A 72,089-nucleotide genomic window follows, 5' to 3' on the forward strand; every position below is an offset into this window, starting at 1 on the left:
TGATGATGTTTTTTCCCCATAATTTCCAAATTTTCTTTTGGTGAACCTATATGACTTACATCATCAGAAACAAAACAACATTATTTTAGGGAGGGAAAGGGAAGTAAGATGGGAAGGAAGGAGGGAAGGAAGGAAGGAAGGAAGGAAGGAAGGAAGGAAGGAAGGAAGGAAGGAAGGAAGGAAGGAAGGGGGAGGGAGGGTTTTAACAGTTACGCTGTTGGGATGTAGCTTAAGCTGAAAGCTTTTGCTACTTCCTCCAGGTTCCCCATAACTGATGTGTTCTATTTCTCAGCCTAATGACTGGAGAAACACCTATTATATCTTTAATTAGTAGGGAATATGACAATAGGAAAGGCAATTTTAGTTACAGCAGTTTAGAAGATAGATTCAAGCAAAGAAAATAAATAATATAAAAATGTAAAAATCACCACTGGCATTCAGCAAAGCCAACAAATCCATATAGTACATGCTAAAGTGCTGTACAGAGACAACATAATGAATTAACACAGCATTATAACAGCATACCACAAACAAAAACAAAGATCTACTGAGTGTCTTCAATGTACAACACTCTGTGATAAAGAAATTAAGCAATAGCCCAAAGCTAGAGGCAGGAGATACAACTAATAATAGATAACATCACAAATGAGCTCATGCAAAGCATCTACTGAATGGCACAGTGACACCCTCAGACAAGGATATAGTATCTGAAGTCAAGATACAATGGTGGTTCTCTATAAGTTAATGTTAAATAAAGTAAAAAAGTAAGCTCAAACTTCTCTCTTTGAAAGACAGCGAAAAACAAGAGGAAACAAAATGAAAGTGGTTGGAAATGTTCCCAGAGTTCCATGAGCCATAAAGCTGTCCACATATACACCCTGTGAGGTTAGTCACGGGGAATGTGGACATCAATCACTGTGGTCACACTGGAAGACTCCCTCCAGAAAAGTTAAAAGGGAAAATAAATACCTAAACAGTGCCATACATCAAACCCATGAATCTGAGACCAGGGTGGTAAAAGATCCATTTATGGTACAAATTAATCCAAATGACCAAGGAGGGCAAATGTTTTCCACATATAGGCTGTGTGTCATAAAGTACTCTGTGACCAAGCATAAATTAATAGTACACTGTGCCATAAATGTCCTTTTATTTATTAATTCAAAACATATCCATGCAGGTACAGCATGCCAACATGTTCAACATTTTACTCAACATTAAGACATTTTATTCAATCCTGTTCTCAGGCCCTTTAATGAAGTGTCATTCCTGACACTTTCTCAAAGTGGAGTAAACTGACATTAAGTCAGATCTTGCTAAATTTTTACATCTTATAGATTAGAAAAATTCTGGTCATTCATTCAACAATCATTGATGAGGTGCCTCAATATTCTTTTTCTTCTTCTGGTTACTGGCCTTGCAGTGGGTTTATGCCACTTCCTTAAACAAATAAGGTTAGTATCTCATTGACTTCTGGGCTGGATATGAATGCCACATCCTGGCTTTAAAGTTCTTCTACCACATGTCCTCAATGCATGTTTCATATACATGGTTTAGTACAAATATCAAACACCACATTCTTCATCATGTTCATATTTCTCCTGAACTAAATGTGGTCTTTCCTCATATGAAATATATTTTCTGCTCCTTTATAAGACATTGTGTTTTATTTCTGACTAACTACTACTTTGTGTTGACCATCACCCTCTGTTCCTTAGTGGATAACAAATAACCAATACTATTTTTCATGTATCTTGAGGATTGGTTAGGAGGTTCCTCTGCTGAGTTTTCCTGCGATCATGTATGTGTCTGCATTCAGCTGGGAACTCAGCACAGCAGGAAGGCCCAGATGGTCTGACTCATGCTGGCTGGTGTGCCCTGCATTTTTTCAACCTGCTCTTCTATTCTCCTTTGGACTAAACTATCTCATTCTATTGATAAAAGAAATAGAAAGAGCCAATTTTCATTTAAGGATTGAAGAATGAACTTCACTTCTTGATGCTAAGGATGTAAGGCCACGTTTACTTTATTACACATTTCATATTCTGGTTGCACGTTTATTCTTACAGGTCCTGTAGGTCAGGAACTCTGTTACCACAGTATCTCGTACAATGTTTGGCACAGTGTTATATATCTTTTACCTAATAAATATTTATTTCACAGAATGTAAGGGTTATCATGGTACTTTAACAAATAAATGGATAACAAAGACAAATCAAGGCAAATATTCCAGACAGAAGTGTGATCTTAAAACCTAGAGGAGGGCCAGGCACAGTGGCTCAGACCTGTAATCCTAGCATGTTGGGAGGCCGAGGTGGGTGGATCATGAGGGAGGGAGTTTGACCCCAGCCTGGTCAGTGGGGTAAAACTCTGTTTCTACTAAAACTACAAAAATTAGCTGGGCATGGTGGTGCACACCTGTAGTTTCAGCTACTTGGGAGGCTAAGGCAGAAGAATCACTTGAATCCAGGAGGCGAAGGTTGCAGTGAGCTGAGATTGTGCCACTCCACTCCAGCCTGAGTGAAAGAGCAAGACTCCATCTCAAAAAAATATTTGAAGAAACTGTTACTGGTAGTTAAACAGTCATTGTGAAAATTACAAGCTATTCCAATGTGCTCTGTCTGCTTTCTGCTAATAGAAATGTGGAATCTATGTCCTTAAAAACAGATACGTCTAAACTTATTTTAAAACATTTTATCATTTGAATGCATTGTTTCCTTTTCTAATTTGGTTTTTGTCCACCAAATGAAATTGCAGTATAAGAAAATCTATAAATCACCTTCAAACAAAGTACTTAATTTAAAATAAACCTTCAAAAAAGTGAGAAATTGACTTATAAACTATCATTTCAGCATGGAAACATTTTCTATCATAAACATTTTCTCAACCATATTTTCCTTTCTTAAACATTCCTTTAAAACAAATTTTATGATGAGAATGCCATATAATTAATTTAATGCCTATATTTTTCTCATGTACATGTAATTATATACATATTAGATATTTCAAATAAAAACTTGGTTGTTTATTTTCTTTCCATTTCCTTATAAGTTTAAGCATATTTTTTTAAAGTTGAATATTCAACTGATTTTCTCTAAAAAAATGAACATTGGTATACAAGGGCAAAATGCTCAAAATCATATTTTTAACAACATTTCCTCATATGTGTCCCTGAGGAAATTATCTCATCTTTTTGGTCTCTATTTATTTATCAGTAAGATAGAAAACAGTAATTTTTTTCCAGATTATATACCTCTAAAACACTCTAAATTCTGTATATTCCTCTTAGCTGTCTAAAACACTAATGCAAAATTGGAGCATTCACTAAGTGTTTTTTGCTACCCATTAGTTTAATTAATAAGAGCTTTACAATTTAGAAGGGGAAAAATAGTACTAATTAAGGAACCAACTCTTAATCCTAAATATATATTCATACATTACTCAGCATACTAATAATCCAGTTAAGATAAAAACATTGGTTGAGATAGTTTGCTCAAGTCATTCATGGTAGCAATTTTATTTTTTACAGTTAATAAAGTTAATACTGAGGAGACACACACACACACAAAAAAAGATAATAAATATGTACCTACAAAATGAGAACAAATGTTAAACCAAAACATAAGGAATAGGTTAAGCTAGAATAAAAGATGAAAAATAACGTGCAAGGAGATATTTTATTAAAATCTCCAGCATTCTTGTTTTCCTAAAGTATTTACACAAACTACTGTCCTCTGATCATGCTGCCATTTCCTCTCAATGTTCTTTTGTCTTCTAATCAAGGGGATAAGACACCAGGCAACTTGCAAATTGTGGAATTCGAATTATGCTTTCCTTACTGAAAGAAACCAAGGCTCCTTGGGGACTTAACTGGGTCAGGTAATGTGTAAGAGATATCTGAGATATCCTATTTTGACAGAAAACAAAAAGTACTACGTTCAAAAGACATAGCGCCAACCTGAAAACAAGCTCCCACTTTGCACAGATGGAACAGTTTAAATTACAATAATAATAAATGATAACAACTGCAAAATACAGAATTGTCAAATAATGTTTACTAAGTATATAATGACAAATTAAAAAATAACAGATGCTGGTAAGGTTGTAGAGAAAAAGGAATGTTTATCTACTGTTGGTGGTAATGTAAATTAGTTCAACCATTGTGAAGACAGTGTAGCAATTCTTCAAAGACCTAAAAACAGAAATACCATTCAAATCAGCAATTCCATTACTGGGTATACACCCACAGGAATATAAGTGATTCTACTCTAAAGACACATGTACACATATGTTCGTTTATTGCAATGCTAATCACAATAGCAAAGACATGTAATCAACCTAAATGCCCATGAATCAAAGATTGGATTAAGAAAATGTGGTACACATACACCATGGAATATTATGACCATGCAGTCATAAAAAAGAACAAGATCCTTTCCTTTGAAGGGACATGGATGGAGCTGGAGACCACTACCTTTAGCAAACAACATAGGAACAGAAAACCAAATACTGCATGTTCTCACTTGTAAGTGGGAACTGAACGATGAGAACACATGGACACACAGAAGGGAAAACCATACACTGGGACTTATTGGAGGATGGAGAGAGGGAGGAGAGAGAAGATCAGGAAAAATAACTAATGGGTACTAGGCTTAATATCTGGATGATGAAATAATCTGTACAACTTTGCCTATGTAACAAACTAGCACATGTGTCCCTGAACTTAAAATAAAAGTAAAAAAAAATCTTAACAATTATCTTTGGAAATTACTAGAATACACACACATTGTTATGAAAATTAGTAAATAGAAAAAATAAGCATTTATCTTGCTTTTATTTCATGAATTATATTTAGAGTGAGTAATGCAAAATAGAAAAATCTATAAGTAGGCCACGGTCAGATTTCTGTAAATCAATGTTGTTGCAATAAACAAAACAGAGGAGTGTGTAAAAATGTAAGATTAGAAATTTTCTTCAAATCCATTGGGCAGAATTTTCTTAGTTTCTTTTAAGATCAAAATTTCTTAAATGTTCTTAATTTCCCTTCATTGCTGATCTGTTCTTCCCTTCACCCCTCCCAATGATAGAAGAGCAGGGACCTCAGCTTTGAGCTACCCTAGTGGGCTACTGCCTTTCTCCCTGTGAGGGTGCTAACTCTAAAACATCAGTTTCCTCCAGGATAAACACGAAGAGCCAGGTTTTCTTGTGTCTTTGTCACATGTGTATTCTTCCTTGTTGGTGAAAACAATCTTGAATTCAATTCCAGTAATGATTCTTGCTAAGTTTTAAAGTCAAAATAAATTTTTGTCTTAGCTTAATAAATCTCTATTGATTTTCAAAGCACTTTCCTATAAATTATCTCATTTGATCATCAATAATGTTCTGAATAGTGTTTAACTCAATTGGGATCAGGAAGAGGTGGTTGTAATGAACAGTGTGCACATGAGATGTTAATATATCTACTGGAGAAGGGGAAGAAAAAGGAAAAGAAAAAGAAATAAATATAAGTGGAGTATAAAAATAACAACTTGATGGAAAGTGAAAGAAATAAAGATATAGGAGATTCAACATAAAATGAAAGAAATCATGAGGAGGAGACACACAGAATGAAATCATCTATTGAAAGAGGAAAAAAAGATATATGAAAAGAGAAAATAAAGATCAAGGAGGAAGGAATGGGTTGGAAAAGAAAAATGATAGATTTAATGAGTTCTGAAGTGTGTTAATCAAGTTAAACTGCTTATGCCTCATTGTGCTGTCCACTTAAGCTGTGACTATTAAAATAAGTTACAATCCATAATTTATTATCTCTGTCCTTTGAGAGGCTAATTAGCTTTCCTACAATTAAGCACTATTCACAACTCCTCAGCTGTTCTTATCAAACCTTCAACTGGCTATAAATGTACAGCCACAGCAGTCCTTTGGGAGAGATGATTCAGTTGGAAAATTGTGATCAGAAAACATACTCATCAGAGCAGTTTCCCAAAAGCGTGGCCCAGCTCTTTAGCAGCGGAGACACCTATAGTTCTTACTAAAACGCAGATTCTCCTGGGTGTTGCCAGGTGATGCTAAGTCAGAATTTCTGAAAATAGGGCCCAGGAAAGTGCATTTTTAACAAGAATCTTAAGTGCTTCTTATATACACTAAAGTTTCTCCTGTTAGAAGAAATAAAGCCAAGATTCAGACCAAGTTAATCAACTAAAGTCCTTACTACTATCAGCTATTGGGTCTGGTACCTTTCAAAAGGAAAAGGAACAAAACAAACATCTCCTAGTCCTGGTCATCTGTAAGGTGAGTTCAAAGAAACTCTATTCTCTGAATTGTTAGGTCTTCATTAACTTCCTTCTGTGCCAGTTTGACCAAATAAAATATGGGCATCTTTAAGGTTAAACGGAAATTAAGCAATAAAGTCAGGAAACAGACAAATGGCCGTAATTATGTGATGCTTGTTTCTTTCTCAGGTATTCATTCTTTGTCTTGTTTAATTTCCTTATTTAACTAATCATGGGAAAAATTAAATGTCCCTCATTATGTTACCAATTGTTGCTGTGACTGAGTCCTCATTTCCCCAGGGAGATCACTCTGTGTGTCTTTAGGCCTGTTTGGGGACTTTTTTTTTTTTTTTGCTTTGTTTTATTGTTGTCGTTGTGAATTTTTCAATGTATCTCCATTCTATTTCACTCAGAGACTTAGATTCTTAGATTATGTTATCACCAAAAGAGTTTATCAGACCAAATAATGTTTTCCTTGCATTTTCTAATAATCCATAGGTAAACAATGCATGCAATTTTCCGTGAAAGTAACATTTTCTTTGTGTATAATACATAAAAACAGCTAAAGGAAGTGAAGGATCCAGAGACCATGGCAAAGAATATAAAATGGTAGACAAAAGAACCTTCATACTCCCTTCTCTTTGGCTTTAAAATGTATGTATTTGCAATTCCTGAGTATCTTAAAGCCTGTGTAAGATTGTTTGATTGATTTTTAAAATCTTAAGGTATTGCAAAGATTTGGAAGGGAATGTGGGGGGAATAGATGTGGTTTTTGTTCTCCCTGTATATTGTTTATTTGAAAAACAAACACATAAATGAAAGAATGGTTTAATGAAAGCAAACAAACATGGAGTATTCATATTACTACAATTTATATAATTTTACAGGTAGATTAACAAAATTAAGAAAAAGTATCAGGCAGAATTTCTGATTGTCTCAAATGACTTTGACTAAAACTTCAATTAATAAGCTAAAATATTAGACCTAATAGATATGATCAGTCCATAATGCTATCTTTCTTCATGACTGACCTCTTAAAACCCACCTTGTGGGGCAGGCAGGCTCTGTTCTGCACCTGAATGAAAGTCAGAGGCAATTCCATGACTTTGGTGACTCGGAGACTGAATGTTCCCTAGTCATATCTGTATACAAGAACACTTTCAGTTTATTAATTAAATGTTCATTCTTGTATAACAATTTTTGAAATTCTGAACTTCCTTCAGTTTAAAATTTTGTGGCAATTATTTCCATATTGTTCTATAGATTCAATGTAATTCCTGTTAAAATCCAGTCCAGCTGGCCAGGCTCACGTCTATAATCCCAGCACCATAGGAGATCAAGGTGTGCAGATCACTTGAGCTCAGGCCTGGGCAACACAGGAAAACCCCATCTCCACAAAGAAAACAAAATTAGCTAGACGTGGTGACACATGCCTGTAGTTCCAGCTACTTGGGAGGCTGAGCCAGGAGGATCACTTAAGCTGAGAATGTCAAGGCTGCAATCAGCCAGATTTGTGCCACTGCACTCCAGCCTGGGTGACAAAGCGAGACTCTGTCTCAAGATGCACTCCAGCCTGGGTGACAAAGTGAGACTCTGTCTCAAAAAACAAAACAAAATAAATCCTTCTACGCTTTTTAATAGAAATTAACAAGCTAATTCTAAAATGTATATGGGAATGAAAAGGACTTAGAATAAACCAAACAACTTAATAAAAACAAAACAAAGTTCCATCTTTTATATTGAGCAAAAAAAAAAAAAAATGTTCAACACCATTAGCCCTTAGGGAAATGTAAATTAAATTTACAATGTGACACCATTACCACTGATTAGAATGGCTACAATCAAAACAACTGACAATATCAAGTTGGCAAGGATGTGAAGCAACTAGAACACTTATACAATGCTGATGAGAATGTAAGCTGGTATAATCACCTTGGAAAATAGTGCTTACCATATGACCCACCAATTCCACTTCTAGGTATCTACCCAAGAAACATGAAACATATGTCCACACAAAGACTTATACGTGGAATGTTCATAGCAAGTAGTATTAATGATAGCTCCAAATTATAATCTAAGTGCCCACTAACTGGTGACTAGAATAACAAATTGAGATATATACACAGTATGAAATCTGATAGTAGTGATCATGATAGTAATGATCATGGTCATAAATATAATAGTAGTGACAGATGTTACAATGTGGAATAACTGCAAAAATATGCTAAGGAAATAAGCCAGACACAAAAGTTTACCTATTGCATCACTCAACTGATATGACGTTTCTAGAAAAGGCACATGCATAGAGACTGAAAACACATTGAGTGGTTGCCTTACAGCTGAGATTGACATAAGTGAATTTTTTAAGCGGATGGAAATGTTTTAAAAATTTAGTTGCATAAGTCTATGGGCCTCCTAAAAATAACTGAAATAATTACTTAAAACAGATAGATTTTATGTTATGTGAATAAAACTGTTAAAATATGTAGGAAAGTATAAACAAACCTGTTACCTCAATAAAGCTATTTTAAAAAGTAAGGCCATGTATGCTGGCTCACACTGTAATCCCAGCACTTTGGAAGGCCAAGGAGGAAGGACTGTTTGAGGCCAGGAGTTCAAGACTAGGCAACATAGTAAGACCCTGTGTCTACAAAACATACATTAAAATATTAACAGGGTATGGTGGTGTGTGTCTGTAGTCCCAGCTACTGAGGAGGCTGAGGTGGGAGAATCACTTAAACCCAGGAGTTTGAAGATGCAGTGAGCTGTAATTGTGCCACTGCATTCTGACCTGGAGTGACAGAGTGAGACACTGTCTCAAAAAAATAAATAAAACTAAGAAATAAATAAAAGAGAGAGAGAACTTTTTTTCTATTTCTACCTCAGGATAACTGAAGGTTGAGAGTCTAAAGTGGAAATTGGAGACATAATTGACATTTCCTTTTTAACCCCTAGATGGGAAGTGAATGGAGAGGAAAAAGATCTGAGTTGATCCAGTGTTGATGTAGACAGCACATGAATGACCTCTAATGAGAGCTGTTTCATTTGTAAGGTGTTTTATTGGCTTTTTTACACATTCTCGTGTCCTGGGGTCCTTCACCAGCACTCCTCTCATCCAAGTGGCACTTCGGTTAACCCCATTGATTACTCTTTATTCCCTGCTATTTCCATTTGGGCTCCATTATGTTCCAGGTGGACATCTTGAGAAAAGTCCCTCTTGAATTGAAGAATGTCTTTCTTCAGCAGTTAACCTACAATTCGTCCACTGGAAATATTCATCTTTGACCTATGGCAAAACCCATAAGATTTTTGAGTGGTCCTAGGAGGCTCCTGTTCCCAGACTTGAAGTAGGAGAAAACATGACTCACCCTCCCCTCATCCTGACATGGGGGAATGTTACAACTCTTAGCTTATTCTTCACAGTCTACATTTATTTGGCCACAAGTAATGCCTCTGCTAGAGTTCACAAAAACTTTTCTGAAACATCTCTTATTACAAGCTCTGATTAAGTGATCTAGAACCTCACTTGAAATGTGAAAGTATTAACCACCCATTTTCTTGGACGTTAGCCTAAACTGAGGCAGAAAGTCCCATTTTAACATACCATTATAATTTATTTTTTAAAAAGAACAAGTCGTATTTTAAACTTTGGCTACAACATTAGCTATTATCCTCATTTCACATATGTATAACTAGAGGAAATTTATAAAACTTAATCATGTTTCCAATTGAATAGTAGGTATTTCAATGAATTACCATAGATTAAAAGTCATTCTGGACCCTAAGAGCAGTTCTTGGATCTCATGCAGCTAAGAATTCAGGGTGAGTTGCAAAATATAGTTAAGTTAGCATAGTTTATTAGAGACATTACAGAGTAGGGTGACTTCAGAAAGCAAAATGAGAAACACCACTTCCTAAAATAGAATGCTTATTTTATAGGATGTTAGAGCTAAGAATAATGTGCTTTATTACAAAGTCGTGTGACTAACCTGGGACAGGCTATTAGTATTGCTATTCGCTTGTGTAAGTATTGACTTTAACAAGAATTTATGGTTGTTCTATTATCTTTAAAGTAAAACCTGTTCTTAAATTAAGAATGCTTTTTGTTCTAAGAGGTCTTAGTTACTTACTTACTTACTTACTTACTTACTTACTTACTTAGTTAGAATCATTAACTTATTCCCTCAACCATAAACATCTTGTGACCAAGAGTGCCTAACTTTATGGGAATGTAACCCAGTAAGTCTCACTTGATTGGGTCTTCATTCAAGTTGAAGTCATTCTGGTTTAGATGCCTCTGACATAATCAAGAAATGGATAAGTTCAGTCACATTCAGAACTTTTAGGTTCGTTTATATCTTTACAATACTACATCAGAACTATGCTAATGTCACTATGTTTTGCAGCTCACCCTGAATTCTTAGCTGCATGAGATTCAAGAACTGCTCTTAGGGTCCAGAATGAACCTTAAATCTATGGTAATTCATTGAAAAACCTACTATTCCATTTGAAATAGGCTTAGGTTTTATAAATTTCCTCTAGTTATACATATGTGAAATGAGAATAATGGCTTATGTAGTAGCAAAAGTTTAAAATAAAGGGAGAAGATAAAGTTTATTTCAAAAGTCTTACAGAAATATTTTTTTAGAGTCACAAACACCATGAAAATATGCCTACCTTATATAAATTAAAATCCTGTCACAACCCATTTTCAAAGCAGATGCAGAGCAAGATCCATCAGGGGTTTGTATCTGTTACATGTGTGCTGGCCTTCCTCTCTATAAGCTCTTAGCTATGCAATTAAACACATTTTCACTCACCAGGGGAGACTAAAATCCATATGGTTCACTTGCTACTTGTCCTGGACAGAATCCAGATGAGAGCCATGTAAGAGACCAAACAGCTGAAGATTTTGGAGAGACTACTTGAATAAGATCTGACTGATTGTTTGGAAACAGTGTTTATCTCTGCATCAAATATCTTCTAACAAAGGCCCCAGAAATGACTCCACTTGCAGAGTTCAGTTAGTTGGACAAAGCCCAGAGTAATTTCTGCTCCATAACACCATGGAATGTTTCATACATTGCATGTAAGACCCAACTGATGTAGTATTGTAAAGACATAAATGAACCTAAAAGTTCTGAATGTGACTAAACTTATCCATTTCTTGATTATGTCAGAGGCATCTAAACCAGAATGACTCCATCTTGAATGAAGACCCAATCAAGTGAGACTTACTGGGTTACATTCCCATAAAGTTAAGCACTCTTGATCACAAGATGTTTATGGTTGAGGGAATGAGTTAATGATGCTAACTAACTAACTAAGACCTCTTAGAACAAAAAGCATTCTTAATTTAAGAACAGGTGTCACCTTAAAGATAATAGAACAACCATAAATTCTTGTTGAAATCAATAGTTACACAAAAGAGTAACAATACTAATGGCCTGTCACAGGCTGATCACAAGCCTTTGTAATAAAGCGCATTACTCTTAGCTCTAATGTCCTATATAATAAGCCTTATATTTTAGGAAGTGGTGTTTTCATTTTGCTTTCTGAAGTCATCCTACTCTGTAATAGTCTGTAATAAACTCTGCTAACATCACTATATTCTGCAACTCACCCTGAATTATTAGCTTCATGAGATCTAAAACCACTCTTGGGGTGGAGAACAATACCCCTTTTCTGGTAACAATTACATCTAGAATTTCATTAAATTATAAAGGGAGAATAAGCAAAATGCTCTCTACAGGGTCATTATTGGTTAATTCATCTGTTTACCTTGATATAAAATAAAGTTGTTAATATTTGTCCTATTACCTCTCACGTGGTTGTAAAAATTTAAAATAACTTATAAAATGTTTCAAAAACATGAAGTGTAATATAGGTTGGGATCATGTAATAATATTCTGGGATAGTTGTTCCAAGACATTTATGTTCATATTAAAATTTCATTGAGAAAATATTAATTAAAACAATTAAATTTTTATAAATACATTTGGAAAATATCACTTTCAAAGTGGTTACATGCAAAAAGCTGCCTATGGTTCAGTGGATGTCTGCTTACTGTTTCCTCTTACCCTTCACACGTCTCATTTACATGTAGGGTATCCCGGCCTTCAATAAGAACCCACGGATCCTGTAAATTATTGTCTCTTCTTATTCATGTCAGGTGTTTTGATACAGCAAAATAAGGCCTTTTAAATTATGCATGTGGAAATTTTTGCTATGTTCATTATTGCGCTATCAATGTATGGAAAGCATAAATATTGTTTTTTACTTCTGCGTTTACTCTTGATCTCAGATATAATGACTTCCTCTTTATTTGAAAGTATGAATTCAAGAGTTGTCTAATGAGATTATGTTGAAAACACCTTTAATATTTCACATGGGATTTTCTCTTATCATGTTCAGTGCTGTGAACATGATAGTATGATAATAGCTGGACTTACTTGTGTTTTATATACATGAATGTATTTGTTTCTTAAAACTTTGTGTAATATATAACCATTATTATTCCCATATTACGAATGACTAAACTACAGAACACAGAGTTTCAAATAACTGACACAGGCCATGTACATAGCCAGTATATTGCAAAGCCCATATTTGAACCCATTTATCTAAAACCAGAGCTGAGTTAGTTCATAACATCCAAGAAGCAGACATCAAGACAGAATAAAAAACATAAGGATTTTATTTCAGAAATCTTCTATGGTAAAATGAGAAAGAAGCCAGGAAAGGATCAGAGAGATGTCAAATCACTATGTAAAGTAACTATATAAGTCACTGCAGAAGTTTAAAAAAAAAGGAAAAGGTTGGATGAGAGTGATCAGAACTGCAAGACAATCCATGGAAGGTTTGGCAAGACCATCAAACAGTCCTCAGGCCAAAGTTCCCATCAGAGAAGTTCCCTGTATCCCAGGACAGAGCTTCCCTTTATCTCGCTGCTGTGCTTAGTCAGAAACCAGGAGCAGCCAGTGGGAGGTGTGTATCAGTGCCAGTGAAGCCATGAGTTCTTGAACACGGCATCTGGGGCCCATGGTCCATTATGCTCCCTATCTCTCGAGTTCTCTGTGGTACATTCTTGGGACTGTCAACACATTCTTAAGCACTACATTATATTGTCCGCAAGTCTAAAGTATGATGAAAGGATGAAGATAAACCAGAGAGATCAGTCGGACACTGAGTTCTAAGACTCAGTTCCGTGAAAGTGGGTATGAAGCAGTAGTGGATCCAGTAAAACAAAGATTCTAGAAATCCTTGCACATTTCTCCAAGTGAGAATTAGAATTCTAAGTAATTCCTCTTTATAAGTCCAAATACATTATGGTTAATATACAATTTGATATATCTCAGGACTAAAACACGGGCCTCTGAGAGTTTGACATACTTGAGAAAACTGATCATTAGGCACTCAGGAATGTGCTTGGAATGTATCCCCCTGTGGATGATGGGCAACTACTGTAGTTCTAATACTCAGGACTTCCCCATGAGCAACTTATGCCATTACCCCAAAAGACAAATACCCCAGTGAGTCCTGCCCTTGCAACACCTCAGCCAACTTCTCCACCATTGAGTGAGACACAGTGACACTCTTTCCAGCAAGACCTTACATCTCAATCCTGTGAGAGAAACTTCATGCAGATTTGCCTCTTTCTTATGTGCTGGGCACCCAGATGTAGAGGTAGAGCCTTCTACCTGTATCTGCTATTTCTAAATGCTTTAGAATTGTCTTTTCCCTTCATCACCCAGCCCTGTATTATAGTTAGTATTTCTTATATTTAACTTTCCCTGTCTAATTTGTTGTGTGATTTCTGTCTCCTAATTGGAATCTGATTTATACAAAAGTATTAGCCATTGTCATAGGATTGTCCATTGAATAAAGGATTTAAATTATAAGCACAGTAGCATGTATATGGTAAAAGTGCTTAGTAAATTGTCAATGTTAATATTATTAATGAAATTTAATCCTGACAATGATAATCACCTGTAAGTCAAACTGCAGAACTCACATTTTGCAAACACATTCCGTGTTTCCTATCGCTCTGTCTTTGCTCCTCCCTGTACCTCAGCTTAGATTGGCTTTGAACCAATCCTTCAAAATTAAGAATCTTTTGAAAAATACTAAAAGTTTAGCCTAGTGTTATTCAGCCTAAGTACAAGGAAACCTTGATTTTAAAGCAAATGTTCTTAGTGGCAATAAATTCATTTCAATCTAACAAACATCGTTTCAATAGTTTGTATACATCAAGCATTATGCTAATCATAACAGATACTAAAGAAGAATAAGGCTTCTTTCTGCCCTCAAGTCACTCATGTCCCATTGGTATATATAGAATTGATGACAAAAAGAGCTACAATGTAATTCTAATGTGGATCACAAATTTATTTACATTGCATTTAATGTGCACAGAACATAGATGTTCTTTTATCTATAACTGATCTTACGGAGTAGCTCATATGCTATTGAATAGTAAACATAAATATTAAATTTGCCCATCACAGTAAGATGTTTATCTTATGTCTTAGTCCCTTTTAAAACTTAGTCTCTTATCTATCTAAATAATGCTTCAGTTATATGTGTTCCTCTCCAGAAAGACAACCAGGTTCATTAAATGTAGTTTACTTGACTTCACAGCATTAAAACAAAGAAAACTCCCTTGCTCTGTACTGACTCTTGTGTCAGTGCTGGCTGCGGTTTTTGAGGCACTGATACCATGGTTCCCATTCTTGTGCAATATGTTGCTTCCTGCTTCTCAACCACTGCCTGGAATAATGTGCGGCTTTTATCTCTACCAACTTGGTGGGAGGTCAGATAGACTTTCTGTCTGACTGGGTCCTAGCTCAGTACTCTAGCTGGTATTACATATGCATTCTGATTCTCATAGACATTCTATCTATCATACAGCCTTTGCTGTATCTCCCTCTGAATCATCCCGACTCTCATCCACGGAATGTCCACAAACTCTCAGCTACCTGCTGTAATCCCCCTGATATGGGACAACTCTGGATGTTTTACAACCAAAGAGAGCCAAAAGTAACTCAAAAATAACTAAATAGGTACCCTCTATCTGGCTACAGTACTTTTTGTAAAGAGTCCCGTACTAGCAGTTGTCCCTATGAGAGTCCTAAAATGGAAAGCCAAGTCTCTCTGGCTTCAATGATCCCCTTTATTACCTAAAATACCTTTTCGCACCAGGATTTTATTTTAAAGGAATGAGGCTTACACTTAAACATCTCAGCCAGGTGTTTCTCTTATCTCTGCTTGCGTTTGTCCTCATAATTCTGTGGCCAGAAGAAGCACATACTTAATGTTGCTTTTTTTCCTTTCCTGAGAGTTCATCTACACTATATTTTTTCCAGTTTCTTGCACAGAGAAAAGTCTTATAACAGGCAGAGAAACTGGTTTCCTAATAAAGAAAACACAAAAAAATTCTACCTATCACATCATTTTTATATTTCAAGACAGTTTAGTTAGAATATTCTTTTCTCAATATTCACCAAAGACTGAAAATTTCTGGTCCTCTTTGTTTACCTTAGAGAGGGAGATGCCACAGATTATATCCAAGTCCTCTTCTTTCTGATTGCCTGCCTCACTGGTTCAATGACATTCCAGCATCTGACACTAGTCATAGTACTACCCTGACTTTCTGAACCAGAAACTGATTTAACAACCTGTTTTCTCTCTTCCTGTTCTGCTAGCAAGAGCATCTTCATTTCTCTATATATACTAAATGAAGAAACAGAAATATCTCAGGCATAAATTTAAAATAATTGTGTTTTAAATAGTTAAAATACTGTAGCCCCATTTCAGAAACACACAAAAATTATTTAATAACTTCAACACAATCTTCAAACTAATTTGATCTAACTGCCAAAGGACATGACCTAAAAGGATTATGAAGGATGAAAAGAAGAAATAAGTTAACCTGGTTGGGGAGTGTCCTTGAACTCAGAAATCATGTTTTATTTGTCTCTGTATTCTTCAAAGCACCTAATGTAGTTCCTAATGCACTGTAGAAACACTATTTGTTGAGTTGAACTTAATGGAATTGATGTGTTATACTTGCTTACATATTGAATAGTAGAAATCAAAGTCATTCACTAATCTCTTGATAATATAAAAACATATTCGTCTGCAAAAACTTCTCTCCAAAGCTCAGGCAGAACCTGAGATGTTTTGAAAAGCTGGGCTTATTTTTATTTCTTCTAAAAATGAAGGCACTTAAATTTAAAAGGTTTACATGGTTGCCAGTGTGTTTGGTTTCTACACTCCATTCCACAAACATTTTCATGAGCTGTTACTTTTGTTTGCTTTCTATTGAAGGGAGTCTGGGGTATTTCTTTGATTGGAAAAAGAGAAGAGCAGCCATTGTTGCATGTACAGTTCAAAACAGCTTTCTTTTCCTGACTGATTCTGTAGTCACAAGAAGCATACCACTGCAGGTGCTTGTGTGAGATTAAGTTTGAGGGAGAGCAAATCAATGTTTCACTTTAAGGAAAAATAACTAGCTTTAGGCAAAAAATAAAATTCAGGACAATAAATCAGTGTATATCATGTTCAGAAATTATATTAGAGACTCAACAAAGAGCTAAGAAATTTAACACTGTGATCTCATAGAAGCTTTCATCTAAGCTTTCTTTGTATGAAACAGTGTTTGTAAATGGCAGAAAAGTGAAATACTCCAAAAAACAATTCGATCAAATCTTCGTCATACTAATCAGAACAGATCATCTACACAGGAACCAAATAAGTATGATTTAACTATATTACTTACACACCACAGAGAGAGATTCAGCTGATTAGAGATTATTTTGGGAATGCTTTTTGGAAGAATTTAATTAACATGTTCAGATACAGTTTTGAAATACATAAAGAGAAGCAGTAGAATAAAAATATTTACTGTATTATAGAATGCAAAAATACCTGTGAATAGAGAAGCATACACTTATTTTGTAGCATAGTTATTAGAATTAAATTATAATACTAGAAAAATATAAATTAAGTGTGAGAGAAGAAAATACAGCATAATAGAAAAGTATCAGCTTTTCATTTCTATGAACTTAAGTGTTACAGGTGTTTAGAAATGCTACTGACTTACATTTATATGTACATTGATTTTGTGTCTTGAATCTATATTGAAGGCATTTATCAGATCTAGGAGCCTTTTGGTGGAGTCTTCAGGGTTTTCTACATTAGAATCATATTGTAAAGAGGCATAATGTGACTCTTCTTCTCCTGTTGGGATGCCTTTTATTTCTTTCTCTTGTCTGATTGCTCTGGCTAGGACTTCCAGTATTATGAGAAATAGGAGTGGTAAGAGGGTGCATCCTGGTCTGGTTCTGATCCTTAAAGAGAGTGCTTCCAGCTTTTACCCATTCATTATGACATTGGCTATGGTTTAGTCATAGATAGCTGTTCTTACTTTGAGATACTGCTTCTATGCCTAGTTTGTTGAAGATTTTTATCCTGAAGGGATATTGGATTTTATTGGAAGCTTTTTCTGGGTCTATAAAGATGATTATATGGTTTTTGTTTTTCATTCTGTTTATGAATAATGTGGTTTCTGCGATGAATCACATTTATTGATTTGCATATGTTGAAACAGACTTGCATTCAAGGAATACAGCCTACTTTATTATGATGAATAAACTTTTTGATGTCCTGCTAGATTCTGTTTGCTAGTATTTTGCTGAGGATTTTTGCACGTATGTTCATCAGAGATATTGACCTGTAACTTTCTTTTTTCATTGCGTCTTTGTCAGGTTTTGCTATCAAAGTGATGTTAGCTTTTTTGTACATTTGGTAGAATCCAGCTGAGAATCTATCTGGCGCAGAGCTTTTTTTGGGTAATAGGTTTTCTTTATTACTGATTCAATTTCAGAAGTTATTATTGATCTGTTTAGAATTTCAATTTCTTCTGGTTCACTCATAGGAGGTTTGATGTTTGCAGAAATGTATCCATTCCTTCCAAATTTTCTAGTTTCTGTACATACAGGTGTTCATAAGAGTCTCTGAGGATCCTTTGTATCTTTGTGGGATTAGTTGTAATGCCACCTTTGTCATTTCTGATTGTACCTATTTGGATCTTCTCTCTTTTTTCTTTCTTGATATCTAGCAGCAGTCTACAGATGTCATTTTATCCTTTCAAAGAACCAAGATTTTCTTTCTTTGATTTTTTTGTATGAATTTTGCACCTCAATTTTTTTCAGTTTCACCTTGATTTTAGTTTTTTTTTCTCTTCTATTAGTTTTGGGGCTAGTTTGTTCTTGTTTTTGTAGTCCTCCTGGGTGTGATGATAGATCACAAATTTAACACTTCTGAGCTTTTTGAGGTGGGTTTTTGGCACTATAAACTTTTCTCCTTATACTACTTTTGCTCCATTTGAGAGATTTTTGTATATTGTGTATCTGTTTTTATTAATTTCAAAGAATTCTTTTATTTCTACCTTAATTTTGTTGTCCACCCAAATATTATTTAGAAGCAAGTTGTTTAATTTCTATGTAATTTTGTAGTTCTGGAAGATCTTCCTGGAATTTATTTTATTTTCATTCCACCATGGTCTGAGTGTATGGGTGGTATGATTTCAAATTTTCAAAATTTATTGAAACTTGCTTTATGATTGAGCATGTAGTCAATCTTAGGATATGTTCCCTGTGGAGATGAGAAGAATGTATATTTTGTGGTTGATGAGTGCAGTTTTCTGTAGATGTCTATTTGGTCCAAATGGACAAGTGTCAAATTTAAGTCCAGTATTTTTGTTACTTTTCTGCCTTGATGATCTCTCCAACATTGTTAGTGGGGTGTTGAAGTCCCCAACTATTATTGTATGACTGTCTAAGCCTTTTTTTAGGTCTAGAAGTACTTGTTTTATGAATCTTGGTGTAGGTATGGAGGATGTTATATAAAGAACTCAATATTAAAAAAAAAAAAACTTGCAAATAAAAAGAAAAAAAGTCAAGCAAAAATCTGGAATTTCCAAAGGTGTAACCTAACATTTTGTGAGGAAAAAATTTCTCTTCATAATGGTATTGCCATTAATAAATATAAAAATATTAATATAAATAGAATATCATTATTTTGTTACCCTTGATGAAACAGTTATTAATAATTGTGAAAAAGAGAGGAAATGAAATAATAGGTTTTTGTTGATATTAGTATTTAATATCACCCATGAAAGAATATTTTTATATATATAATTGCATCAACCACTTTCAATGTATTAATCTCATAATCCTAACTCAAACAATCTGAAGAGAGACAAATTTGAACCCATCATATTTAATGATATTAATAATTTATAATTTTAAGTATAATTATACTACTTCTGTTAATTTCTTTAATAATGTTTTGCTTTTAGACATGATATGGTTTGGCTGTGTTCCCACCCAAATCGCATCTTAAATTTTAGTTCCCATAATCCCCACATGTTGTGGGAGGGACCTGCTTGGAGGTGACTGAAGCATGGAGGCAGGTTTTTCCTGTGCCATTCTTCTGATAGTGATTAAGTCTCATGAGATCTGAAGGTTTTATAAAGTGCAGTTCCCCTGCACAGGCTCTCTTTTGCCTGCCACCATGTATGGCATGCCTTTTCTCCTCTTTCACCTTCCACCATGATTGTGAGTCATCCCAGTCATGTCAAACTGTGAGTCCATTAAACCTCTTTTTCTTTATGACTTACCCAGTCTTGGGTATTTCTTCATAGCAGTATGAAAGTGGACTAACACAAGACATAAGTAATATGAATATTTGCTTCAATATAACACAGAAAAAGAGGAAAAGTGGGAAGGAGTGTTGATTAAATAAGATTGGCCAAAGATTAGTTATTGTAAGCTTGACAATGGCACATATGTGTTCATTTTACTACTATGTAGTTTTGAAAATTCTGAAAAAAGTTAACGTTGGTGTAAATTATTAGCTGTGAAATCTAGATAAGTTGCCTAGGTTCTCTGAACTGCATCTAAATAAGAAGATGATATTGTTTCCATAGGATGGTTATTTCATTAATTATCACTTCCCTAATGTCTTAACTAACTCTACAACATTACCATCTAACATAAAACATAACAGAACCCTGCATGTGAAGTAAAATACAAACACTGTTATATCAGGAAAGCAGACACGTTGAAACTCAAGCAAATTTGTTGTGGTCACTTGTTACAAGTTTCAAGATTAAAGCTCAAATTGAAAATCTATGTTTATAATTAAAAATATAAATATTATGATGTTACTTTAAAATTTCTCAAGTTGTAGTTTTTCTCTATTTCATGTGAAACAAAAGAAATAACTTGAATGAAGAAAGAAGCACCAAGGGTAGCAACAGATTTAATTGATGAATTTAAGCCCTATTATTTGACAAAGTACATACTTATATCCTTAGCTTTGCCTGAGAATTACTATAAATACAAAAGCTGTATATGATACACAATAATTTGTTTTAAGCTTACTCTTATAGAGGAAATGGTGCTGAATGCATCTTTAAATATAATATGTATTTTGAAGCTAACATTATACCAACCCTGGAGACATTGCAGGAACCTGTTTAGAAAGGTTGGAACTGACAAAGACCAAGCTTTTATGGGCATGGAGACAACAGTAAAGCAAGCTGTGGTTCACCTTGTGACATTTTTATAGCAGCTCATCATAATTATGGATATAATGGGTGCCTGGTCAAATTATTGGCAGGAATGCCAAAAAATATTCCTTCTATCCCTCCCTCATATAACTTGAGGCAGCATGATATTTCATATTTTTGTATGTATCATTTTAATCAACAGTCACAAATTTTGCTTTAAACTAAAACCTAATTTTCTGCAATTTCATCACACACACTCTCTCTCTCTCTCTCTCTGTCTCGCACCCTCTCTTTCCCTTCAAAAAACAAAAAAAAACTAACGAATCACCCTTCCAAGATTATTTTTAAAAATAGTAGAAAGAGTAATAGCTAAAAATTGGTGTTTACCCAATTTGTATTGCTGAAACTCTTTTATTTAAGTGAGTTATAGAAGAAACACCGTGCTTTGAGTTTTAAATTAAGAGCTCTTTATTGCCAGAGACAGAGAGATGGCTAAGGCTTAAAATTCTCCAGGCCCCAAAGAAGGGGCTTGATTATTTTTTATACCTTGATTCAGGGAGGGGAGGGGAAGCCTAGCTGAAGCGGAATTTTACAGAAGCAGAACAAGCAAGTTGGAACCAGGGGGCAGGACGTTCCCAGGATTGTTGGTTGCTAAGGGTATTTCCATATAATCATCAAGTGGGATAGCAGGGGGACTTTCTATACTGTCAATCACCAAGGAAGGTATTCACAACAGCAGGTAGACTTGCCAAGCAGGGTGCAGGTACAATGGTTACAGGTACTGTGAACACTATGAACCACTCTTAACGGTTTAAAGCTTTGAGTGCTGCATGACGCAGTAATGCACCTGAGGGTGCCAAGGCAAGGAGGGAGAAGCCAAGCTGGAGCCTACCACCAAGAGGAGTCAGTCAGGCTAACACAGGCTAGGTTTTTGCAGAGTTAAAGCATTGACTCTTCAGTTACAGCAAGGGGGTTGTAGTGGCTTTTGAGATACCTAAGTTTGACAGAATTTACATACTGCCTTATGAAAGCAAGGAGCCAGTTTAGTATACAGGGCCGAGAAAGTAAGCCTAACAGGAGAAGAGGAAGAGGTTTTGCTTGCCCTGTTATTAAATTAGTTAGTTATGGGCTCCAGTTAAACATGCTTTGGTATGATGGAGTGTTTTTTTTGTTTTTTTTTGTTTTTTTTTTTTGCTTGTTTGTTCGTTTGTTTTGCTCTTGTTGGTGTTTATTTAAACTTTTTTGAAGCTTTGAAGTGTGTTCTTTATGCTTTTAGACTAGTTAGCATAAAAACAACAGTTTTCCCCCAACGCTGTCCACAGCGGTTTTGAAGAGCAACTTTAGTTAGGGATATTACCTGGGTATGTAACATATTTATGGCTGACTAGAAATTTTTTAATTAGCATTTACTTGTTGAGATAGGGACATTAGTTTAGTTTTTCCTCAGACCAGGGCAGCAGTGCCAATAGTTGCTGACCCAACTACATTGATGCCAGCCAGGAGGGGTACAAGGAGTGGAACAGCTCATCGGGTCCTGGAATGCAGTTTATGGGAAGAAATGAGAAGTTGTCCTTCTGGTCCGCTATACACGTAGACCTGGGGAAGCACATGAACCAACATGCACAGAAGAGGTCCAGGTTTAGTTCCACTGATGCAGTGGGTGAGGCCCGAGGTACAGGCCAGCCAGGTATTGTTAGGTGCCTGGTAGGAGGCTGAGGGGTTTAGGGAAGTAAGTAGAGACTGATTAAAAGGAGAAGCAGATAGATTATACCCATTGCTAATTCAGCAGGCAGCATTTCCTGCAAGGTCCCCTAGTTTAAGGGAATGGGGGAGTCATTTCCAAGCAGGAGTGAGTTTTTCTTTGGGGAACTTTTTGACCTACACAGCGTTACCAGGATGGAAAGTGTGGCAGGGCCCGGTTTGGTTAGGAACTGGATTAGGGTGTGCTCCCCAGATGAGTGGCTGGATGATGTCTTGAACCTGTTTGAGAAACTGCAGGTACTGTAACATATTAGCTTGGGATATTTTTGCTAGATGGGTATTCCTTAGCTTAGGCAAGATAAGCAGAGCTCTCCCACACATGATTTTAAAAGGGGAAAACCCTGCCTTGCAAGAGGTGCATTTAACTTTAAGAAGGGCTAAAGGAAGGAGGTTTGTTTAACCTTTACTGGTTTCTAAGATTAATTTTGTAAGAGTACTTTTTAAGGTTTGATTTATGCATTTTACCTGTCCAGAGCTCTCAGGTATTGAGCTATGGATGAGGCGAAGGCTGGCCCATTATTAGATTTTATAGCAAATGGCAGCCCATGTTGAGGGATGATCTTATTGAGTAAGAAATTTAACTACCGTAGAGGCAGTTTTGTTTTTGATGGCAAATGCTTTAGTTTATTCAGAAAAAGTGTTTACCATGACCAGGAGATATTTGTATTTCGCCATTGTGACTGTACTTTTGTGAAGTTTATTTCCCATATTTTCCCCTGGGCTGCATTCCTGGAGGTGACCAACCAAAGCTTTATTGAGGGCACAGGGCAATGAAATTTTGGAATTTGGGAGAATTCACTCTTCATCCTGGTTTTTACTGGCCTGAAGATTTGTTGCTTGTTTGTTTTTGTTTGTTTGTTTGTTTTTGGAGAGTAGACTGGATGATTAGGTAAATTAGGCTGTGGGAAAGATACAGCAGGTAATAGGGTTAAAGGGGTGACGGGACCTCCAAGATGGAGTCAGTTAGGCTAATACAGGCTAGGGTATTACAAAACCTTGTAGGAAATAGACCATGTAAAGAGTAACAGCTTTTTTTTTTTTTTGCTACTTTTAGGAGAATAAGAATTTTTAGGAACTCACTGGTTTTCCCCTCTTTGCCTTATTCTCATACATCTTTACTGTAGTAACCAGTTCCATGTAAGTCTTCCCAATTGAGAAGATAAATAGGATGGAATATTTCTAATAGGATGTGGCAGCCCATGGGAAGGGTCAGAATTAAGAGGTAGATAGTAGATTTCAGCTGGGCCAAATGGTTCTGAGCAAGAGTCAAATGAAAGTGAGATATCACCACCTATGCCCCAAATTATTTGGTTCTCAATTCCAGAAAAGAAATAAGCAGCATCCTGTTGAAGACTATCTGCAGCTAGAGCACTGAGTCAGTAATTCAGTGGCTATTTGAGTGGACTGAGTCAATTAGTCCACTAATTGAGTGGACTGAGTGCAGAGGTGTGTATGAATGACACATTCAGTGTCCTTTTTTGTTTAAAAAGACTGAGAATGAGGAAAGGATGTAACACTTATGCTGAAGTCCACCCTATTATAGATTTTTTTTTAGTTTTTCTCTTTCCCAATCTCTAATTAAGGAAAGGAAAAGGAAAGAGAAAGGGAAAGGAAGGAAGAAAGGAAAGGAAAGAAAAATGTAAAATACAGCTGACTAAATGTGAACAGAGTTTTTAGGGAGAAATGAAAATAAAGGCAAAAGAGGAATACATAATTTCAGATAAAGTTATAAAATTTATCACAACAGACACTGTTACTTTATGCAATGATCATAGTAGTTCAAAGTGATTTAAAAATTTAAACCAAGTCATTTAAAAATTTAATCTGATTCCAAAGCTGACAATTAACCACTTTTCTCTATGAAATTTAATAGAGGCAGTCATTAACGTATGATGTGTTAAGATTTTTAATGACATGAAAAAAGTTTATGTAAAATAAAGATACTAAGATTAATATAAAATATAGGATCAATTACGAAATTACATGTTTAAAGGTGACACAGATTTGTTAAAATATTAAAAGTTGTTGCTATAGGTGGTTATTTTAAAGGGACTTTTTTCCTAACTGTTTATATATTTTCTCATTTTTTTAACTTTTTCTATAATGGCAAACTTTGCTTTTATTATCCAAAAATAATATGCAATATGCAGCTAAATTATATACACACAGATTAATTGATGTTATGTTACTTCTCAAAAACTTCATTTTATTTGTTAAAGCTCCCTACTCATTTTATCCAAAATTCAGTCAGTTTCTTTCTCCCAAAGTCTTCTGATCAACATGTCTAAAATCAAAATCAACATTTTATGAAACCAGTCATCATCTGTCTTTGTTTTCCTGTTATTGTTCATTTTCCTAATGCCTTAAACAACATCCTTAAAGACAACTTTATCCCTTATCTCCTATCAGTCTCTAATTCCTATTAGAAAATTAATAAGAAACTTGCTTTCAAATATTTGTCACATGTATTCTTTTCTTTCATTCTAAATGACAACACTCTGTTTCACGTCCTTATCAAGTTGGCCTGGGGTCTGCACTAGTTGGACACATTTACCATATAGTTACCAAAGTTATTTAAAGCACTGCTTTCACCATGTCATTTCCATGCTCAACAATCATCAAACACTCCCAAGTGCATTATCAGCTCTTTATCCACGTGATTAAACCTCACCTCCTGCCCCAACCTGTTCCAACCAACTTTTTTGGTCTCAAATTCCATTACTTGGTTTCTTCATACCATCTGAATTCTAATTTCCTATTCATATATTTTACACCATATGACTGTGTCCAGTCTTTGAACAGAGTCCTTAGATAGTCTCAAAAGTACCTAAGTAGAAAGTTCTTAGACACTCTAGACAATAATGTATCCTCCTAAGAAATTTAAACAAATTATAGATGATAGATGATGAGAGATAGATAGATAGATAGAGAGATAGACAGATAGAGATAGATAGTATCATTAACAGCATCAAGACTCAAAAAGAGGGTCTTGTTATTCCCCTTTAACAAATGAAGCTCTTGAAGCACAACTTCAATTAGTTTGACTAAGTACATGAAAATCCAGCATCTACATTATTATAAATAAATATATTGAAAAGTACTAAATTGGTATGAGTGGACTTTTCTTAATGAGAAGCCAGATTCATCTTATGAAATGTTTCATCAGACATCTGTCTCAAATAAATATATTATTATCCACAAGAAAAGTATTGAAACCCAAATGTTGCATCAAAGATGACTGGAAACAATAACAATTACTCCAAGTTCTTATTTCCATGTTTAGTTTAAAGAGACCATGAGACAATTAATACTCTATTTTAGAAACATGCTTATTTCTCACACCTGGTTATCTCAGTCACTGCTTTGAATCATACCTTGACACAGACAATACAACAGAGGTGTAATGGGAACAAATAAGTCATAATTCATGAAAACACAACTTGCATCAGAAGCAAAGATAGGAAACTGAACACAGATGGCTGGGTGCAGTGGCTCACACCTATAATTCTAGCACTTTGGGGGTCCAAGGTGGGCAGATCAATTGAGCACAGGAATTCCAGACCAGCCTGGGCAACATGGTGAAACCCCGGAACAAATAAGTCATAATTCATGAAAACACAACTTGCATCAGAAGCAAAGATAGGAAACTGAATAGATGGCTGGGTGCAGTGGCTCACACCTATAATTCTAGCACTTTGGGGGTCCAAGGCGGGCAGATCAATTGAGCACAGGAATTCCAGACCAGCCTGGGCAACATGGTGAAACCCCGGAACAAATAAGTCATAATTCATGAAAACACAACTTGCATCAGAAGCAAAGATAGGAAACTGAATAGATGGCTGGGTGCAGTGGCTCACACCTATAATTCTAGCACTTTGGGGGTCCAAGGCGGGCAGATCAATTGAGCACAGGAATTCCAGACCAGCCTGGGCAACATGGTGAAACCCCGTCTCTACCAAAAATACAAAAATTAGCCAGGCATGAGTCTGTAGTCCCAGCTACTCAGGAGGCTGAGGTGGGAGAACCACCTGAGTCCAGAGGGATGAGGCTGTAGGGAACATAATCATGGCACTGTACTGCAGCCTGGGTGACAGAGCTAGACTCTTAGATCAAAAAGTAAGAAGGGAGAGGGAGAGAAAGAGGGAGGGGGAAAGGGAGTCCCTCTTCTCTATTTCTCCCCATTGTCATGACCTTAGAAATTCAGAGTAGAGGTATGTTTATTTTCCTTTATTAATAAAATAACAAAGTCCAATCCTTATTTTATCTTCCATCATACAAATTCTTGTTATTCTTTTTCTTACTGAATCCAGAAATCAATTTTCATTTAAATGGTTTGTGGGTATTGTTTGGGGCTCTAGGAACCCTCTAAGCATCATATACATTTTTTAAAGTAATGAATGTTAAATTACTTTAGTAACTTTCACTTTTAAAATATAGCATCATTCCATATTTTCCTACTTTTTTACTAACACTTTCTTGTGTTTTATAGTTCTGTTTTCTCTTAGAAAAATGAATGCAGAGATAGTTAGCATTAATCAAGAATATGAAGTTCAATATGGATTTATGAAATCTTATGAAACTTAAAATTATGTAGTTATTAGCTCAGCTAATATCAAGAAATTAATAATTTTGTTTTTTATAACACAATGTTTTAGGTAATAAATTTCTGAAAAAAAATCAAAAGTTATATTCCTTTGCTTCAGCTATCAAATCAAATGTACATACATCCTAATAAAGAGACAATTACAGAAAGGGATATTTAATAAATTATATTCCGATTATCTTTTTTCACATTGGAAAACACAAAGCATTTAGTTATTAAATAAAATCACAGATACAATAAGATAAAATTTAAATATTTTTTTAATTTCAAATTTTTACCATGACTTTAACTGTAAATGAAATTTAAAATGTGTAATGTATGCTTTCATATTTCTAGTCTTCATAAAATTTTTCAATAAGTTCTATCTTACCTTATTTAAAATAATTAAAACAAATTATTTTGTTATTTAATTAAATGATTAAAAATGGGCAAATGCTGCAGTGACTACTTTTAGTCGTAGATGAAGTAGTACACAACAGGCTTTAAGACGTTACTTTCCTGCCCACCACAAAGTCACCTTCTAAGAAATCCCATCATCTGTAGCAGTCAAGAGCAAGGACCATTTGGTAGGCCTCAGGTCTTATTATCCAATTAAATATCTTGATTTCCCTACTCAGCAGAATATTTAGAAGCTGACAGGACAGAAGAGGCAGTCAAGTCACAAAGAACAGAAGCATCCAGGAGTCAGGTAGGATGGATTAGCTTTAGATTTTTAGGGGGAGGGTGAGTTTTGGCAGCACATCACCAGTGCCTCTGAAGATAAATATTTAGTTTATGAGGCATTCCTCCTATTTGAAGCTATGATCATTTTCCTGGGGTTCTCTTCTTTCCTGATTTCCTGATTTGGTTTCTTTGTCACTTTTCATGTTGGGATGTTTATAAACGTTTCCTGTGAAAGGTATTTGAAAGTGTAGGAACTATGTGGAGAACACGCTCTGCTCTTCAAAGGAAAGGTACCATTAAACTAATACATAAATACTAAATCAACTCAACTGATGTTGACTTTTTCCTGTCAGACAGAGACATTAAACTCCTGATTCAAAATCTCGCTGAAAGAATAAATAAACTAAAAGAGAAATTCAATTTGTCAACCCTACCCAAGGACAAAAGATAAAAACTTGGATTAAACAGAATTATCTATATTCTATCAAACAAGATGAGACAAGAAGCACCATTTATATCTTCAAAGCAAATCTGATAATAAAAGGTACATAAATATCTTATTCTGTGTGCATAATAGGATATTTTTCAAATTGCATATTCTGTGCAGTAAATACAAATTAATAAACCCAAGCCATATGCTTCTTCATGAGATTCTGAAAATACTTTAACACACCTTTTAAAAAAGAAAACAGACACTGAATATTATCCAAAAAATCTAAGCACTAATTGAGAATCAACTGAAAATTTCTTTTCTAAAAGAGCAGTTTTCTGGCATTAAAAGCAGAACATTAGCCAAGAAAGAGACATAATCCTTGTATGAAAAATTGGAGGATACCCTCTGGAATTCTAAGTTAACTATCCACAATTGTTTAAAATGTGTGCTCATTGCCTATGTTTCTACTTTTAGCATTGCAGTGGAAATGCTTTTCAATTGAATTTCTCTGCCTCTGAAATTTTACATTATTATACTACTGTAAATATATGTGAAAAACATCTCTGAATGTTTGTTATTCAATGTGCGGTGCATAGAGAAGCCACATAGTCATCACATTGGGACCTATTAGATATACAGAATTAAGGGCCCCAAATCAGATCTACTGAATCAAAATCTGAATATTGGCAAAAATCTCCAAGTGATATCAATGCATAGTACAGTTTTAGAAGCAGTGCTTTAGCCCCTTCCTGATATGTAATCAGCCTTATATATGTGTTAATAATCTTTCAATAATTTCTTTTAGTTACTTATAAATTTATCTCAAGCTACCAAATATACTTGGAAAAAGGATGACATCACTCCAATTAATAAATGGAAGTAACTGCCTCTGCAGGTTAAATGTCCTGTTAGGAAAAAACATTCATATTAAATAAAAAGAAGTCTTAGAAAAACTGTGAAATAGACTAAGTTTATCTTTTGTGATCTAACACTATCCTCACCAATGCCCAAAACTCCCTCACAAATATCCACATTCCTTTCAAATACATTCCTTTCTGTATTATTCTTCTACATTTTTTTATTTTCTTTAAGAGGATTAATTTTGCCAAAATTTTTTCAAGTCTCATAATGTTTTATTGAGTACAATTAATATTTAAAACAAAATATTCTTTCTCTCCATCTGATGTGTTCATTACATATCAAAACTGCACACAGAAAATATGAGAAATATGAAGTATTTAAAAATAACAGTAGAAATATAAGAATCATCCATTTGGAAAGAAAAAAGCCCTATGTGCTTCTTCCCCAAAAGACATTTTAAAACTCATTTTAGGTTCAGGGCACAGGTGCTGGTTTGTAATCTCATGTCACAGGTTCTTGATGTGAACATTATTTTGTCACCCATGTACTAAGCCTAGTAGCCAATAACTATATTTTCTGCTCCTCAATATTCTCCCAAACTCTACCCTCTGGTAGGCCCCAGTGTCTGCTCTTCCCCTCTTTGAGTTCATGTGTTCTTATCATTTAACTCCCAATTATAAGTGAAAATACGTGGCATTTGTTTTTCTCCAGGTTAAGAATATTGGCCACCAATTCCATCCACATTCTTGCAAAGAATATTATCTTTTTCTTTTTTATGGCTGCATAGTATTCCTTGACATATATGTACCACATTTCTTTATACAGTCTTCCACTAATGGGCATGTAAGTGGATTATATGTATTTGCTATGGTGAGTAGTGCTGTAATAAACATACACATGCCTGTGTCTTTATGATAGAAAAATATATATTTTGGGGGGTAGATACCAAGTAACGGGATTGCTGGGTTGAATGGTACTTATGTTTTTAGCTCTTTAAGGAATTGCCACACTGCTTTCCACAATGGTTGAACTAATTTATGCTCCCTTCAACAGTGTATGAGCATTCTCTTTTTTCTGAAACCTCACCAGCATTTGTTTTTCATATGATCATTGGTGGCATATACGTTCTTTTGAAAAGTCTTGTAAGACAGGTCTGTTGGTAACAAATTCCCCAAGCATTTCCTTTTCTGAAAAAGGATCTTATTTCTCCTTTGCTATGAGGCTTAGTTTAGCCAGATATGAAATTCTGGATTGGAATTTCTTACTCTAAGAATATTGAATACAGGCCCCCAATATCTTCTGGCTTGTAGGGTTTCTGTTGAGACGTCTGCTGTTAGTCTGCTTTCCTTTGTAGGTGACCAGTCCTTTTTTGCTAGTGCCTTTAACATATTTTCTTTTATTTTGACCTTGGAGAATCCTATGATTATGTGCCTTGGGAATTATCTTCTGCTGAAGTATTTTGCAGAGTCTCTGTGTTTGTTCCCTGAATTTGAATGTTGGCCTTTCTAGATAGCTTGGGGAAGTTCTCATGAGTCATATTCTGAAATATATTTTTCAAGTTGCTTTCAGTGCCTCCATCTCTTTCAAGGACACAAATGCATCACAGATTCATAATCTTTACATAACCATGTATTTCTTGGAGGTTTCATTCACTTTTTTAATTCTTTTTTTTTTTTTCATTATTCTTCTCTGTCTTATTTTAGAAAGTGGGTCTTCTAGCTCTGAGATTCTTTCCTTAGCTTGGTCTATTCTACTGTTAATACTTGTGATTGCATTACAAAATTCTTGTAGTGTGTTTTTCAGCTCTATCAGTTCAGTTATGTTCTTTTCTATACTGGCTATTTTGTCTATCTGCTCCTTTATTATTTTGTTGTGATTCTTAGCTTCCATAGATTAGGTTTCAATATTCCCTTCATTCCGACACACATTCTCGATTCTGCTTCTGTCATTTCAGCCTTCTCAGCCTGATTCAGAACCCATGCTGGAGAGGCAGAGGAGTTGTTTGGGGGAAAGAAGGTAGTCTTGCTTTTAAAGTTGTCAGAAGTTTAGCCCTAATTCTTTCTCATCTCTGTGGGCTGATGTTCCCTCAATCTTTGAAGTTGTCACTTTTTGGGTGGTTTTTTTCTTCCATTCTATTTGATGACCTTGGAGGTTTCATTGTAGTATAAGGTGGGTTCATTGTAGTATAAGGTGCTCTTAGACTGCTTGTCACAACACTCTAATGGGCAGTGTCAGCTAAAGGATTTCATGAGGCAGTGGCAGCAGGATCCATCCTCATCTGAATGTGCCAGCAGCAGTGTCAGAGGCAGCACCATAGGGTGCCAAGGAGCCAGTCTCCACGTAGGGCATTCACGGCAGTGGTAATAGCAGTATGGTTCAAGAAGCAGGACACCACAGCACCCCAACACTCCCCAGCCAGCAGCTGTGCAGCCTGTTTGCACTGATGGTGATACTAGCATAACCTGTCCCTGGTGGATGCAGGACTACATGTGCCCTTTGTGCACATTCACACTGGCACGGTAGTCACTGAGGGCTGGGTGAAAGCCTAAAGCCAAGGCAGCCAGGGGAGGTTGCAGTGCAGGGAGGCATGATTGCACTGGTGAATGTCTGCAGGGGGCTCTCTGCTGGAGCACTGTGTCAGTCAGGCTAGGTCTGCCAGCACTGGAGCTGTGATGCAGGCCACCAGAAGTTACCCAGGAGATGCACTGCAAGCAGGTGTTGCCAGGCTGGAGGACTCTGGGAGAGGCCAGCTGATCCAGATGTGCTCAGGTTGGACTGGCTCCATCTTATAGGCAAGACTGCCCTGTAGAATTCAGGTCTGGCAGTTCTTCTAAGGGTAAAGTCTCCTATGAGAGCAAATCAAGACTACGGGGATGGGCATCCTTGGCCATTCTCACCCTGGCTGGAGTTCTGTCTCTACCATTTCCCTGAGTAGCGTTTCCTTCCAACTCAAGTGTCTATGGTGGAGGGGTCTCCTTCTCCCAGAATTCCAGAGGCCGCTGGCAAGAGCAGGTTGCTGCTTTCCTGTTCAACTCACCCCCTCCACAGGAGTTATTAGGAACCAGGAACAAGTCCTGAGTCCTCCATCCACTCTCAGTGCCTTCCCTCTGCAGATCTGCTAGAAGTGCCCAGTCGTCCCATGTCTAGGTCTCTTGGTGAAAGATGTTCCTTCTGGATGCATCTAGTCAGCTATCTTGGAGCAGGACTGCTTCAGTCAGCTTGAGAGAACACTGATTGGCCTAGAACAGTATTTCCAAAATTATTTGTTCCATGGACCCTAAATTGGTATTCTCTGGGAGAGAGACAGCCGATGGTTGAATTAATGGAAACCACATTTCTGAATTTTATGTTTATTACTTCTTTGCTTTTATTTTAATTTTACACAGATTACCATGTCAGTAACAATGTACCCTTCAGTCTTCCATGCCATTATAGATGTGCAGTCATTCCATACGTTGCTTGTGTTTTTCATTCATTAGATTCCTGGGAATCGCTTCTGTCTTTATATAAACTATGATGGATTGATTTTCATTGCTGTATAATACCCCATTCTCCTTTCAATAGGTGTTGGGTTCTTTTCAGCCTTTAATTATTATTAACATGAATACCAGCAACATCCTTATACATATCATCTGTTATACATGTAGTACTTGTAGGATATACACCTAAGAGAGGAATTGTAGGGTTGTAAGAAATGCACATTCATATTGTCATATAATCGTTCAAATCGGTTGTTCAGATTGTTTCCTTCTAAGAATTTTACTTAGTGATCATCAAGGGAGGAAAAGCTTCAGAACACTCAGGTACAGGAGAGAAGGATAGACATGAGTTAGAAAACATTAGAAAGGGCCAGGCATGGTGGCTCATGCCTGTAATACCAGCACTTTGGGAGGCTGAGGTGGTGGGTGGATCACCTAAGATTAGGAGTTCAAGATCAGCCTAGTCAACATGGCAAAACCCTGTCCCTGCTAAAAAATGAAAAATTAGATGGGCATGGTGGCACTCACTTGTAGTCCCAGCTACCTAAGAGGCTGAGAATTGCTTGAATCCAGGAGGTAGAGGTTAAAGTGAGCTGAGATAGCACCATTGCACTACAACCTGGGCAACACAGTGAGACTCCATCAAGAAAGAAAGGAAAGAAGGGAAAGAAGCGAAAGGAAAGAAGGAAGAAAAAGAAAGGAAGGAAAGACAAGAAAGAAAACATTAAAAAGACTTGTGTAAAGGAATACTGTGAACATATATTTTAAAGAGATCATTGCATTTGTTCAGGAAAATATTTAGTACATACCAAAAGAAAGGTTACATTGAAAATTTATAAAGAGGTTTGTGTTTGTCCACAATAGTAAAACATTAATAATCTCTTCATGAGTTAAATGTTAAACTTCTAGAATGTGTGGCCTGAATTGCTCTACAATATGTAGTGGCTGTTTTTATCAGAAATTAATACCTCTGTATTCATTATGCCATAAACATGCCTTCCCGTTGTTTGTAAGAAACTCCTGATGGAGATAGGTTAGAGAGGCCTTCCAGATGGGCACAGGTTAATGTTACAATCAGTATGTTTTAGATGTGGTATAAAATATTTGGTGGAAATTTGTTGGTTAGTAATTCATGAGGGCTGGGTACAGTGCTTCCTGCCTATAATCCCAGCACTTTGGGAGCCAAGGCAGGAGGATTGCTTGTGATCAGGAGTTTAAGGCTACAATGAGCAATGATCACACCACTTCACTCCAGTCTGGGTGACAGAGCTGACCATGTTGCAACAAAAAAAAAAAGAACTTCACATGTGTACCTCAAAAGATAGTGAATGATCACATTTGCCATCCTGAAAGAGACAACCTCAGGCCATCTAGGCAACAGGCATACTCGCGTTAAACTATTGTAGTACCCATTAATTTGGAATGTGATTTTGCAGGTGGGTGAGGAACCCCAGTCCCCTGATGTCGTATATATCACTTAGACTCTTTCTGCATGATAAGCCTCACAAGGAGGACAGAACACAAACTACAAAACTAGTTGCAAACATTCTCAGATCTAGTCCAGTGAGACAGAACGCTTGCACAAGAAGTCAGGTAAAACAGGCTTATTACTCAAAGACAGGCAGGAATGATAAACAGAGGCACATTCAGGGGGCTCTCAAGGTCCCTTGGTGCATGTGCAAATAAGACTTCACCCCCTTCACAGCAGTGAGTTAAATTCTTTAATATTTTAGGCAACTTAATCTAAATTATTACACAGTCTCCGTTTTAGTTATCTTTGTTTCTTCGAGCAAGGATCAGAATTAACAACTGTAACACAGGTCTTACAGTATATTAAGAGCCTGATGACATGATCTCAAGAATTGTTTCAAGTTCTAGTTCAGAGACGTCAGTTCAGGAAAATACCTGCACCAGAATGTATTATTATTTTAAACTAGAACATACAGTTCTAAGTATTACTTCAAATCCATGTTATGTCATCCTTTGCCTTAAGTAATACATTTTTACATTTTTTTAGTTTGCTTTTTTCTTCCATTTCAAATCTGTATTTGCTGCAAATTATAATAGAGAAGCTAAGAATTAATTAAATGTTAAAATACCTAAATGTGAGAAAAATAATAAATTATTGCAAAGACGAGTATAGAGTCTATAGAAACAATATAATCAAAACTGAAAATAATCTTTTTTTTTTTTGAGACAGGGCCTTGCTCTATTGCCCAGGCTTAGTGCAGTGGTGTGATTATAGTAACCTCAAACTCATCATTACCTCAAACTCCTTGGTTCAAGTAATCCTCCTTCCTCAGCCTCCTGAGCAGCTAGGTCTACAGGCACGTGCCACCATGCCCAGCTGGTTTATTATTATTATTTTTGTAAAGATGAGGCTTTGTTGCGTTTGAAGTCCTGGCCTTAAGTGATCCTTCCACCTCAGCCTCTCAGTGTTGAGATTACAGGCATGAGTCATCACAGCCAGACTGAAAAAAAATCACTTTCACTATAATCTCTAGAATCTAATATTTAAGAGCAGGAAAATAGGTTTTTATATATTGGAAACTAATATAAGAAATAAGTCTGAATGTGACAAGGTATTTTTGTGCCATCAGATTTTAATATAACCCAAGATGGATAAAGAATGCTTCTTACTTATTTAAGTGTATGTCCCTGTGTTTTTTAATTTCAAAACAACACAAATGTTAATTTTTTTTCATTTCATTAGTGCCTGAGACTGTGCCTATACAGCAAGATTTAACCAGAAAATTAAATTAGAAAATTTAGGATGTAAGAAAATCATTGATACACTCATATATGATCACCTGTTTCATCACTTGTCAACTTTACTTTCTAATACCATCAACTACATTTTTATCTATGCAAAGAAAGCAGAGTTGAAATAATTATTTCTAATACTTACAAAGGAAAAGCAATTTACTTTTAGTCTTTAGAAATCCAATTCATAAATACTGTCCTTTATGTACAAATCAGCAGGTGAAAGGATCTATTATTTATTGTTTATTTATTTAGTCTGTAACTTATTGTTAGACAATATACTAGATGACACTGAAATAAAGACAGAGTTAAAATCATTACCCTCAAAAATTCTAAGCCAAGTGGAAGAGATAGACAAGTGAATAAAGAGGCACAAAACCGCCTGTCACATCTGATCACTGGTATGGAAACGTTCCTGTTAAAAGGTGAAAGAAGTTGGGAGAGAAAAAAACAGTAGGGGAAGATTTTACCAAGGAGGTGAAGCTTAAGCTGATACTTGAAGGATGAATAGGAGCTCCCCAGGAGAGCAGAGAGGAGAGAGAGACAAGAAAAAGGGGATTTCCAGACTGATGAGGCTTTGTGATCGAAGTAGCTTAGCAAAGCTAGAATACAGTGTTAAGTATAAGGGCATAGCAAAAGACTGACAGTAGGTGCAATCATGAAGGGCTTTGAATATCAAGCCAGAGAGGCTCATAGGAAACGGGATTTTTGTAGGATTTAAGCAAGCAAGGGGTATATTTGGGTTTTGGCTGGAATCCTTTGTAGTTCTGTGGAAGATGAAAAGAACAATATTGGAGGCAGAGACATGAGTTATGATTTACTGCAACAACACACAGGAGAAACTGTCAGTCAATCAGTGTCTCAGCTAAAGAAGATAGACAGGACAAGGAGCGTGAAATAGATCTGAAGATATCCAAGTAGGTAAAATAGGCAGAACCTACAGACAGTTTGGATTTGAGCCATAAAGGTGAGATAGGAGAAGTTTTTAGCTTATGTCATTGCACTTAATTTACTGAAGAATTATAGAAGAAGATGAAGATGGGTAATTTTTGTTGTTCTTACTTTTGTTTGTTATTTTTGCTTGTTTGGAGAGTGAAGAAAGAGAAAAATGATAAGTTTAGTGATGCCCAGGAGACAGTCTGTAACATGTGTTTTCAGTGATGATTTTCAAAATATTTAACCATCAGTTCAGCAGGAGAATCACTGAGGCCAGCTGGGAGCAGGTGTTTGGCAGAGCCCTAGAGCCACCTACAGTGTCAGGTATCAATCAAGTCATTAATTAGGTTGTAGGAAGAATTGGGGCAAGACATTGCTTAGGCAGAGGCTGGTGATTAACTAACTGGTATTTAGCAACTGTAATGGCCAAATGGTACATACAAGCTAAATATCATCCGTAAGCAAAGGGAGGGAAAAAGTGGCAAACATTTTAAAAGCTGTAGTTCTTTCCACATTTGCAGGTAGAGGGACAGAATAGAATATGCCTTTGGTGGCAAATGTTCATTTGAATGGGAGCATGGTAGTGGGTATTTTATCTATGCAAAGGTATGTCTCAGGCTCAAGGCCAGCACCTGAAAGGTAGAGGTTGTGGCAAAAGTGACATAAAATTCTTTGAAGAATAAAGCAAAAGTCTTTTTCATATATTTAATACAAGATATTTTGCTCCAAACAGATATTTTGATACTAAGAGATTTTCCACTTTCTCTAAGAGGCAATAAAAAAGAACATGAGGGAGGCTGAGGCAGGAGAATTGCTTGAACCCTGGAGGCAGAGGTTGCGGGAGCCCAAATTGCACCATTGCACTCCAGCCTGGGTAACAAGAGCCAAACGCCATCTCAAAAAGAAAAAAAAGAGCATAAAAAGAATGAGTGGGCTCCAGCACATTATGACTGACTGCGTCTGGGTAGAGGAACAGTTGGCAAGGCACTTCTAGCAAAAGGCAAGATAAATAGATAAATGTCACCTATGAATGGAAAGGCCTCAGACATAGCTGTGAAATAGAGAAGCCGAGATTTAGTAGCCAATGAAAGCAAAGCAAGAGTTCCAAACAATAAATACTGAGCAGCAATCTAATATCCCTCTGAGGACATTATAACCTGGGGAGGTACTAAGTGTCCTGAAGTCAGACAGGATGAAGGTGCAGCCTATGGTTAAATGAATATTAAATGAGAAGTAAGAAAAATCTGAGATACTCAGGAAACCTTAGGTAACATACATATATATAATATTTAAGATAGCTAGGGGATTTATAGGCTTGAGTCTTGAGCTGAGAAGTCATCTTATACTTTTATACGATTGAATGATTGAGACAGTTGTAGAATTAGGAAAACAGGATGAAACATCAGACACTAGCACCTATGTAACAAATAGACAATGAGGCACATTTAAGAAACACCAAGGAGTGAGTCTGAAATGCAGAAGATTTGGTGGACTGAATTTTTGAAGAAACTAAGAAAAAAAGATTTTGAAAGTGTGTATGATCAGGGCGAGTTAAATCAGATAGGACTGGAAAGAATCAACAGCATTTGGTGATAAGAAAGGCATTAGTAAGCAATGAGAAAGGGGTCCTAGTGATGTACCAGTGGGCTTAACCTGCTTGTAGTGTCTTGAGGAAGAAAAGCAGAGTACAGATAATGAAATAGTAAATTTAGACCACACTCTTGCTAAATGGTTGTAAGAAAGAAGGAATGACATAAAGCAAGAGCTAAAAACATTACTGAGTTAAGGGAGGTATTTCTTTTAAGATGGGATAAAACTAAACCTATTTATATGATGGAGAAAGCAATGAGGGAGCAAAGAAAAATAAAGAGAGCAGAGGATAAATAAATAGTGATGGATGAGCCCAGAAAGATAGAGACTGATGGCGATCCAAACACACTCAGGAGATAACACTGAGTAGGAGAAAGTAACTCTTCTCCATTAATGCAATCCTTGTCTCTTTATCTCAAGTTCAGAGCTAGAAAATACAGAGGTGTTAGTAAGTGAGACACTGCAAGAGTATACCTCTCTTTGAGTAAGTCATTGTGTAATAATAACTGAAATTGTTCTGCAGAACTTTAAAAATATTTTTCAAGATCTAAGGCAATACTTCATATGAAAGAGTTATTCCTCTAGGATGCTATTTAAATAATCATCATGATTTAAGAATTAGTATGTAAGTCATTCACCCCACAATACTGTCATCTGTAGGATAATTATAGGTCATTTTTTGTAGAGAGAAAACTCTACCTAAATTTCCCATAAAAAATGGTCATGTTTGTTTGTTTGTTTGTTTGTTTTTGAGAGGGAGTCTTGCTGTGTGGCCCAGGCTGGAGTGCAGTGGCACCATCTCATCTCACTGCAACCTCTGCCTCCTGGGTTCAAGTGATTCTCCTGCCTCAGCCTCCCAAGGAGCTGGGATTACAGGTGCATGCCACCACACCCAGCAAATTTTTGGTAGAGACAGGTTTTGCCATATAGGCCAAGCTGGTCTCAAACTCCTGACCTCATGATCCATCCACCTCAGCCTTCTAAAGTGCTGGGATTACAGGCATGAGCTACTGCAACCAGCCAGTCATTTGTTTTTAAAAGGAAAAATTTCCATCTAATTGATCCCCATAAGAATGGAGCTTGTGGGCCTGGGAGCAGTGGCTCAAGCCTATAATCCCAACACTTTAGAAGGCTGAGGTGGATGGATCACGAGGTCAGGAGTTTGAGACCAGCTTGGCCTATATGGCAAAACCTGTCTCTACCAAAAATACAAAAATTTGCTGGGTGTGGTGGCATGCACCCGTAATCCCAGCTCCTCGGGAGGCTGAGGCAGGAGAATCACTTGAACCCAGGAGGCAGAGGTTGCAGTGAGCCGAGATCGTGCCATCTGCACTCCAGCCTAGACAACAGAGTAAGGCTCTGTCTCAAAAAAAAAAAAAAAAAAAAAGAAGAAGAAAGAAAGAAAGAAAGAAAGAAAGAAAGGAAGGAAGGAAGGAAGGAAGGAAGGAAGGAAGGAAGGAAGGAAGGAAGGAAGAAAGGAGCTAGTGTTTTTATTTTAATTTTTAGAAATTATGTGGTTCTCAAAACAAGTAAAGTAAATGGCTGATTTAAGTGGTTTTATAAATGGCTAAATCATATCATCAAAAAAAAGCATACCCTAGTTGTTGAAAGAGTGAATTTGTAAACAAGACTGCCTAAGACATAGGATTGAATCCGTTTTCCTGAGCAAATTACCTAATCTGAGTCTCAGTGATTTCATCTGAAATAAGAGAATAGTAATAGTACTCATTTCACAAAATAGTTGACAGGCTTTAATTACACACACACACACACACACACACACACACACCCCTAAGTGTATATATGTTTGTAACACTTGGAATAGTGCCTGTCATATAGCAAGTGTTTATGAGTACTTGTAATTTTTATTATGAAATTGCATTCGGGGTAGCTAAGAAATTTATTTCTCACAGGACACTGAGTTTCTTCACTGGAGATATTCAAGAATCAGCTAGAAAATGAAATTATCAAATCATGTTTTCTAGAATTCACTAAAACGCTACAATTTTGAGATTTTTATCATTTTCATGTTAAAGACAGAAAAAAAATGCAGTGACAATATTTATTTGACCTGAGATAAGTAGTAAGTAAATAAACCCTAAGCCTCCAGACCACCTACCTAATCATGATCAGCATAAGTTGGAAAATCAACTTAGATTGATTGTGTGCATGCTTAGTGTCAGTGATACAGAAAATACTACTGGAAGAACTTTGAACAGCAGGTATCTGTAGTGCAGGACAGTCACTGACAGTTTTTTATGCATCTGGTTGATCATTTCTGTGCTAAACAAATCACCGGAAATACGGAAATCCAGTACTGAATCTCCATGGAGCCCTATGGAGTCACAAAATAGGTGACATTTTGAAAATACATTCTTTTGAAAGTGACATCAAGAAAGGGAGACCTTTACCAGCTCTGTCTTGGAGTGTCAGTGTGGCACTTTGGGGATTCACTAACTCCTTATCCTTTTGAACTTTTGACCTTCATTGATTTAATATTCTTGTTCTAAAACAAAACAAAAAAAAAAGGTTGCCTTTGTCTCATAAATTCCTCAAGAAGAAACGGACATACAGTCATAAATGATTAATTTTCTGCCTTTTAAAAGTGAACACAGTGGCACCTCATACAATGTCTGCAACCTTATTATTGTTTAAGTTTTTCTTCATATACTATCTGAGAAATAACATACTGCAATGAGATTAGAAAGTCATACTCAGAAACCTAATGGATATTCAAAGGAGTGGAAAAGCATTGGCACACCTTGGGAAAGAATTCACTTTTTAAATGCTCATCAAAGTTATAGTCTAATCACAATTTTTAAATGGAAGGTGATCCAAATGTTTCCAATTACCTCCAATGAAAATGGCCAATTGAATTGGAACATGGTTTTGTAAATAATCCCATCTGTTTCAACTAAGTACTAACAAACCACGATTTCCATCTTAAGTTGAAACTTTAGTGTCTTTCTTTTTCAAATTCTCAAAAATAAATTCCACTGTGTATATTGAAGGTATACAATATGATATTATAAGATATACACATATATGTTAACTCATTTACATATATATGACTTAATGTTCCTGATAGGTTCTCAGAAACTGCACATTTAATTGAAATGACATATAATTAAACCAATTTTACCAAAGGTTAATAGATGTAAAAAGAGTTAAGTTCCTATTTATTTCTGGTGTATTTCTGGTCACAAAATCCAACAAACTTCTAAAAACACTTCTAATATTTAACATTGAAATAACTGTGAGCTATAACATATATTAGGAAAGACTCCAAAGGATTATAAATCATTCTATTATAAAGACACATGCACATGTATGTTTACTGCTGCACTGTTGATAATAGCAAAGACTTGGAACCAACCCAAACACCCATCAATGTTATACTAGATAAAGAAAATGTGGCACCTATACACCATGGAATACTATGCAGCCATAAAAAATGATGGGTTCATGCCCTTTGCAGAGACACAGAAGAAGCTGGAAACCATCATTCTCAGCAAACTGACACAAGAACAGAAAACCAAACACTGCATGTTCTCACTCACAAGCGGGTGTTGAACAATGAGAACACATGGACACAGGGAGGGGAACATCACACACCAGGGCCCTGTGGAGGAGTGGGAGACTAGGGGAGGGATTGCAGGGGGTGGGGGAATTGGGGAGGGATAGCATTAGGAGAAATACCTAATGTAGATGATGGGGGGGTGAATGCAGCAAACCGCCACAGCATGTATATACCTATGTAACAAACCTGCATATTCTGCACATGCGCCCCAGAACTTAAAGAGCAATAAAATAAAAATAAACAATGGATATTTTTTTAAAAAAGAAAGACTATTAAAAACAAATAAGATATTTATTTATCCAGTTATTATTCCAACTGAAGATCTCGAGTGGCTGGAGCCAGTCCCAGTAGTGCAGTACACAAAGTGGAAACCCAACTTGAACAGGATGCCTTACCATCGCAGGATGCACTCATATACACACTCACACTCATTCAGACTGTGACAGTTTAGACATGCCAATGAACCTAACGTGCATGTCTTTTAGATATGGGATGAAACAGCAGAACGTGGAGAAAACCCATGCAAAATATTGGGAGAACATGCAAACTCCAAACAAATAGGGTCCTGAGTCCAGAATCATCTTTTTTCTCATCAACATTATAATAAAATGACTGGAACAAATAGGATGTTATTTGAGGACCTGCTGTATATAGTAAAGTGGTTTCTATAACAAATTAACATATCCATCCTCTCACATAGTTACCAGTTTTTCCTCAGGTGGCAAGAGTAATCTACTGTAGTACTGTAGTACTGTAGTACATTATCAGCTGTAATCTACTCATCTGGCAAAAATCCAGAATACAATAAACCATTATCAACTATAGTCCTCATGTGGTACATTAGATCTTTCAACTTGTTTGTCATACCTATTTGCTACTTTGTATCCTTTAACCTCCATCTCCCCATTTCCTCCCCACACCTTAACCCTGAGAACCACTGTTTTATTTTCTGTCTCTATATATTTGACTTTTTTTAAATATTCCATATATAAGAAAGATCATGCCATTTTTTTTTTTTGGTGTCTGGCTTATTTTACTGAGCATAATGTCTTCCAGGTCCATCCATGGTGTGGCAAATGGTAGAATTTCCTTCCTTGTTCTAAGTAATACTCCTGTGTGTGTGTGTGTGTCAGTTTCTTTACTTATTTGTCCATTGATAGACATCTAGGATGTTTCCATATCTTGGCTATTGAGAATAGTGGTGCAATGAACTGAGTGCAGCTATTTCAATGAGATGGTGATTTCGTCTCCTTCTGGTGTATACCCAAAAGAATAGCTGGGTCATATGATGGTTCTATTTTTCATTTCTTTAGGATCCTCCACACTGTTTTGCACAATGGCTGCACCAATCCACATTTCCACCAATAGTATACTAGCATTCTATTTTCTCCACATACTTGTTATCTCTAGATTTTTTTTATAATAGCCATTCTAACAGGTGTGAGAAAAATCTCATAGTGGTTTTTATTTGCATTCCCCTGATGATGAGTGATGTCAAAACAAATCCCCAACTTAACAGGACACATGAGATTCTGAATAAGCATATGAGGTCATATCTATACAAATAGATGTCTGTTTCTGGAACACAGTTCAAAGAATAACAGATTTTAATTAAACATTTTTCAAATCCATTTTATTATCTTTATTTTCACTGAAATTGATGAATCATACCTTCTCTATCAAGAGGCAAATGTAAAAAATATTTATAAGTTAAATATTACAAAGGGTTTAGTATCCAGAATATATAAATGCTATAACTCTTAAAACTCAGCAACCAAAAGACAAATTACTCAATTTAAAATGACAAAATACTTGAATAGACCATTATTCCAAAGAAGATATAGAAATATCCAATATCTAATGCAATTCTTCCAAATGCATACTGAAAAAATTAGCATACTGTTCTTCCAAATGCATATGAAAAAATTAGCATACTGTTCTCAAGGTTTATGTATGCCATAACATGGACCAATACTTTTTTCCTTTTTCTGACTGAGTAATATTCCATTGTATGAAATATACATGAAATAATTTCATTAAAAATACATGAAATAATTTCATTAAAAAATTTCTGCACAACAAAAGAAATAATCAACAGAGTGAACAACTTGCAGAATGGGAGAAAATATTTGCAAGTTCTGTGTCAAAAAGACTAACATCCAGAATCTACAAGGAACCCAAATATCTCACAACAAAAACCCAAATAAGTCCATTGAATAGTGAGCAAAGGACATTAACAATATATATTTTTAGAGCTATACAAATAGCCAACAAGCTTATGAAGAAATGCTCAACATCACTAGTCATCAAAGAAATGCAAATTCAAATCACTATGAGTCTGGGCACAGTGGCTCACGCCTGTAATCCCAGCACTTTAGAAGGCAGATCATTTGAGTCTAGAAGTTCAAGACCAGCCTGGCCAACATAGCAAAACTTCATCTCTAATAAAAATACAAAAATTAGCTGGGAATGATGGTGCACACCTGTAGTCCCAGCTACTCAGGAAGCTGAGGCACAAGAATCACTTGAACACAGGAGGCAGAGGTTGCAGTGAGCCAAAATCACACCACTGCACTCAAGCACTCTAGCCTGAGTGATAGATTAAGACTCTGTCTCAAAATAAAAAGCCATTTTGATATACCCTCCAATACCTATCACAATGGCTGTTATTAGAAAGTAAAAAAAAAAATAACAATTGTTGCTGAGGATGTGGAGAAAAGGAAACACACACTGTAGGAATGTAAATTAGTATGACCATTATGGAAAACAGTATGGAGACTTCTCAAAGAACTAAAAATAGAGCTACCATGCTACTATTTGATCCAGCAATTTCATTACCAGGTATCCACTCAAAGGAAAAGAAAGCATTATACCGAAAAAGATACCTGCACTCATACTTATTCCAGCAAGATTCACAATAAGAAAAATATGGAATTAACCCAAGTACCCATCAATTGATGATTGATTTAAGAAAATGTGGCATATACATATACCATAGAACACTACTCAGCCATAAAAAAAGAATAAAATCATGTATTTTCCAAAAACATGGATGGAACTGGAGGCCATTATCTTAAGCAAAATAACTTAGAAATCAAATACTGCACATTCTTATTTGTAAGTGGGAACTAAACAATGTGTACACATGGACATAAGGAGGGAAATGATGGACATTAGAGTATTGCAAGGGTGGGAGGATGGAAAGGGGGTGAGGAATAAGAGGTTAATAGGTAAAATGTACATTATTTGAGGGATGGCTATACTAAAATCCCAGCTGTCACCACTATGCAATACATTGCTCTAACAAAACTGTACTTGTACCCCTTAAATCTATATTTTTAAAAAACATCTATTCTGGACACTTCATTTAAATGGAATAATACACTATGTGAACTTTTGTGTCTGGCTCCTTTTCCTTAATATAATGATCTCAAGGTTTATCCAAACTGAGCATCTATCAATACTTTATTCCTTATATATCTGAATAACAGTACATTGTATGAATAGCACTTCTTCATCCACTCATCCATTGATAGACATTTGGGTTGTTGCCACTTTCTGGACTAGTATGAGTAATACTGCTATGAACATTCATGTACGAGTTTTTGAGGGGGCATATGTTTATATTTCTCTGGAGGATATATCCAGGACTGGATTTGCTGGATTATAGGGTAACTGTATGCTTCACATCTTGAGGAATTGCCAAACTGTTTTCCAAAGTGGCTGCACCATTTTACATTTCTGTTTAATATAATTCAGCTTCTCTCTATGTGCTCTAATTCTCATGTTCAAAATCAATCAGTAGAAGATTTTCCCCTATCCTGCTTCTTAGGGTTTCACCTAAATTTCAGGCCCAAGATTATGGAATCAGAAGAAAATGATTATTTGGAAAGGCAAAATAGTTATTAAACTGAGCTGTAGCAAAATAAGTTTACATTACTTGGCTAAGTTAATTGAAAGACATAGAAATCTGTACCTGACATATGCAGATATAATTAGAATAATGTTTCTGTGCACCAAGGTACAATGATTGATCATTTTAAAATCTTAAGAGTTGTATTTCAGGAAATGACTATTCTACTTTTAATTGTCTGGAGGAAACATTCTTGAGCCTGTGAGATTAGCTATTTAAATGATAGGAGGCAGAGTGTTTGGCATGCTTGAGAGGCAGTGGTTCAGGAGAAAAGCTGGAAATTTGACTGCGATAATTAAAAGCAAACATCAAGGAGTTTAGAAGAATCATAAACACAAGGATATAGAGATTTAAAGTAAAATCTTGGTACAAATTTGTAGGGCATTTGGGAAGCCACTATACAGTGTGAAGGAAGCAGGTGACAAGGTTAAAGTGGAGGTCAAATTAATGATTTAACAGCAGTTTTGAGAAATTACTGGAGTCAGGCAGGACTATAGTCTGTGAGTGAAATGATATTAAACTAGGCCAGGTGGAAGATGCTGGCTCTGAGGCTTGGCAGCTGATATGCTTGGTTAAGGGAATGATTGATAAGAGTCTACATCTTGCTAAAAAGCTGATTGGCAAATGTTTTCAGTAGAACAGAAAATGTACACTTGTGAAGACTAGTCTTTGGTCCTCTGTTGTATTCATCTGTTATACAGATTGATGAGAAAAGAAAAGAAAATCAATTTAGATGATTAAAGAAACTCTCTCCTTCCAGCCATCCAAACTGGGTCTGTTGTCTCCAAACATACTTGGTGATAGGAATTACCTGGCAGCAACAAGAAAATATCTTTTACTAAACAGAAGGTTTTTCAAAGACCATTCAGTCAGGCAAACAGCTATCTCATTAACCAAACTGGGAAAGATTCCAAATGTTTACAAAATAATTATATTCAACACCTACAGGCACATCTCAAGCTTCTTTCATGGGCGTTCTCTCCTTTTAGCTGCATTATAGCAGCCCACCATTTTCATGAACAGCATTGTAGCACACTTTTGTTTTTTACTTCAGACAAAACATGATGGACAGTGATAAAGTCAATTCTATATTAACTCCCCCCACCAAAAACAAGTAAATAAAAAAGACACATTTGGATGCTTCCTGCTTCCATTGAGACTGGGGTATGAATTCTGAATGATTCATTTGAATGAGTTCACTTCATCTTCTATTTAGTTACGTATGCAAGCTGAACCAGTAGGACTGCAGAAGACACATAATTACCATGTCTATTCTAATTCTAAAAATCACGTTAAATCCTTTCTGCAAGTAACGATTTCAAAAAGCAACCTCCTGGTATTATTCAGTTCCAGGTCCTTTCACCTAAATAAACACACACAGACACACACACACACACACACACACACACACACACACAGTTGCTTAATATTTTTGTAGCAATTAAGAGAATTAAACAAGACCAGCCTTAAGAAATTTTTGTCTGGGATCCCCTTCATCTCCACTTAAAGCCAACAGTTTATTTTGTGTACACACTAACTCTTAGGTTCTTAGTGACCTCCAATTTTCTCTCTTCTTTTAGGGTGTTAATAGATCAGAAAACCACCCGTAACTTCATGCTTCAGATGTTTCCATTCAATTCACCATTAAAATGCACTTGCCCAACTGACACAAGAACAGAAAATGAAACACCGCATATTCTCACTCATAGGTGGGTGATGAAAAACGAGAACACATGGACACAGAAAGGGGAGTACTAAACACTGGGGTCTATTGGGGGGAAAAGGGGAGGGCCAGTGGGAGGGGGAGGTGGGGAGGGATAGCCTGGGGAGAAATGCCAAATGTGGGTGAAGGGGAGAAGAAAAGCAAAGCACACTGCCATGTGTGTACCTACGCAACTGTCTTGCATGCTCTGCTCATGTACCCCAAAACCTATAATCCAATAAAAAATTTAAAAAAAAAAAACAAAAAAAAAACAAAAAAAAAAAATGCACTTGCCCTTGGCTTTAATTCTTCAGAGCTTTGCTTTCTGAAAGGGATCTACTCTAGTATGCAGATTTCTTTATTTGCTGACATCACCCCTCCAAGAAATGTATTTAAATCAGAACAGTGACATACTGTTGATAGTGTCTTAACCCAAAGACAATAATTCTGACTGTGGGACTACTGAGCACTATGGCACACCACTTTATAAATATTCTGAGCAAAACATAGGCAACTGCGTATGCTACCTTTGCATCAGACTGCCTCAAGCCCAGAAAATGAATGCACATGTGTAGCAAATCTCAAACGCGCAAACCCTAAGAGGCTTAGTTGCAGAAGTCGTTCATCACAATATTAGGTAATTCTTGAGCCTTAGGATGATTGATGTGTTTAATTTAAACTGGCCTGGGTACACAAGATTTATCCCTGAAGTGGTAATAGGGTGAGTGGGTGAGATGGCAGAAGAGATTTTAAAAGAAAGCAGTTTTCTCCAAGCTTTTCTGTGTACAAGTCTTAACAAAACAAACAAGAAAGTGTTTTAATTACCACCACAGTACGGAATTCTATCCTGTTCTCTGGTTTTCTCCTCTACTAGTGAGGTAAACGCTGTCTTGTATCATTTCATAAGATGTTCATTTTTATAAGTAATAATGCATTTAATAGGACACCCTCAAAATATTTAAGCCTCAAACATTTAAGTGTGTTATGACAGTGGAACACAAAGTCATATGGGTCAGTTAAAGTCTCACTCATGATATGTTAAAAGATGCCAGTCTTTGGTCTTTCTTTTGAAGGAACATACAGGGAAATTACTAAATTGGAGACATAATACAACAACAAAGCATATTATATAATATGACGTTCTGAAAGTCATTGCTAATTCAAAAGATTTTCTGTATTTTTAGTTTAGTATTACATATATTGAGTGGTAAGATATGACTATTTTAGAGTTGTCAATCTGGTATTAAAATTTGGTGCATATATGAAATGTCTAAATAGTTTTGATAAGGGGAATTCCTTAGATTGGTCTGATTTGCTAGGCTAAGCACTACGCTACTTTCTGTAGATACAATGGTGAGATGCTTTGGACTTTGCAGTTGAAGTATGCAAATTGGTATGAAATAAAAAAAATTTCTCCCACAAAAATACAACTGTAATATGTACTTATTTCTATGAAGAAAATGTATAGGGTATTCTGAAGGCATTTTATAAGAGATCTATTATAGACTGAATGTTTGTGGTCCCCCAAAATTTACATGTTGAAATCTTAACCCTCAAACTGAAAGTGTTAGGAGCTAAGACCTTTGGGAGATGGTTAGGTCTTGAGAGTGGAGCCTTCATGATATAATCAGTGCTCTTATAAGAATAAACATAACTAGTAGTATCCTTATAAAAATGACCTGCCTTCCTTTCTTTTCTTGGCCATCTGAGGATACAAGGAGATGTCCATTTGCAAACAAAAAGCAGACTTTCACCAGACACAGGATCTGCAAGCCCTGTGATCTTGGGTTTCCCTGGCTCCATAACTGTAAGAAATAACTTTCCATTAATTAAGCTACTCAGTCTATGATATTCTGTTCTAGCAGCCTTGGGGAAAATCGTCTTTGTCGACTGTGCTAAACAAATGTGCACTTCTTGGCTATTGCACTATACACTTAGTTATGGGTAATATTTTTATGTTGCATCTTTATTATTTTTTCTTCATCTCTATTCTTTTTCTTTGAAATATCCATTATATAAATATTGGACTTTGAGAGCTAGTATTTAATCATTCGTTTGTAATACTTTATATCTCTCTTTTTGTTCTATTTTATGGAAGATTTCAATAACCTTATATCCAAACCTCATATGCTATAATATTTTTACTTTATAAGATTACTATTCAGATAATATTAGTATTTGGTTATTTTTTTCTGTTTTCTTCTGCATCTGCCTTGTTTATGCTCCAAAGATATGTTACATATATATTTCATTTTATATATTTTAAGAATGTTAATTCTCTATTAATAATATTTATTTGAAGCTTTCTGTAATTTTTTGGTGACCCTTGATGATTCATTAATGTTGTTAAGGATGAGGTCCATTGTGAGCCTCTAATGGTTTAGCGTGACTTGAAGAATAGTTGTGAGTGTAGAGAGAGCAGGAAAGGAACTCACTGTGTTGGAACCACCCTTTCTCTTTAAACAGTTCCTTTATCCTGAGATAATATCTGCAATGTGCTGCTCAATTCCTATGAACTGGGCTGCCAAAACACTGGGAACAGAGTGAAAGAAGGCAAATGTGCTGTCTCTGCTCTGTCTATGCAGTTAATTCCTATATTCAATATGGCATCCCTGACCTCTGTGTGCTTGGTTTCAAGGAGTCAGAGTTCTTCTGGTTGAGTCTCTTAAGACAGTATACTTTCTACTTTTAGAGTGAGGAAATGGAATTCCCTGAACACAGGTAGTTAGAGAGAAAATTGCTGTCTCCTTACATAGACCTTCTGCCAGTTTTTCTGTTTTCAAGCCACTTGTACCTTTCCTTTCACTGATATTTGTGCCCACAGTTTAAAAAAATTTTATTTATTTTACTTTATGCATACTATATCTGGCATTTCTCCCCATATTATCCTTTCTCACCTTCCCCTTCCTCCTCCCCACCCCCCACTGTCTCTCCCCACCCCCTTCAACTGACCCCAGTGTGTGATGCTCCTCTCCCTGGTCCACATGTTCTCATTGTTCAACACCCACCTATAAGTGAGAACATGCGGTATTTGGCTTTCTGTTCTTGTGTCAGTTTGCTGAGAATGATGCTTTCTTCATGTCCTTTGATGGGACTTGGATGAATCTGTGCCTACAACTTCTAAGCCTATTGCTCTAACAGACTCTTAATGGACACAACTTAGCTACTCTAGAATTTCTAATTGACATCCTTTTCCATATTCAAAAACATCAAAAGAATAAACATGCAAATTTGTCTTATAAGTCACTCTTAGCCTTATGAGATTTTGCTTATTTATACCTTTACTGGTCATTCCATTAAGTTTAACAAAAACTCTTAATAGTTCTTTAATAAGATGAGAATATTTTAAATATAGGTTACATCCCTATTTAAAATTGGGTAATGTTACATGTAGATATTGCCCAACAATTTGTCAAATGCATCAAAACTAATGCGAGGTAGAGTTGACTTCAAACTAACTCATCTATATCTGACTCTAAGAATTTCTTTAGCCTCAAATAGTAATTTGTTGGCTAAACAGGTTAACCCCAAATTACTATTATAACCAACAAATAGTAACTATATAACCAACAGATAGTAATTTGTTGGTTAACCCCAAATAGTAATTGCTGGTTAAATAGGAGAGTACAGCATCATCATACATAAATCAAAAAGAGGTATATATTTAAAATACTATCAAATTATGTATTCACCACACATATCACTTAGATTTATTAATACCTTTTTCCAGGTGCCAACATAATAAAAGGTGGCCAGGATATTAAATATATTTATATGTATGTATGTATTAAAAACACATCCAATGCTGAAATTTGGAGTTTTCTGATCCTAAGGGCAAAATAGTGTTGGTTGAGTGGAGCTCCTGACCGGGATAAAGTCCTCTAAAGCCTGAACCAATAGTAATTCAGGGTTCCACGTCCTACTTGGTGGCCCAGGCAGATCCCTCTGCTCAGAGCCCTCATGGAGAAGGGACTTTGAAGGGCTTCCTCATGTCAGGATGCTCTGATAAAGGATCACAGAGGATTTTGCTCTTCTTATAAGACACCTGACATTAGTACGAAATGTGACCAAAATATATTTGAAAAGCAGTTTGTTCCAAACAGTTTTCAAGGAAAAGCTTTGTCAGTAATTTTTAACATATATAATCTGTGCCCTATTCCACATCAAAATCTAAAGACATTTATATTGTGTCATCACACAAGGAAATTAATCTCATAAAGTTCCAGAAACAATCATTTGGGATTTTGTTTAGACTTGCATTTAAATGAATAATGTTAACAACTAGGAGAATGAAAAGCTCTACAACCTTGACAGTTCTCATTCAGAAACTTGAAAACTGAAAGATGTGAATTGACATGATTTGGTTATGTACATTTCTTTTCTGAAAAACTATCTCTTCAACCAAAACCTAAAATAGCAAAGAATGGCTTAAATGGTTGTGAAAGAAGTAAATTGGACAGATTGTGAAGAAATCATGGAAACTAATTTGTTAAAGGGAGACGACCTTTTTCACCCAGCACACAGTAGAATCAAAATCATTTATCAGTAAACGAGCATAAATCTCCATTTTTTGAGCAAATTTTTAGTATTCTTTTGAAGAAATTGAATAAAATTGAGTTTTTTCTAAAAGCTGATTTCAGATATCTTGATGTAAGTTGAAAGAAATTTATATTATTAAAACTTAGTATTTTTAAATATGTGGTAATTTCCCTTATAAGAAACTATTCAGTAATGCCTATAACTTAGATTATAAATCTTTCTGAAGATAATACAGTGAACTTCCACTAGAAAGCAGATGCCCCAAGCCATAATATTTTGTCATTTTCACATAAACTTTTAAAGAATTATTTTTACAAGTAATTTGTAAACTATATAATGTTCCCAAATCCACTACCCTTCTCTTTTTCTCCTGCTCTCCTTGATCCTCCTCCAAGTATTGACCATTAATCTAATTCAGTCTTTATTATTCTCATGTATGTTTTTTCTTATACCTACATTTATGTTGCATATTTGTAAACTTTATAGAAATTATATTATATATATTCTGCTATAGTTTTCAACAACAAAACAAGAAGTGTTCAAATTGATAATCAGCTCTAGTTTAATCATTCTCATTATTCTAATTTCACTGATTGTATAAACCAGTATTTACCTATTTATTCCCAAATTGGTAGACATTTAGATTATTTTATATCTATCATTATAAACAATATCACAATGAACAATTCTATTTATGCTTCCTCCCTGTACACATGAATGTGAGCTTCTCCAGGGCAGCATTTCTCAGCCTAAGCCCTAATGGCATTTTGGGGAGATTAATTATTTTTTGTTCAAGTTAGAACTGTCCTGTGCATTGCAGGATGTTCAGTAGAATCCCTAGTCTATATTCATTAGAAGCCCATAGCAGCCAAACTTTTGTGACCAAATTTAAAAAAACGTCTCCAAACATTTCCAAATATTCTCCTGGGGACATTAGCCTTTATTTAAACCACTACTCAGAAGTATAGTCATTTAAGTGCCAAATTGCTGTATAAAACAGTTGTGGCACTTTCCATTGCCACCAGCAGATGTTGCATTTCTAGATTTTTATAATGAAATATATCTAACATACAAAATAATACATAAAGTGCAGATATAAAAAGTCATTTATAACAAATAGATTAACATGATGTATTTACAACCTGTTTTAAAAAATAGAAAATTATAATACTTTTGAAATTCATAGGTCCCTTTCTAATACTAATTATTCTTTCTTACTCCTCCTTCCCACAGAAGTAATTCAGAGGTAATGACTATCCTTTCAAGTAGTAGTTTGAAATGAGGGCTAATGCTCTCAACAGAACATTTGGCAATATCTGAAGAGTTTTTTGTTTTTTGTTTTTTTTTTTGCCACAAAATGTTGGCTCTTATTGGCTTCTAAAGGGTATAAATTAAGAGATTCTACTGAATATTCTACAATACACAGGACAGTTCCCACCCCTCCTCTAACTCGAACAACAAAGAATTATTCTCCATAAAATATGACTAGTGCTGAGGTTTAGAAATCCTGCCTTAGAGAAATTTGCGTCCATGTGCACAGAGACATAAATAAAAATGTTTGTTGCAATATTGTTTATAATAATGAATAAAATAAAATCTAAATGTACACCAATTTGTCTAAAAATATTCTATTTTGATTATTTCCTTCCTTTTCACACCACAAATAAGCACATATCTAAATATTATGTCGTTGTTCATGTTTTTATATACTTAAAAAAATTTCTAATCAATTTTATCAGCTTTATTGAAGTATAATTGTATATTTAAAAACTGTACATGTCTAATGTATACAATTTGATGAGTTGGGACATATGTGGTACCATCACCACAATCAAGGTAATAAACATATTCATCACTTTCAAACATTTTCTTGCAGCCCTTTGTGGGTGTGTTCGTGAGATGAAAACATTTCATGTGAGATCTAACTTCTTAACAAATGTTCAAGTGTATAATCCATCGTTAACCATACATACTATGTTGCACAGCAAATGACTAGAACTCACTCATCTTGCATAACTGACACTTTGTAACCATTAAGTAACAATTCCCCATTTCTTCTTTGTTTCAGCTCCCAGAAACCACCAATCTATTTTCTACTCCTGAGTTTGACTATTTGAATCTCATATAAGAGAAATTGATAGTGACAGGAGGCAGAGAAACTCTAGGCAAACAGGGGCAGGTCCCCACCCTTGAGCCAAAAGGCCTGAAATCCATGGCCCAAAGTGAGAATTTCCATCCTTGTGTGCCCACTCTCTCCTGATTGTTTTTCTGAATAATGTCCTCACCAACTGAATGTTGCCTCTTCCAAAACTACTATGGCCCACCCCAACCTCCATCATGTGTCTATAAAGACCCCAGACTCAGCCAGCAGAGGCTAGAAGCAGCTAGACAATGGGAGAAGCAGCTGGATGTTGGGAAGATGTGGCTGGACATTGGAGAGAAGCAGCTTGACTTTAGAAGATGGTGGCTGGATGAGGCAGAGAGGCAGCTTGACTTCAGGGAAGAGTGACCTTCCCTCCCCATCCTTTCCAGCTCCCCTCTCTAATGAGAGCCACTTTCATCACCAGTAAAATTCCATATTCCCTATCCTTCAATTTTTCTCCATGATCTCATTCATTTTGGGTACCAGACATGAATTCAGGATACACTAAGTACAGGTACCCAAAAAGGCTGTCATACTGGCCCTTTGCCCTCACAGGAAGAAGGCAATCACCCCATGTGATGAGACAAAGGACCTACTGAGCTGATAACACACTGTTGTCTGCAGATGACAGAGCTAAAAGAGCATTGTAACATGTCCGCTGGGGCCTTGGGGTCCAGGCAACTTTTTAGGGACACTGCCAAAGGGCCTGCATGGAGTTTGCTTCTGCACCACCAAAGCAGCCAGTTCCTGCACTTACCTGCTCTGATTCCCACACTCCTTCACTCGCATGCTTCCTCTGATGAGGGGTTGAGTGGGGTGGCCTGAGTAATTAAGGCCCCCCTGTCACTAGCCCCGTGAAGGGATCAAATAAATATCCTGCATCAGAATCATGCAGTATTTGTCCTTCTGTGACTGGTTTATTTTAACTAATATCCTGTCCTTCAGGTTCATTCATGTTGGCACAAATAGGATTTCTTTCTATTCTTCAAAAACTCAATAATATTCTGTTACATTTATGCACCTCATTTTCTTTATCCATTCAACTGTCGATAGACACTGGAGTTGCTTCCATATCTTGACTATTAGGAAGAATAGTGCAATAAACATGGGAATGAAGATATCTCCTCCAGATCTTGATTTCAATTTTCTTTTTAGATGGAATTTTGCTCTTGTCACACAGGCTGGAGTGCAATGGCACAATCTTGGCTCACTGCAACCTCTGTCTCCCAGGTTCAAGCGATTCTCTTGCCTCAGCCTCTGGAGTAGCTGAGATTACAGGCACATGCCACCATGCCTGGCTAATGTTTGTATTTTTAGTAGAGATGGGGTTTCACCATGTTGGCCAGGCTGGTCTTGAACTCATCTGATGACCCACCCACCTCAACCTCCAAAGTGCCAGGATTACAGGAATGAGCCACCACACCCAGCCCTAAATTTTTTAAATATATAACCAGAAGTGGGATTGATGGATCACATAGCACTGGGATTTTCAGTATTTTGAGGACCTTCCATACTGCTTTCCATAGTGACTGCATCATTTTCAGTGTTACTCTCATGGGATCACACTTCTACAATTTGGTTATTTTGTTTTGTTTTGTTTTTTTCCAGTTTTATGATTATTGCTTATCATTATTGTTGTGAGTTTTATCAATACTCATGTAGAGTATGACTATGGCCAAAATACTAATAAAATAAAAATTCAACCAGATTTATTATATCATTTATATAAACATCTAAAATCTCTAAACCAAGGCTACAAATAAAAATAAATGGCTTGCAGACAGTCAAACAAAAATGGTCTTTACTTATTCCTCCATAAAATCCTGAATTTTTACATATAAGCCACTGAAACCAAGGGAAATTAAATAACCACATATGATTTGTACACCATATCAATTTAGTTGCATAACTCAAGATTATAATTTCCCAATTTCCAGTTGTAGTCTTTCCAGTAATCAACTTAATTGTGGCATAAGCACCATAAGGTAAAACCTCTTTTTCATCTTTTCTTGTCCTTCTTTTTGACCCAGTATACAGTACCATGCTTTACACATACTACTGTAAAAATCAAACATTTGAACATATGTAGAATTGAGCCCCAATAAAGTATGACTAATTTTAACTGACAAAACATCTTAATCTGTGTTGATTCAAAGGAAATCAAAGGGAAATGGTATTTAAATCAAGAATGCACTTGAATTCATCCTTGGTGTGAATGTACAAACTAAATGTATGCCTCCTGCTTGAATGCCGTGAGTGTATTTATCATTCAGCATTACCTTTATGGGCAATAGATACAAGAGTCCCAGGAGGAAAATGGCTTTCTTAGGATAGCAGTTATAAACATATGCTATCTTTAAAAGACAAACTACCAAGAAGGAAAGGAAAACTGACATGTTTATGATCTCTCACAAGTGGAAGAAAATAACCTAGTAATGATAGTATTATAAGGTATTACTGTGTGAGCTTTGCCCATTCAGTCCCAACCAATTGAGGAACAAAACTGATAATTATATGCATAACTGGTGTGAAATGTTATTAAACCTTGCATTTAAAAAGTGTATTTTCCATTCCCATGAAAAGTGCATGCAAATAAAAAGCAATCTGAGAGTGCTCATTGAGCTAAATAAACTGAGACAAGAGTTAGATGACTCATTTAACATATTTAGGAAAATGACATGATAAATTCCATTTCTAATCTGTGACATAAAAGAAAAACAGACCTATTTTTGGAGATGTTCAGTGGTTTCCTCATTTATGGCAAAGGGGAATTTTCTAATTAATTTCTAGCCTAAAATTAACTTCTCAATCAAGTTATGACTAGGAACAGACAGCATGGTACCCCCCTCAGTTGTGTTGCACCTGCTACACTCAAGAGATACAGAAGGGAAAAAATTGGGCCTTTGCAAACATGATAGCATGCATTTTAGGATTTATTATGTGAAGATGGACCATATTAAGCACATTGCTCTTCAACATCTTTGTACTACTTCACTAAAAAATCAGATGATCAGTTTCATAGTAGTTTTCTTTCCCTTCCTTTTTCAATTAAACATACATAGTTTTTGCATTCATGCAGTGAACTTTTCTTAATTTACTCCTGTGTGATAGCCCTGTGCTCGACACCAGAGATCAGTAATAAAAAAGATATAATTCTGACATTAAGTAGGCATCAAATGAATATTGCACAGCTTCACTGGCCCCATGAGGAGAAAAATTCATGTGTCTTTGGAAGGGAACAAGTCTAGAAAAAGCAAGATGCAACTAAAATGATGTTGCATTTGTTTTCTTCAGACTGTGTCTCATTCTCCTGCATAATCAAGATAAATACATAAATTCAATATCAGTTACCATCGCACAAGGTAATCTGATTCAATTTAATACACATTTGAAGGTAAAGGTAGGGACTTTGTCTTGTTTATCACTGTATACCCAGTACCTAGCACAGCACTTGGCACATAGAAGGTTTTAAACATCTATATTCAAAGAGGTGTTTATAGAATGACAGAGTAAGCTCTTCCAACAATCAGTTAATCTGTAAAAGCAATGAGAATACTGGCAAAAATGAATTGTCAAAATCAACTTTTTCTGAAATGTGGAAATAAACCAAAGGCTCACAACAATCCCAAGAGTGCTTATTTAAGAATCTCAAAGGGCTAATATCCAGAATCTACAAAGAACTAAAGAAGATTTACAAGAAAAAAACAAACCCATTCAAAGTGGGCAAAGGAGATGAACAGACACTATTCAAAAGAAGACATTTATGCAGCCAACAAACATATGAAAAAATTCTCATCATCACTGGTCATTAGAGAAATGCAAATCAAAACCACATTGAGATACCATCTCTGGCCAGTTAGAATGGCAATCATTAAAAAATCTGGTGACAACAGACGCTGGAGAGAATGTGGAGAAATAGGAACACTTTTACACTGTTGGTGGGAGTGTAAATTAGTTAAACCACTGTGGAAGACAGTGTGGTGAGTCCTCAAGGATCTAGCAATGGAAATTCCATTTGACCCAGCAATCCCATTACTGGGTATATACCCAAAGGATTATAAATCATTCTGTTATAAAGACACATGCACACGTACATTCATTGCAGCACTGTTTACAATACCAAAGACCTGGAACCAATCCAAATGCCCATTAATGATAGACTGGATTAAAAAAAATGTGGCACATATACACCATGGAATACTATGCAGCTATAAAAAACAACGAGTTCAAGTCCTTTATAGAGACCTGGATGAATCTAGAAACCATCATTCTCAGCAAACTGATACAAGAACAGAAAACAAAATACTGCATGTTTCCACTCTTAGGCAGGTGTTAAACAATGAGAACACGGACACAGGGAAGAGAACAACACTCACCTGAGGCAGGTGGGGGGTGGAGAGGAGGGGAGGGAAGGGACAGCAGGGGATGGGGAGGTTGGAGAGGGACAACCTTTTGAAAACTTTTAACATTTTTGTAGGAAAATACAAGGCCATGCACATGAGTAAGGCAATGCACACACCCAAGAAAACTCTGAAAAGTGTCAGTGTCTGATCCCTGACTGATATTGAGGTTCTATGCAAGCAGGAATTTCAGACTAAAACAGAGTTATAAACTCTTAAACCACTGAAGCATGGAGTAGTAAACACACAGAGCCCATCAACAAATGGTGGGAGTCACTGGATCAATTTATTTAAGGAATCCTTTATCCAATTATTAGGAAATATCAAAAGTCAGAAATTTTTAAAAAATCAAAGTCAACTTATCAGAAACTAGAGTGTATATGAATGATAACAAAGGCTTAGTTAAAGGCTTAGAAAATTACTAAACAAAAACAATAAAAAATAGAAACAATAAAAAAGCCCTGGAGTTTTATCATTTCAAATATCCAGTTTTCAACAACAGTAACAAAACTGTGAGATGCACAAAGAAACAGTAAAGTGTAGGCAATGTGAAGGAAAAAGATCAGTTAATAGAAATTGTCCCTGAAATAGGCCCAATGTCAACTTGACTGACAAAGGCATTAAATCAGCTATTATAAATATACTCAAAACACTAAAGGAAAAATGCATAAAGAATTAAAGGAAAGTATAAAAACAATGTCTCGTGAAATAAAGAGTATCAAGAAAGAGAAAGAAAGTATATACAAAAACAAAACAGAAATGCTGGAGTAGAAAGTATGATAAACATAATTTAAAATTTATCAGAGAAGCTCAAAACAGACTTGAGCTTCAGAAAAAAAAGACCAATGTGGTTTTTGTCTTTGGTTCTGTTTATGTTGTGGATTACATTTATAGACTTGTGTATGTTGAACCAGCCTTGCATCCCCAGGATGAAGCCTACCTGATCATGATGAATAAGCTTTTTGATGTGCTGTTGCAAACAGTTTGCCAGTATTTTATTGAAGATTTTTGCATATATGTTTATCATGGATATTGGCCTGAAGCTTTCCTTTTTTGTTAAGTCTCTGCCAGTTAGAATGGAGATCATTAAAAAATCTGGAGACAACAGATGCTGGAGAGGATGTGGAGAAATAGAAACACTTTTAAAGTGTTAGTGGGAGTGTAAATTAGTTCAACCATTGTGGAAGACAGTGTGATGATTCCTCAAGGACCTAGAAATGGAAATGCTATTTGACCCAGCAATCCCATTACTGGGTATGCCAAAGGATTACAAATCGTTCTATTCTAAAGATGCAAGCACACATATATTCATTGTGGCCCTGTTTACAACAGCAAAGACCTGGAACCAACCCAAATGCCCATCAATAATAGACTGCACAAAGAAAATGTGGCACATATACACCATGGAATACTATGCAGCCCTAAAAAACGATGAGTTCATGTACTTTGTAGGGACATGGATGAATCTGGAAACCATGATTCTCAGCAAACTGACACAAGAACAGAAAACCAAACACCACATGTTCTCACTCATAGGCAGGTATTGAACAATGAGAGCATGTGGGCATATGGAGGGGAAATTTTTACAAGGCTATAGTAAGCAAGAGATTGTGGTATTAGCATAATGATAGATGCAAAGTATAATGAGATAAAATTGAGAGTCCAGACCCTCACATTTATAATGAATTAATTTTCAATATGATTGCCAAGTCAATTAAATAGGAGAAAGAATAGTCTTTTTAACAAATGGTGTTGGGACAAGTGAATATCTACATCTACAAGAAAAAAGCTGTGTTTATCTTTATTTTACTGATGGCAGTGGTGGCCTATCTGGAGCAGCTGCTAACATGATGCCGGTTACAGTGGGGGAGAAAAAGCCAGAACTGAGTGCTCTAATGAGCCAGTTGGAGCTGGAAGCAAGCAGGGTTCCTGCCCCCTTCCAAGTTAGAGAAGTGAAAGCCCCACCCTCCCAGGTGCAGCTGTAGTTTCTTAACCATGGCTGCAGACCTGGGCATCCTTGCACTCAAGGATCCAGAAAGCCTTCTTCCCCAACAGGCTTAGAAGTGCCTGCTACTGATACATGGGCTCTTCCCACTCCCAGTACCAACTCTGATTTTGGAGCAAAGTTGAGGCTGAGCACGTTTGGAGTAGCCCTGACATGCCAGCTCCCTGCTACCTCAGGCCTCTCCAGACTTTGAGCATCATCGAGCATGGGAGGGAGGCTAAGGATGTATTGAGGGCAGCTTAGTGTGGGCCTGCAGGCACCCTTCAGCATAAACCTGGGTGCTGTGGGCACCGTGTATGGCAGATTGATGGTGGCAGGAGCAGACAGACTCTTGAGTAGAAAGGGGTATGTCCACACCTTCAAGCCAGGGATAGCCTGAAGCCTGGGGGCTGGGCTACCAGTTCTGTGGACCAGAGTGAGAACTTATGGTGGTTTTTCCAGGCCGACCCATGGCTGCCCATGGACCAATCAGAATGCACTTCCTCCCCTCTGAAGCCCACAAAAATCCCAGACTCAGCCAGGCTCCAAGAGATGATGGAATGACCTGACTGCAGATGGGATCTACTCACTCTGGGTCTCCTCCCCACCAAGGACTGCACAGATGATTGGATGACTTGTCTGTGGATAGGAACTACATATAGGAGCTACTCACTCCAGCTCTCCTCTTTGCTGACAGCTGGAATCTCATCTAGATGACCTCCCTGCAGAAAGGAGCAACCCACTTCAGGTCTCCTGAGAGAACTGTTCTGCCCGTTAATGAAACTCCTTTCTGCCTTGCTTACCCTCCAGTTGTCTATGTAATTCATTCTTCCTGGACATGGGACAAGAACTCAGGACCTGCTAAATGGTGGGACTTAAAGAGATGTAACACAAACGGGGCTGAACTTTGACCCTGCCGCACCCCACTTCTCATTGCAGACAATGAGAAGAAAAGAGCTGTGTACCTTTGGGGATCCCAGACCTAAGGGCTCCCTGAGCCAGGGCTGTGACACTCTCTTTGGGGTTCTGCAGTTCCTGGAGTCTCCAAGCTTCCAGGAACCACGGCCATCCCCTTATCCAGATGTGGGTGCCTGTAGCAGAAGCCATGTGCAATACATCTGGTCCACCTGTAGCCTGACATGGAGTCAGCACTTGTGCCAGCACCTGGAGCTGCCCGTTCTGCCATAGCAGCCAGTGTGTCTGGCTGTACAGAGTTGCTGGACCCTGTGCTCACTCACCCATACATCCTTTGCCACCCTGTGCCTGGCTTACTGTTGACAGGTGTGGGATTCAGGCTCATAGCACCAGCCAAGCATAGCCTGTAGGGCTGAGTGGATGGAATGAGCCCAGCAGCAGCAAGCAATACTCAGGCAGAAAGTGCTGTCAGCCACAGACATTTCCAGCTGGTGAAAAAACACCCTAAGGAATCTTGTAACATTATTAAGTTTGCAAAGTTACTTAGCCAAGACATCTAGCTAACTAGTGACAAAATTAATAGTAAAAACTCCAAAGCTTAAAATCTTTTAATTAGAATATATATTGACTCAAAGACAAACCCAGAAAGCAAAAATGTCTATAGAAACTCATATTTAAAATAAAGCATCACTGTTTAAGTAACCACTTAATGAATTATTCTGACATTTTGTTTAGAAAAAAGTTGCTATTGTTTATAGATACCATCAACATTTTCACTTGAAAATTAAAGTCTTACCTCTAAGATTACTGTTTTTCTACACACTTCTATCCTCTACTATGATAAATTTCTGACCATTTGTTCTTCATGCTGTTTTCATAGCTTTGTATGTGTGATTCTCAGCCTGGAATGGTCTTCCTGTTTTCAACTGAATAAATACTGTTCATTCTTCCAGATGCAGATTACGGCAAACTGCTATGGGAAAGTCTTCCTCTCCCTTAGCCAGTTGATCACACACTTATGTCGACTTCCACAGTAATTTCCCCACTCCACGGCAGTACTTATATTTGAGTGTATTAGAACTGTTTCTTTATCTTCCTTCTTTACAAGACAATGAGTATTTGGAGAGCATGGCTTATAGTTTATCACATTTTTTGCCTGCAGTGCCTAGTGTTGTAGCTATACAATTAAATTTTTGTTTAAAGTAAAAAAAATCCCATGTTTTCTGAATTTTGAAGGAATACTGCAGCATTTTTTAAAGTTATTTCTCAGTGTACAGTTGTTTCAGATTGTATATATTAGAAATGAGGAAGAATGCAAGGGCAGAGTTTGTTTTGTATGTAACTACATAAATAGAACACTTTACTAAATCATAAGAATATGTATGTATATTTACCTTAAGTTGAATGGAAACACATAAGGTTCAAAGACAAAGCCTTTACCAATAAGATATTTTCAGTTATTTCATCCTTAAGTTATTATTGGAATGTCATTGAAAGTGTAAGTTTCAAAAATTAAAACACATGAAAATATTCTTATGGGTTTTTATTATTGTCCTTTATTTGTCATTATGTATTAGGCATATATTCTGAGATTATTGGTAAGCTTAAAATCTTTACAGAAATATTTATCTTTCTGAATCAGCTAAAATGGATTTTAAGAGAAAATTGAAAAATGTCTCAAATCCATTCAATTTAAAAGCAAAATTCACTTGTGCATTTTGCACATGAATTTTTTTACAGTATAACACTGGAAAATCCTAAGACTTCCAAGATAAAATTTCCATTTCTTAAAAAAAGTTAAGTCCAAGTTTCCTATACAGATACACAAAAATTCACACATATACAGACACACAAAAATGCACACACATACACAAAGCACACACACAAGGCATATACACATTTACACAGCTTAAAGCATAAAAGGACATGGGAGATGCAGGGCAAGAAGAAGGGCAAAAGAATTTTAAACGGGGGGGAGGACTCAAGATGGCGCTGTGAGAACAACCCAGGATTGGAGCTCGCGTTGTGTCCGCGGAAAGGTGAGTCTGAGCTGCATTTCCAGACTGATCTTTGTTGCCCACGAAACGGCGAAATTCCAAAGTGAAGAGGAGACGTGGGACGCCAGGCAAAACCTCCGCCTGGTGAAGCCGGCAGCCGGGGTGGCGGCGGCTGGCCCTACCCAGCGCTCCCCACAGGGTGCGCTTGTCTGGGTGCCTCGTTGAACTGGCAACAGGAGACGTGAGAGGGCTGGACTTGAGACTGAGCTAGACTTGGACAGTGGGCCAGCCAGGTGATCGCAGGGACAGAGCGTTAGGGTTGCCCCAGTGGGACGAACAAAACCGCGATTTCAAACAAGCCCCGGACAGACAGTCCGAGACGCTCTGAGGGGGAGGGGCATCCACCATTACCGAGGCAACCTGCCCCAACTGAGATACATGCCCACTGCTGAGGCAGCCAGCCGGAGCTGAGGCAACCTGTCCCTACTGAGATACACGCCAATTGCTGATGCAGCCTTCCGTTGCCGAGGCAACCCGTCCCTACTGAGATACACGCCCACTGCTGACGCAGCCTGACGTTGCCGAGGCAACCCACTACAATGAAGAGAATCCACCGCAGGGCATGGCAGAGACCACAGCAGAGCCTGCAGGAACAGGGCTAATCACACAACAGCAAGGCAGAGCCTCGGCAGCCAAACAGCGGCTAGTCTGCATCCTAGCTGGGCAGGACCTCAATGGACATCCAAAAATAAAGCCCAAACCCCTCAACACAGAGCATTTGAGAAAAAAAAAAGGGTTTTTTAATGAGCTCTGTTGCTGTAGAATAAAACATAGCAGCCTAAGAGCCCTGAATGAACAAAAGAGCTCACAGCTCAGCAATTAAGCCCCTATAAAGTACAAACTGTCTCCTCAAGCAGCTCCCTGACCCCTCTATATCCAAAAGACTGACATTAGGCAGGCATCATCCTGGGACAAAGATAGCAGAAAAAGAAACTGGTAGCATCCCTCACTGTGCCACAGCTGCTAGAGGTGCACCCCAGACAAGCAGGGTCTGGAGCGGACCTCAGCAGTCGTACAGCGAAAAGGCTAGACTGGTAGAAGAAAAACCAAGCAACAGAAATACTTCATCATCAACATTCTGGGTGTCCACTCAGAGACCCAATCGAAAAGTCAGCAACTACGCAGACGACCAGCGGACAAATCCACAAAGATGGGAAGAAAACAGCACAAAAAGGAGAAAAACACCCTAAACCAGAACACCTTTCCTCCTAGAAAGGACCAAAACTCCTCACCAGAAAGGGAACATAGCTGGACGGAGAATGACTGTGACGAAATGACAGAATTAGACTTCAGAAGATGGATAATGAGAAACTTTTGTGAGACAAAAGATCATGTATTAAATCAATGCAAAGAAACTAAGAACCTTGAAAAAATATTTGAAAAAAGATTCGAGAAAATGAACACAAGAATGGATAACTTAGAGAGGAATATGAATGAATTAAAGGAGCTGAAAAACACAATACGAGAACTTCGCGAAGCAAACGCAAGTTTCAATAGCCGAATTGACCAAGCAGAAGAAAGAATATCTGAAGTCGAAGACCAACTCAATGAAATAAAACGAGAAACCAAGATCAGAGAAAAAAGCGCAAAAAGGAATGAACAAAGTCTCCAAGAAATGTGGGACTATGTGAAAAGACCTAACCTACATTTGATAGGTGTACAAGAAGGGGACGAAGAGAATGAATCCAAGCTGGAAAATACTCTTCAGGACATCATCCAGGAAAATTTCCCCCACCTAGCAAGACAGGCCAACACTCAATTGCAGGAAATACAGAGAACACCACAAAGATATTCTGCAAGAAGAGCAACCCCAAGGCACATAATCGTCAGATTCATCAGGGTTATAATAAAAAAGAGAATACTAAGGGCAGCCAGAAAGAAAGGTCGGGTCACCCACAAAGGGAAGCCCATCAGACACACAGCAGATCTCTCGACAGAAACACTACAAGCCAGAAGAGAGTGGGGGCCAATATTCAACATACTTAAAGAAAAGAACTTTCAACCCAGAATTTCATATCCAGCCAAACTGAGCTTCAGAAGTGAAGGAAAATAAAATCCTTTACGAACAAGCAAGTACTCAGAGATTTTGTCACCACCAGGCCTGCTTTACAAGAGCTCCTAAAAGAGGCACTACACATAGAAAGGATCAACCAGTACCCGCCATTCCAAAATCACACTAAATGCTAAAGAGCATCAACATAATAAAGAATCTACAACAACTAACAGGCAAAACAGCCACTTAGCATCAAAATGACAGTATCAAATTCACACATAACAATATTAACACTAAATGTAAATAAACTAAACGCACCAATCAAAAGACACAGACTGGCAAATTGGATAAAAATCCAAAACCCATCAGTGTGCTGTATACAGGAAACCCATCTCACATGCAAGGATACACAAAGGCTCAAAATAAAGAGATGGAGGAAGATTTACCAAGCTAATGGAAAGCAAAAAAAAGCAGGAGTTGCAATTCTCATCTCTGATAAAATAGACTTTAAAGCAACAAAGATCAAAAGAGACAAAGAAGGCCATTACATAATGGTAAAAGGATCGATACAACAAGAAGAGCTAACGATCCTAAACATATATGGACCCAATGCAGAAGCACCCAGATACATAAGGCAAGTTCTTAATGACTTACAAAAGGACTTAGACTCCCACACAGTAATACTGGGAGACTTTAACACTCCACTGTCAATATTAGACAGATCAACCAGACAGAAAATCAACAAGGATATCCAGGGCTTCAACTCAGACCTGGAGCAAGCAAACCTGATAAACATTTACACAACTCTCCACCCCAAATCCAAAGAATACACATTCTTCTCAGCACCACATCACACCTACTCTAAAATTGACCACACAATTGGAGGTAAAGCACTGCTCAACAAATGCAAAACAACTGAAATCATAACAAACAGCCTCTCAGACCATAGTGCAATCAAGTTAGAACTCAAAATTCAGAAACCAACCCAGAACCGCACAGCTTCATGGAAACTGAACAACTGGCTCTTGAATGTTGACTGGGTAAACAACGAAATGAAGGCAGAAATAAAGAAGTTCTTCGAAACCAATGAGAACTAAGACACAACATGCCAGAACCTCTGGGACACATTTAAAGCAGTCTCTAGAGGAAAGTAAATAGAAATAAGTGCCCATATGAGGAGAATGGAGAGATCCAAAATTGACACCCTATCGTCAAAATTGAAAGAGCTAGAGGAGCAAGATCAAAAAAACTCAAAACCCAGCAGAAGACAAGAAATAACTAAGATCAGAGCTGAGCTGAAGGAGATTGAGACAGGAAAAACCCTTCAAAAAATCAATAAATCCAAGAGCTGGTTTTTTGAAAAGATCAACAAAATAGACAGACCACTAGCCGATTGATTAAAAAGAAAAGAGAGAACAACCAAATAGATGCAATAAGAAATGATAAAGGGGAAATCACCACAGATTCCACAGAAATTCAAACCATCATCAGAGAATATTACAAAAAACTCTATGCACATAAACTAGTAAACCTGGAAGAAATAGATAAATTCCTGGACTCCTGCGTCTTCCCAAGCCTAAACCAGGAGGAAGCTGAAACTATGAATAGACCAATAACAAGGTCTGAAGTTGAGGCAGCAATTAAGAGCCTACCACACAAAAAAAAGCCCAGGTCCAGACGGGTTCACAGCCGAATTCTACCAGATACACAAGGAGGAGCTGGTACCATTCCTTCTAAAACTATTTCAAACAGTCCAAAAAGAGGAAATCCTTCCCAAATCATTTTATGAGACCAACATCATCCTGATACCAAAACCCGACAGAGACCCAACGAGAAAAGAAAACTTCAGGCCAATATCCATGATGAACATAGATGCAAACATCTTCAATAAAATATTGGCAAGCTGATTGCAACAGCAAATCAAAAAACTTATTCATCATGATCAAGTAGGATTCATCCCAGGGATGCAAGGCTGGTTCAACATACACAAGTCTATCAACGTAATTCACCACATAAACAGAACCAAAAACAAAAACCACATGATTATCTCAATCGACACAGAGAAGGCATTTGACAAAATTCAACAGCCCTTTATGCTAAAAACCCTCAATATACTCGGTATCGATGGAATGTATCTCAAAGTAATAAAAAGCTATTTATGACAAACCAGCAGCCAATATCATACTGAATGGGCAAAAACTGGAAGCATTCCCTTTGAAATCTGGCAGTAGGCAAGGATGCCCTCTCTCACCACTCCTATTCAATATAGTTGTGGAAGTTCTAGCCAGAGCAATCAGGCAAGAAAAAGAAATAAAGTGTATTCAAATAGGAAAGGTGGAAGCCAAATTAGCTCTATTTGAGGACGACATGATAGTATACCTAGAAGACCCCTTTGCCTCAGCCCAAAAACTCCTGAAACTGATAAGCAACTTCAGCAAAGTCTCAGGATATAAAATCAATGTGCAAAAATCACAAGCATTCGTCTACACCAATAACAGACTTAAAGAATGCCAAATCAAGAGAGAACTGCCATTCACAATTGCTACAAAAAGAATAAAATACCTTGGAATACAACTCACAAGGAACGTAAGAGACCTCTTTAAGGAGAACTACAAACCACTGCTCAACGAAATCAGAAAGGACACAAACAGATGGAGAAACATTCCATGTTGATGGTTAGGAAGAATTAATATCGTGAAAATGGCTATACTGCCCAAAGTAATTTACAGAATCAACGCTATCCCCATCAAGCTACCATCGACTTTCTTCACAGAACAGGAAAAATCCACCATCAACTTCATATGGAACCAAAAGAGATCCTGCATAGCCAAGTCAATTCTAAGCAAAAAGAACACAGCGGGGGGCATCACACTACCGGATTTCAAACTATACTACAAAGCTACAGTAATCAAAACAGCATGGTACTGGTACCAAAACAGAGATATAGACCAATGGAACAAAACAGAGTCACCGGAGGCAACACAACATACATACAACTATACAATCTTTGATAAACCTGACAAAAACAAGCAATGGGGAAAGGATTCCCTGTTTAACAAATGGTGTTGGGAAAACTGGCTAGCCATGTGCAGAAAGCAGAAACTGGACCCCTTCCTGACACCTTACACTAAAATTAACTCCAGATGGATTAAAGACTTAAACATAAGACCTGGCACCATAAAAACCCTAGAAGGAAATCTAGGCAAAACTATCCAGGACATAGGAGTAGGCAAGGACTTCATGAACAAAACACCAAAAGCATTGGCAACAAAAGCCAAAATAGACAAATGGGACCTAATGAAACTCCACAGCTTCTGCACGGTATAAGAAACAGTCACTAGAGTGGATCGGCAACCAACAGAATGGGAAAAAATTTTCGCAGTCTACCCATCTGACAAAGGGCTGATATCCAGAATTTACAAAGAACTCAATCAGGTTTACAGGAAAAAAACAAACAAGCCCATTCAAAAGTGGGCAAAGGATATGAACAGATACTTTACGAAAGAAGACATATATGAGGCCAACAATCATATGAAAAAATGCTCATCGTCACTGGTCATCAGAGAGATGCAAATCAAAACCACATTGAGATACCATCTCACGCCAGTTAGAATGGCAATCATTAAAAAATCTGGAGACAACAGATGCTGGAGAGGATGTGGAGAAAAAGGAACACTTTTACACTGTTGGTGGGAGTGTAAATTAGTCCAACCATTGTGGAAGACGGTGTGGCGATTCCTCAAGGCCTTAGAAATAGAAATTCCATTTGACCCAGCAATCCCATTACTGGGTATATATCCAAAGGACTATAAATCGTTCTACTACAAGGACACATGCACACGAATGTTCATTGCAGCACTGTTTACAATAGCAAAGACCTGGAATCAACCCAAATGCCCATCGATGATAGACTGGATTGGGAAAATGTGGCACTTATATACCATGGAATATTATGCAGCAATCAGAAATGATGAGTTCGTGTCGTTTGTAGGGACATGGATGAATCTGGAGAACCTCATTCTCAGCAAACTGACACAAGAACAGAAAATGAAACACCGCATATTCTCACTCATAGGCAGGTGATGAAAAATGGGAACACATGGACACAGAGAGGAGAGTACTAAACACTGGGGTCCATAGGGGGGAATAGGGGAGGGCCAGTGGGAGGGGGAGGTGGGGAGGGATTGCCTGGGGAGAAATGCCAAATGTGGGTGAAGGGGAGAAAGCAAACAAAGCACATTGCCATGTGTGTACTTATGCAACTGTATTGCATGCTCTGCACATGTGCCCCAAAACCTAAAATGCAATTTTAAAAAAATGCAGTTCATTTTATAGACATTTGAAGGTTTGAGATTCAACATGCCACAATTTCAACTATTTCACCAAAAAATAAGGAACTGCTACGGCTATTCCCTTAGGCTTCCATTATACCAAAATGGAAGGATTAAGAATTAAATGTCTTCCACAATGGTTGGACTAATTTACACTCCCACCAACAGTGTAAAAGTGTTCCTTTTTCTCCACATCCTCTCCAGCATCTGTTGTCTCCAGATTCCTCAAGGCCTTAGAAATAGAAATCCCATTTGACCCAGCAATCCCATTACTGGGTATATATCCAAAGGACTATAAATCATTCTACTACAAGGACACATGCACACGAATGTTCATTGCAGCGCTGTTTACAATAGCAAAGACCTGGAATCAACCCAAATGCCCATCGATGATAGACTGGATTGGGAAAATGTGGCACATATACACCATGGAATATTATGCAGCAATCAGAAATGATGAGTTCGTGTCATTTATAGTGACATGGATGAATCTGGAGAACATCATTCTCAGCAAGCTGACACAAGAACAGAAAATGAAACACCGCATATTCTCATTCATAGGCGGGTGATGAAAAATGAGAACACATGGACACAGAGAAGGGAGTACTAAACACTGGGGTCTATTGGGGGGAAAAGGGGAGGGCCAGTGGGAGGGAGAGGTGGGGAGGGATTGCCAGGGGAGAAATACCAAATGTGGGTGAAAGGGAGAAAGCAAACAAAACACACTGCCCTGTGTGTACCTATGCAACTGTATTGCATGCTCTGCACATGTACCCCAAAACCTAAAATGCAATAAAAAAATAAAAAAATAAAAAAAAAAGAACTAAATGTCTTGCAGGTTGCAGTGGCTAACGCCGGCAATCCCAGCACTTTGGGAGGCCGAGGCAGGTAGATCACCAGGTCAAGAGATCGAGACCATCGTGGTCAACATGGTGAAACCCCATCTCTACTAAAAATACAAATAAATAGCTGGGCACGGTGGTGTGTGCCTGTAATCCCAGCTACTCAGGAGGCTGAGGCAGGAGAACTGCCTGAACCCAGGAGGCAGAGGTTGCGGTGAGCCGAGATTGCGCCATTGCACTCCAGCCTGGGTAACAAGAGTGAAACTCCGTCTCAAAAAAAAAAAGAATTAAGTATTTTTCATTAATTATTTCATAATAATAAATACACGAAAAGTTGTCTTTAGTATATTTGAAATGTTATTTTCCTAATCAAAACAAATAATAATATTAGAACTGGGAGAAAGAAATTTTGTCTTCAGAACATATAATTTAGGATTAACTTAATATTGCCATTTGTTCATTTGTAGGTAATTGGATCTCAGAGTCAGTGATGCAAACAAATAGCTAAAAGGATAATCCAGAAAGAAGTAAGCTACACTTATGTTCAGACTGGAAAAACAGTAGGTGAAGAAGAGTGAGAAAGAGCAGGCAGAAAAAATGGCATGTCTCATACCAGTTACTTAGTGCCATGTCACAGTTAGTGAGATACACCAGGGGCTTCCACTCTTGGTGCCTCTGTTACACCTTTCCAGGATCATGATTCACTGTAATACTTATATCAGTTTCAGTTTTTCAATTTAGCATATCTTGACTTTCTATAATTTAAATTTTAAAAATAAACTCCCCTTGATTTACTTCTAACTTTACTCCTGTGTATCCACCATAAAATGTTGTCACCTATAACATTTCTTTGTCTTAAAAACATATTATTTACATTTTTTATGTAATACTAATTAAATCTGTGGTTTTATACAGCTTCATTTTCAAAATTTAAAAACAATAATGATTTCAGTTATGAAATCATCTTTCTCTACATAACTCTTTATTGTAGTTAAATGTATAGTGAGCAAAAATGAAAGTTTGAGTCAAAAGAAGTTCCTGCAAAAGAAAATACCCAATGAATTACCTTTCAAAGACTATTTCTATTTACATTTTTATGTAGTACTATGCTATTTCTTTGTTTGCTTCTTATTTTGGTCATGATTTTCTTGTAAAGCCTTGGGTTTCTTTTCTCTCTCTTTTTTTTATAGTTTATGATTTCACAAGAATGCTAAGATTCATTTTTTATTTTATTTTATTCACTTTTTTATTGCTATAAATTTAAGGGGTACAAGTGCATTATTGTTACATGGATATATTGCACCGTAGTAAAGTCTGGGCTTTTAGTGTATTCATCACCTGAATGATATACATCACACCCATAATTTCTCATCCCTCACTCCCATCCACCCTCCCACTTTTCCCAGTCTCCAGTCTCCCACATTACACACTCTATGTCATGTGTACACATTATGTAGCTCTCACTTATAAGTAAGAGCATGTGGTATATGACTCTGTTTCTGAGTTGTTTCACTTAAGATAATGACCTCCAGTTCCACCCATGCTTCTGCAAAAACAGAATTTCATTCTTTTTATAGGTGAATAATATTTTATTGTGTATATATAAAACATTTTCTTTAGCTAATCATCCATTAATACATACTTAGTAAACTGTATCTTTGCTATTGTAACTATTGCTGTGATAAACATATGAATGAAGTTGTATTTTTGAAATAATTTTCTCTTTTTCCTTTGAATATATTTCCAGGAGT

This window comes from Callithrix jacchus, chromosome 2 (assembly GCF_049354715.1).
Source record: "Callithrix jacchus isolate 240 chromosome 2, calJac240_pri, whole genome shotgun sequence".
In the NCBI taxonomy this organism is placed as follows: Eukaryota; Metazoa; Chordata; class Mammalia; order Primates; family Cebidae; genus Callithrix; species Callithrix jacchus.